At 31.1% G+C, this 72,089-nt stretch overlaps 3 protein-coding genes and 1 long non-coding RNA gene across 4 annotated transcripts; 1 reads left to right on the top strand and 3 right to left on the bottom strand.

Annotated features, from left to right (window-relative positions):
• The first annotated feature begins 5,436 nt into the window (after window positions 1-5,436).
• On the top strand, window positions 5,437-11,867 carry LOC147064750 (hemolymph lipopolysaccharide-binding protein-like). The gene is made up of 3 exons (XM_085957703.1): window positions 5,437-5,469; window positions 9,704-9,899; window positions 11,689-11,867. Exons 1-3 carry the CDS (start codon window positions 5,437-5,439, stop codon window positions 11,865-11,867), a joined length of 408 nt encoding a protein of 135 aa, XP_085813829.1.
• Window positions 11,868-21,964: 10,097 nt separating this feature from the next.
• On the bottom strand, window positions 21,965-26,969 carry LOC147064749 (uncharacterized). Its single transcript, XM_085957702.1, has 5 exons — window positions 26,963-26,969; window positions 25,743-25,982; window positions 24,725-24,898; window positions 23,357-23,608; window positions 21,965-21,972 (listed from the first exon to the last, which is right to left on the bottom strand). Exons 1-5 carry the CDS (start codon window positions 26,967-26,969, stop codon window positions 21,965-21,967), a joined length of 681 nt encoding a protein of 226 aa, XP_085813828.1.
• Window positions 26,970-33,335: 6,366 nt separating this feature from the next.
• LOC147064748 (uncharacterized) lies at window positions 33,336-50,650 on the bottom strand. Its single transcript, XM_085957701.1, has 7 exons — window positions 48,190-50,650; window positions 44,912-45,151; window positions 41,007-41,183; window positions 38,859-39,116; window positions 38,566-38,727; window positions 37,750-37,992; window positions 33,336-34,435 (listed from the first exon to the last, which is right to left on the bottom strand). The coding sequence occupies exons 1-7, from the start codon at window positions 48,257-48,259 to the stop codon at window positions 34,257-34,259; spliced, it is 1,329 nt and encodes a 442-aa protein (XP_085813827.1). The 5' UTR covers window positions 48,260-50,650; the 3' UTR covers window positions 33,336-34,256.
• Window positions 50,651-56,987: 6,337 nt separating this feature from the next.
• LOC147064747 (uncharacterized) lies at window positions 56,988-62,457 on the bottom strand. Its single transcript, XR_015071908.1, has 4 exons — window positions 62,298-62,457; window positions 59,420-59,659; window positions 58,450-58,602; window positions 56,988-57,121 (listed from the first exon to the last, which is right to left on the bottom strand). It is a non-coding gene; the product is annotated as an uncharacterized LOC147064747 (long non-coding RNA).
• Window positions 62,458-72,089: the final 9,632 nt, after the last annotated feature.

Raw genomic sequence — 72,089 nt, 5'->3', positions numbered from 1 at the left:
CCAGTGTGGACCCGGCATTAGATGCACAAAACTTAAATAATATATATTATAAATAAAAATTTGAAATTATAAATATTTATGATTTATGTCTTCGACAGCCCTGATGAAATATGAGTCGGATCAAGTCATAGAGCAAATGTATTGACACAAACAACGTTGACACGACCTTTAATATTAACTAGTAGACCAGATATTATGGACCACATGTTAAAAAATCATATTTTCAATTCTCAAGGCCAATTCTGTAGAACGTCCCCATAATGCAATCAGATTTTAATATAAATAATTACAAGATAAAAAGAACTTTTTATAGACAACGTTTTTAAATTTTTTAAAAGTGATTTTATTGTTCTGAAATCATCACTACTTGATTCATCGTGGACGGTTTCCAGATACATTATAGGTTTATGACCAACGATTTTTTTTAACAATTAATTATAAAAATCTTCTTCGTACAATTTTAAACCAACTTATTTTAATCAAACATTTAGTCTACATGTATCTACGGTATTTTGATATCATATCATATCATTTTATACAATATAAGTCACAGTACGTAATTTGCTAAAAAAATAGCTAAGAAAAGATAGCTATCATTTATTCCATATTTTCTTGTTTCAATAAAATTAAAACAATTCAACGAATACAATATTATTTTCTGTATACTGAATTAAGACAATATTACCATTTGTTGTACACATAATTCCATCTACTATGTGAGCTCCAATCCAAACATCCCTATTTTTGACAATTGTCATAAAGACTTTCTTTTCTTCAGCCGTCTCCCAATATGCTAATAAACCATTCTCTTCCTGACATACTTCCTTAGCTCCTAGATAACTTGTATCCATGTTGTGCAATTTGTAAAATTGTCTCACATTTTCATAATAGGTGTAATCTTCTCGGAACATCGGTATATATTTTCCTAAAAATAGTTTGAATACGTATATAATGTTTATAATATTTAAATTATACATACAACTTTTAAAAAATATATATTAAATACATAGTAGTTAGTATTAAGAAGAATTTCACGATTTTTTGTAAAACTATTACATTTTATTTATAATGAAGTAGAATTCAGGACCATTCTTTCGTTAGTTATGTATTATATTGGGTAAAATAATTAACTCTTTTTAGATAAAAGTTGAAAACTTTAAAAGAACTGATTTTTATTAAGATAAATGCTCCCGCCTACCAGAAGCAACCGGACGGAAAATATATATTGATATTTTTTTTATATTCAAACGTAGTAGATTTTTTTAGTAACATCGGATAATTTTTACCACAACTTCTTTTTTGATAGAGTAAAATACAATATTGATATATGTATGTACCTACATAATATTAGTATGTTGTACTACAGTAGTTAAATATACTGCATAATATAATATATTTTATTAAATACCTGTAACTGCATGAACCGTAATGACACATAATAAAAATATGGTAAAAAAATTCATCGCTTTTTTCTTCGTATTATTTTCGTAAAGCAAAACAAAATATTCGGCTTTACCAACACTTGTCGAAGTTCAACTGCTTATTATTTTTACGATAAGGGTATTTATTGATTTTTTTTATAAAATCCACTTCCTTCAAAAGTGAATAATAATTTTCATACGTATTTTTGTTTTTAACCACACAGCAGTAAAATAAATATAAGTACTTCCTAACGTTATTGTCAATTTTAGACTATTTAGATTTAAGCACATCGAGAGCAGTGAGTATATCTTATATCGGAATAGATACAATTATTTTTCTCAATGTCTTCTGCTTTAAAATGCATTTCATATTCATATTCATTATATAACTTGGTAACTAATAAAGAACTGATTTGAAATTCGAATCGAATAGGTACGGTAATCATATTTTTAATAAGATTATTAGTCATTGACTAAGTTTTACGTTAAGTATATAAAATTGTAGTAATTACAAAAAGTACATAATCAAAAAATGAAATACCAGTAATGGGAAATAAAATCTGGAAATCAAAGTTAGTAGTGGTAATACAATAATACTTACCGTATACATCTAGTATATTAATTTACTGGGAATCATTTTCAGAATATTATAAGAATCAAGTATATTTGCTTACCAGAGAGAACAAGTGAATTTAGATCCCTTTTGCAAATAAATCCATGGTTCCTGACACATCCTGCATATAGAATACCACTTTCATCAGCACACATTATGAATTTATTATCATTGTGGTTATAGCTCTCACGATCACGCAAGTAATAAAAATTTTCCAGAAGAGATTTGCCTATAAAATAAATATAATACTATTATAAACTTGTGTGTAATATAAAACCTGTGGGTCTGCAGTGATCTGTAGACTGTCAAATAATGTACACGATTTGATTAGTCGTATCCAACGTGCCGTACTTGGGGAAAATTAGAAGACTTACTGTAAATATAGGATAAATCTGGGATCCCAAACTATTTTCGATACCTATAAATCCCGGGATTGGTAAACATAAACCCGAAACTTTCGGGGTTGATTTTTTTATCAATTTTTATGGGAAACAAAATAAAAACGAAAATTTAACAGAAAAAATACTTTTAATAACATATAACTACATTAGAAATAAACTGAGTTTAAATGAAATTTGATGAATTACCCATGTGTTGCCATTTCATTCTATTATTTCACATAAATTATTAAAAATGAGACAGATTGGAAAAAAAAATGCTTCGCACTTTTTACAAAGTGATTCCACCATGATCTCATATATTTTACGACAGTTTCATATTTGGCTGACTGATTAAATTTATGAAGCGGAAATGTGATATATAAACCATGATTTACTTATTTCAAATCTGGCTAACCTATTCATTACGTCTTTACTATTAGAAATAGTAATCTCATATAATATGATGTTAACACTAAACACAATATTGATTCTACGAAATTTTATAAATGAAAATCGTTTAGACTTGTAAGTAGTTTAACATAAATTAAAAATTCCACATAATATGTACGATGCAGGTAACGTCCGTGAAGTGAATTTGAGTAATATAATAAATAAATCAATAAAATATCTAGTGGTTTCACCCATTTAAACCTAAACTGTCTTCTTTTTATAGAAAGTAAACATTGCGCACAACCAAAAAATGCAATTCTGGAGGCCACAGAATCATCATTTTTTGCTGCCTTACGCAACCGTAACATCAGAAAAATGTTAAATCACTTTATTTAAATGAACTTAGAGGACGAAAACTATTAAAAATAAATAGTAGAGCTTGTTTAAGGTGATACATAATGTTTTAATGATAATGGATACAAAATGCATTAAAATCTGAACTCTATCGTAACATCCGGGGAAATTAATGCATTTGTCATTAATAAAAACGTTATGTATTATCTCTCCTTTTAAAATAATAATAATTGAAATTTGAAAATATGACGAATCAATAAAAAATCACAGGCTGTCTGGGTACCAAAATTAGATCCACTTGTACCATTGTACGCAATTTTAAAACAACTTATTTTAATCAAACATTATTAATTTAGTCTATATTATCTACGCTACTTTGATATCGTATCATATCCTTTCGTACAATATAAGTCAAAGGTAATTTGCTAAAAAAAATTTAAGAAATAAAATAAATAATCATGCTATTATTTATTCCATGTTTCCTTGTTTCAATAAAATTTAAACATTTTATTCACAATTCATCGAATAAAATATATTATTGTCCGTATACTGAATCAAGACATTATTACCATATGTAGTATACATGATTCCATCTTCTATATGAGCTCCAATCCAAACATCCCTAGTTTTGGCAATCGTCATAAAGACTTCCTCTTCTTCGGTCGTCTCCCAATACGCCAATAAAGCATTCTCTTCCTGACATACTCGCTTAGCTTATAGAAAACTTGTGTCTTTGTTGTGCAATTTGTAAAATTGTCTCACATTATCATAATATGTGTAATCTTCTCGGAATATCGGTATAGATTTTCCTAAAAATAGTTTGAATACGTATGCATGTTTATAATATTTAAATTACACATACAACTAAAAAATATATATATGCCTATAGGTATATTAAATACATAGTAGTTAGTATTAAATAGGACTTCACGAGTTTTTGTAGAACTATTAAATTTTATTTATAATGAAGTAGAAATAATTACCGTTCTCTCGTAATATATGTATTATATTGGGTAAAATAATTAATTCTCTTTAGATAAAAGTTGAAAACTTTAATAGAATTGAGTTTTTATTAAGATGAATGCTCCGCCTACCAGAAGCAACCGGACGGAAAATATATATTGATAATTTATATATTTAAACATAGTAGATTTTTTTAGTAACATCGGATAATTATTACCACAAATTCTTTTTTGATAGAGTAAAATACAATATTGATGTATTTGTTTGTACCTACATAATATTAGTATGTTGTACTATGTAGTTAAATATACTGTATAATATAATATATTTTATTAAATACCTGTAGCTGCATGAACCGTAATGACACATAATAAAAATATGGTAAAAAAATTCATCACTATTCTTCGTATTATTTTCGTAAAGCAATCCAAAATATTCGGCTTTACTAACACTTGTCGAAGTTCAACTGCTTATTATTTTTACGATAAGGGTATTTATTGATTTTTCTATAGAATCTATAGATATATTTTTTAAATTGCATTTTTTTAAAATAAGCCGCTCAATAAGATGCCAATGCATTCTTTTAATACTTTTAGCCATCTTTAAGCAGAATTGAATTCATTTCCAGTGTATTCTGTTTGTATGGAAAGTTATTTCAGAAAAATCAGTAAAAAGTAAAAGACTATTATTGGTTGCTAAAGGGGTGGTCCTAGCAACTAAATTATTAATAAATACGTGCGTTACTATGGAAATCAAAATGAAATGTCAAAATGACATTTTATTATTCTATATTTTTCTTTGTTTGTTTGTTTTTTATTTACTTCATATCAAGTACAAGTTTGAGCATATTGAGGTTTGAGCATACAAGTTTGAGCATCATAAGGCATAATAATTTTTCTCAATCTATATTAAAAATGTGTCAAGCGCGAAATGTATAAGGTACGACTACTGAGAAGATAGAAGCATATTAAACTGACTTGCTTATTTACTCCAACAAATCGTTACGTACGTCTATTCCTTTGCGCATTTAATTCAACTGTGCGGCGTCCAATCTCCCGGAGGCAAGTTGGGTCGGCGTCGAATTGGGTCGGCGTCCAATTGGGCCGGCGTCCGATTGTACCGGCGGCCAATTACCGGAGGCCAATCGGCGGAGGCCAGTTCGCGGTGCCAAATCGTCCTAGACCCAATGTAATATCATATCATTATAGGTTATGAATTACATGACAATGTTGATATGCTGTACAAATTTTACCAATCACCGAAGCAATGGGGTCAAGCAATAAGAATATGTCGTGAAGAAAATGCGACATTAGCCATGCCGGCCAACGCAAAGGAAGTGGCGGCACTAGTGAGCATCTTCAGTCGATATCCAGCAACATTTATATACGGAACCCCTCATCCTGATTTTATTCTTCTAGGGTTCCACGATATTTTCATCAAAGGAGAATATATAACTGAGTCGGGTAAATATTAATTGTATTCTTTGTTACTAAGTTGAATTATTACCATGATTGCCAATTTTTTGTTTCTACAAGTTTCACTGTCAATAGGGAAAACGAGCAAAAAAGCATGGCTCTTAACACCTAAAAAATAAATATATGATTCAACTAAACAGATCTCAACATCAATACAAACAACACATTTTTTGACATATATGTAGAGAATTATATTTATATAATATATTTCATAAATATTCTTAGTTCTTTAAAGCATTTCGCTCGCTCTCTATTTCTATAGATGTTATTCATAACACCTTAGCAAATTTATTTAATTCAGTATTTTCACAAATTGTTATTTGTATGACGTTACTAACTATATTTACTAAAGTGTTTAAGATTATTGTATTCTTCGATTCAATAGCAGCAATATTTAAAAAAAAAAACACCACGATGGCCGTGCGGCTTAAACGTCGGCCTATAGCATCGTGGGTCCCAGGTTCGAATCCTGGGTCTGACAAGTACACATATTGTTTTTCAAATTTGTGTATGAGTCAGAGTATGGACCTAATAGGTTGAGCAAGTGGCCGATATCCATTTCTCGTAAAAACAAAATCTGTTAATACAAACTTCCACTCTGCGGAGGCCCATATCATCGGACAAGGTCGAATAGATATCCAAAGTCAAGTTAACTGAAGAGAGAAAGTTAGAAGTATTTGTGTTAAGAGCGTACTTCAGTGAAACGGCAAATAATTTTCAAAAGTAGGTGCGACGAAATTTCTCACTCGTCGCCTGGACTCGCCAATAGGTGACCGATAGTCGAAATATGCGCACGTCGATTTGTTTTGTCATGGCGTCGGATGAAAATATTCTTAAATCGTGTAAAGATGATAAAAAACTTTACGTATGTAACATTCAATGCACGCATGTTGGATTTTTACGACAAATTATATTTCGTTCGGCACGCGTCATTTACACAATCTACGAATCGCCTAGCCTCGATCTTTTTAGACCATGCCTCAGCTGAAGTATAGCCTTAATTTTTAAAATATATTTATCGAATCATTTATCATATAATTGAAAAAAAAATGGGCGATTCTATCCGGTGAAATCAAACAATAAATATAACATATCTATCATAATTACCTTATTATTGGTTTATAACACATTAAATTAATATATCTCGTATTTTGCATTACTTTGTCTATACTCTACAGTATTATGAATCCCTACATAATCGCTTAAACTTTAAATACATTTTTATTCGTTTTTCCTCAGTTTAAAGTCCGAAAAGCTTTCAAACATACGAGCAATACATACGAGCAATACATACGTAATAATTGTAATGGAATATCAGTTACATGAATTATTAGAAATAGTTTCTGTGACAAATTCTAAATGTCGATAAAAGAAGCACAATCGCGAATGTCAGTTTTAATAACCATTGTATTGTTTAGCATGTTTAAGTCATTAAGAGGTAATACTGAGTAAAATAAATAATTGTTATATTGTTTTGTTTAGGTCTCCCAATACAATATTTTTTCCACAAATGGTTAGCCAATCAGCCAGACAATCCAGGACACGAAGATTGTGGTTCTATGTATCGGACCGGATTATTAAATGACTTACCATGTACAGTACCCGGAGTATTCATATGCCAAAGACAAGTGAACCCCAGTTACAGCATATTATCACAATCTGACGGATGTATACCAGATGATAAAGGTTAAAAATATTTTTTATCATACCTACTTTATAATTTATTAGTGTGTTATCCGGAAAGGAAAAAATTACTTAAAAAAGAGCTTTGATTATATCGAGACGAAGTGGACGAGCCGTATCATAACTTTACTTATTTAGAGTAAATATAAAACATCCTTGGCAATTTTGTAATGAGATTAGTATTTTTATTTGTACAATAGTAAACAATAGTATGTTGTGTATTATTTTAGTAAATTCTTAAAATCGAAATCGGAAAAAATTTAAAGAAAAAAATTAGGTAAATTATTCAATATTTATCGAATTTTCATAGTTATTATCTACACCAAAGTGAATTTAGATGGACGTTTCTTTACTCTAAGTGTCACTGCTAACTTTATTTTTACAACGTTTTTATTAGGTAGTATTCTTATTTCTCCGGTGGTTGTTTATCCGGTACAAATCTTGCAATCGATTTTTAACTAACTTCCCGACTAGCTAGACATTTGAAACTTTTAAAATAATCAGAACACGATACCAATGCATTCTTTTAATACGTTTAGCTATCTTTAAGTAGAATTGAATTCATTTTCAGTAAATTCTGTTTTGTATGAAAAGTTATTTCGGAAGGAATCCGTAATCCAATCCACTATTATTGGTTGCTAGGGGTCTGGGGTCCTAGCAACTAAACTATTAATATATACGTGCGTTACTATGGAAATCAATATGAATGTCAAAATGACATTTTAGTATTATTTCTATCAAGTACAATTTTTTTTGATCGTTTAAGCTAGTCAAGTCAAGTTTATATGATTCAACAGGAAATTTTAAAACGTTGTATATAAAAAGTTCTTTTTATCTTGTAATTATTATAAGATATGTTTAATATGGTAAATTTTTTTTTTTAATGTATAACACTATCAAATTTATATTTAGATGTATCTATAATGATATTATGAATGAAGAAATATTGACATCTACTCCCTACTTCTAATGACTATTTGTATTATATTTCGTAATATTTTTGCATTATCTACTAGCACGTCGGTATTTATGATTGATACTAAATACATATTATATATATATATATATATATATATATATATATAAAATATAGAGTTATTTCGATATGTACTGATAAATTGGAGTCTATCAGGAGCAGACAAAATCAATAAAAAAAATATAAGTAAACACTCATCGTATCTTTCAACATATTATGTAGGTATGTACTCGTCAGAATCTTTAAATAAAGCCTCTTTTTCTTATTCAAACACATTTTAAGTATAAATTCAAATTTAAATGTATCTATTAATTATATTTAGTGAACATTAGAAATTACATAATATTGAATGAATGAGCTCAGTTAAACATATTTTAAGAATTTATAAAACAACGTCCACCTAACCCACACTCACACAGGTGGAATATAAAGTTATCACTTTGAGACAACAAACAACTGATGCTCCCGATTACTTATATAGTTATCATGGTGGTACAAGTTAATACTGCCTACATATAATGGCAAAGTTCGCATTTACACCGCGTATAAGTTGGAAAAAGTATGTAGTCAAATATGTGACTTCTAGACTATTGTATGTCAGCATCAGTCAGTTGGATAAAGCCACGGATAGTATCCATACTGCCTCAAGTATGTTTAATTTTAGATGGCAAGACACGGAAAGGGTTAAAATTAAACCAATATTTATAAGCATGCTTATTATTTATTATGTGTGTCAAATTAAATTTCATATTATATAGAATTTTGTTTTATTTTAATTGATAAAAAAACTAAATAAATTCACTTTCACGATGTAGTGCATGAACGCTTCCCTTTTTAGAGTGTCGGTACCTATACCAAATTGTATTATTTAAAAATTGATTTTATATTGGGTATATTGATCGTGTTTAAGAAAAAGGGCGTAACCCTCACAGAACAAATTTTACAGGAGGGGCAAAAAACGTTTTGTTGAATGATTTTAGATTTTTTTTTTTAAAAAATAAGCACATACATTGGGTGCATGACGATTGATGATTTGGTGTACTATATTTTGAATCTAATAATAATTGAAGACGTTAATATAGAAAAATCATTAAAATTGAGGTTAAATGCTTTTTTCCTTAAATTAAAACTTAATTTAACTCAATTAAAACCTAAATAAGATAATAATTTGGTATTTGCGGCTTACTTCTTTTTTATAGAACGTGTATTTAGTTGTATACATTGTCAATATCTAATAAAAGCACTTTTCGAAAAATCGAGGGTTACGCTCTTTTTCCTAAACACAGTCGCTGTGTATTATTTCCATGTGTCATGGATGACACGCGTACCATAAGCTCACCACCACTAGCTGATTATATTAATTCTTCTTTTATGTATGTATTTTAAAATCAGAATATATTTATGCACCTCACCTGGGAAGTGTGTATAAGATACATTTGAATATAAAGAAATGGGCCGATGCTCGGACAATATGCGAATCCGAAGGAGGATACCTTGCCATCATCAACAGCGTGGCTGAAAAAGACTTTTTGGTGAAGATCTTCAACGAACCTGACAACAGAATCTTCTATGCAGTTTATTCAGATTACGCATTTTTGGGATTCCATGACATATTTACCGAAGGTCAATTTGTCACAGTAGAAGGTACAATTATTATTGAATATCAAATACATAGGTATGGCAATAATTTGGTGTGAGTTTAAGTCATTTGGCATATGGTGTATAATGAGACTGTAGTGTACTATATTTTATAATGACAAATTATATGATAAAACATACCTATTATATTTAATATTAAGAGCTCACATGCTCTGCAAACGTAAACAATGAAGAATCTGGTACAACTCTAGGACCTTATTCTGAACAAACTATTTAGTTAATAGAAAACATGCATAATATTATACCATTATATCCCCTACCTTTTTGCATTCAATAAAATATTATTTGAAGCTGTTCGTTTCAAAGTCGGTTACCTACAATATATTCCGCCATTTTGAAATAATTGCAAAAATCGGATTAATAGGATCGGAAAATAGGAGTGCAAATATAATATTTAATTTTTGTAAAATTATTACCTAATAAACAATTATAAAACGCTAAAAAAAGAAAGTCGATAAAATAATTAAAAAATTATGTTTTAAGTTGGTCGCAAAATATAAAAAAAACTATGATGATGAATATCATTATATTCATATGTTGATGAATAAACTGATGAATGAATATAACCGATTTTGCAATCAACTTCTGGTTTAATTATATTTAACTAGCAAATGGAACCGGGTTTGATATTTTATAATAAAATATATAATATAATATAATTATGTACGTTATAAAAGTATTTAAAGAATTAGAATCAAGAAAATATAAAAAAGAATTTGATATGAAGCTACTTTAACCTACTTTGAAACTAAAAGCCTTTTTTGATGACTATTTAAAATACAATATTATGATTATTAAAAATTATTATTGTAAACATAAATCCATATATCAAATGTCCATAGTTATAGCACAAATTAAATTTATACTTTTAATTTTAAATATAAATAATCGGTAAAAGTTATATTGGCGTTTGCAGCTGCCTCGCAATTTTGGAAATATTGAAACTTTTTACGTTGTGCATCTACATACAAAAAGAAGAAGTTTGAAAAAGAGAAGAGTTTTGTATTTTTCTTATTTTGCAGAACTTATTTGAAAGAAGGGCCAATTTATCCATTTTCTAATTTTTCACGGGCCGCAGTGGGTAAAAGTGTAGAAAAATAATGATATAATATTATACTAGATGAGACATACATTTTATTATTTTGAATTTAATAATTACAAATCAGCTACTCCAATCACTCTCCACTCTGCATTACGTACATATTATGTATTTTTACGATAGAAAAATATAATTTCGTCGCACTCAATAAAAAAAAAGGTGATGAAATGGGTACTTGCTATTTTAGGCCGCATGAAGCCCATGGGCCGCGGGTCGTGCATCACTGGTTTAAACACTGATCTTATAGTTTGCTCTTTTTCCAATCAAGTCAAATTGTCGCTCGGAAACAGTATTATATATTATTTATGCGAACCACATCGACAGAATAAAAATCATATGGTATTTTAATTTAAATTAATTTAACTCAATTAAGTATTTTAATGATAAGCAGTAGATGATTTCAAAATACCATGGCAATTATTATTGTGTTATATAATATAAATATATAATTCTTATTAGTATTGTTAATCCAATAACTTTCCATGTATTTAATTACCGAGTGAAGATGACGAGCTAAAGATATATCACTTAACCCAATGCTTACGGGCCGCACAAAATTGTGTTTTTGCTAATTGCTTTTCAAATGCAAATTGACACGTTAATTAAAAAATTAATTAAAAGAGCCAGAGGAAATAAATTATGTACCTAATTGAAAGATTTGTTTACTTTTTCAAGGTGACTTGTTACACCTTACTGGATTCACGCAATGGAATGTGGGTCAACCAGATAATGCACAAGGAAAAGAAAACTGTGGATCAATGCACAAGACTGGACTTCTCAACGACTTACCCTGTGACGTACCAGCGGTGTTTATTTGCGAAAGAAATGTAATCGTTAGCAACGTGCATACTTAATAAACAATATTTAGAATTATCCTCATATAGTTTCATTTATTAACAACCAATATATGAATCTATTAGTTTCTCTACTCTATCTCTACTTTTATTTTTATAATATTCTTATTGACTCTGTATCAAATCCAGTGCTGTTTTTGTGGTGTTATAAACATACCACATGTGCGCGAATTTCGATAGTTTGACAGAAAATATGATGTAGTTAGAGCGACGCCGAGCGAGAGAAAAAACAATACCTAATTAAATTTACCCCACGTAATTCGTGCGCAGTAGAAGAAATTGAAATTTTAAGGTTAAGTTGTTAAATACATCATATTTTCTCTCAAAACTATCGAACTTTGCTCTTATTTTGTATATTTATAACTATCAATTATTATCGGTGGAAAAACATTGTATTAATTAGAATAACATACTGTTTATAAAGTACTAATCCGCTAATTTTATCTATAATCAGAACCGGTTTTATCCGGTTTAAAGGGACATTGTCAACTGGTACTGAATATACCTACAATAATACAACAAAGGCAAATTATTTTTGTTCAATTGAAGCGAAAAAATATGGTTCTGTACAATTTATTAAACTAAGTGGAATTAGTACCACATATTAATATTGTCTTTCATTTTAATTAATGCCAGTTTCATTTGTACTTAACCGAAGACTGATTTCAAAGGCTGTTATAAATATTCGTCATTGCCATTTTTATTTTTTGCTCAACTTTAAACCAGGTGTTTATTAATTTCAAAGACGTTAAGTAAATTTTATTTTACTAATCGCTTTTTCTAATTAATCACTAATATATTTGTAAAAATAAAGTAGAAGAATTTTGAGGTAAATATACAGAATCAATGCACCAAGTATAATTAGCTCAAGGGGTAAAAATCAAGAAATGGGTGCGAGTAGTACTTACGAGGAAATAATAAAATTTGGATGCCAGGACAAATGGGCATATGTGTGCTGTATAGATTAATAAAACACGCACGTTACAACTTGAACCAGCAAGTAGACGAGGAAGTCAAAACATGTGTCTTTTCCACAACCATATCATCTCGTGTTATTCATTATAGGTTGATATCACAGAACAGATAATAAATAGAATACTGATATTAGGTAGGCAGGTAGGCTATATTCAATACGCCGCATCTTGATGGAGGATTTTGAATGTGTGAGTGTCCTACGAAAATGAAGCACGCATTATGCACGTGCAATAGTGTGTGTAATACAAATACACCAACAGTAAATGAGCGTAAATGCATAAACCGAGAGCAGTTTTCTGTACTAGACGTAAAACGTATTCTTGACACGTGTGTAAGTTTAACCCGGATTCTTCTTTACTCGAGTCAGTTACCTGCTATCGCCTTACCCGTTATGTATTTCAGTTCCCATTATTTCTGAGTTCCCTGGTTGATACTTTATAGTAGACTTGCTTGTTTTCTTGCGGTCTCAACTTGTAACGTACGTATATAATAATAATAATATGTTCACGCATTAGGCATAAAGCCCATTGACGTAGCGAGTGCGGCGCTCGCGCAAAATTTCTACAAGTGGCGCGTAAATCAACGAAAATACAACGTAATCAAATACGCCAGCGCCCACTGGATTTCACGACGCATTATACGCGCCCGCCGCATGAATCATCGTTTTTTCGCGAATCACCGCTTCTCAGCGATACGAATGAAAGAAAATACAATGGAGTCCATTCATTGAACACGGTTACCAAAATTACGCTGCTCGAGGCGTCGTCGATCGACGGGCGAAAAGCAATTATTTACTAACAGAGAATCATTGTTTAATTTTATTGCGTGTCAAGTTTATCGCTGGTTGAATAATGTCGTCGTAAATATTAATTACAAGATCCGAAATAATATAATATTTTTATTGCTTTGTTATGAGAGGCGCTGTAATAATATTTATTTTGTGCTGCTTAGGCCGCTTATTACATAGGTGAAGGGTAATGCGCGGCACGAGACGTGTGATTATGGTTATGAATAAACGCTGCATACGCGGACTTCGCCCGCTCGACGCGTTCTATGGGCACCATCGCTTATACTCATCTATAGGGCGTCCAATTATTGTTCCGGCGTCAAGTTGCCGTCGTACAATCGGCGGCTCCCACTCAGCGCTCCGAATCATCCTAGAGTCTATGATAGGCTAGATCACCTAGATCATACACTCAATAGAGCATGTTTCATAATATTTAATATAACAATCAAAAGATATAATATACACTGTTATTTATTTCAAGATATTTTATTTATGCTTATGGATGCAAATGCTCTAAAGAGGCCAAATTGATATGAAGTCTGGGTTGTGTTTCTCTGAACAACCTCTAAATTTAAAAAGTAACATAATAATATATATTATGTCACTATAATATTTTATTTATTTTCAATTATCACGTAAATACGTATAGCAAATTATAAATTTTTGAATTACTGATATTTTAAGTTCGTGTTCATTTATATATTACACTAATATGCATTCGATAAAATTTTCTATTCATTTTGCGATTTGTATTTGATATGATATGACGTGTACCTATGTATTTTATATTATCATTATTATGACAAAGTCCATACTTTCCCATTCAATTTTGATTTTCATAATAAGCCATAAAGATGACACAAATAATTATATTTCATATAAAGTCTACTGGTTGTTTAAGCTTAGTATTATAATGTTCTTATTTCAATTAAAATTTTACAGTTTCCAACATTAAAGTGACCAAAACTGCGAATTATTGTTTCATTTTTAAAATCAAAATGTGTTACGTATACTTTCCGTTTCTTTAGTACGGAGTATTGTTGAATTTGGATCCACTACCTGGAGGCCTTATGGGGTTTCCGACAAGTTTGTTTTAGAGCGTGTCTGAAAGAAATTTCTTCGATATCTTCATTTCAACGTATACACATTTTTTTGATAATTTCTCAAACGCGTTTTTTAGGACTATATTATTCTTCAAAGCATGCTCTCCTTTCAATCTCTTGGAGAGGAAAAAAATGTATGCACTCCTCGATTAAATGCGTGGTCCTCTGACCTCTTTTCGATGAAAATTATTTCCTCGTGACAATCTTATCATGTATCTATTATACCTTAAGCTTCCTATATACGTAGACATTTTTAGTGATGCATTTTGTATTTTGTTTTTCAATTTAATTTTTGTTACAATTTTTTTTCCCTTTTTATTTTTTTCTATACAATTATTATTCTAAATCTCATGTTATTAATGAATTAATACTTAAGTATATAAAGTATTTTTTTAATAAATAAGTTATTTAATATTATACATTACAAATGCCATTGTCATATAGTAATTTAAAACAATAAAAACCAAAATACCTAAATAATTTTGAATCCAAAGATGAACTTACAATTTAATAACAAAATGATTATAAAATTCACATTTAATAAATACCCGATATATTTATTACTACGTCATATTATTTTACCATTATTTTTATTATCGAATGAGGGCTTTGGAGACAAAAATGGCAGTTTCTATTTTCTCAGCTAGCAAAGCTTTCAAAACGTATTTTTTTATAGATATAATTTCGGAACAATTAATTCTAAAATGTTATATTTTGTTATTAGGATTCAACTAATATTTAAAAATACTTTTTTTTCCAAACATAATACCTTTAATAAAGAAATAAGCCATTTTTATTGACCTACCAACTTTTAATGAAAATGGAAACTGCCATTCTATTAAAAAATATATTTTTTATTAGTACCTATACATAGAATATTTTTGAAAACTTTGTTTATAAGAATATATATTTTGTAATGACATGAAAAGGGAAGCTATAATATTATGTGTAAGTAAGAAGAGATAGAATGCTCAAATGGTTAAAGCAAGATTAATTAAAACGACTCCTAATATCAAGGCGAGTGATCGCGCTGTCACGTGGATAAGACTATCAGTGAAACTTGATTCTGTAGGATATATAAAAATGGATATTAGCAGAATATAAAAGATGTTAAATAAGCAAGCCGTGTAGGTGTATAATGTATAATATATTAATAATTTGGGCGCCAAGTGTGTTCTAAATATGTACTTAATGAAATACTCTAGATTTAAAGAAAACACTAATTTAAAGCGTTAAAAATATGTTTATTAAGAGCTCAAACGCATATTAACCTCATTAAAATAAATTAAAAATAGAAAAATGGTATTTACTGACAATGAAGACTCGTGATCAATGTTTGCAAAGACAGAGAACTTATTAAAACATTACATAATATACATAATATGGATACTCAACTGTATGTCCTTTCATTTGCACTTATTCTATATAAAAAATTCAAATGAAGCTACTAGTCACATTGAGCTTTAAGTTGGTTACCGGCCGAGCGGAAACCGTCAGGCAAAATGTTTAAAGAGATCAGCCAAGGTTAAAGTGACCGAGTCAAAGCCCTTATGTAAAAGAAAAAAAACAATCTTGCGTCTTTTTCTAATTGCTCATCCCTATATACCTATTTTATGATAGGTATATTTGCAACGAGACAACATATAAGAGAGAAATTATATTATATTTTTGTTGAGCTGTCAATATTAAAAAAATAGAAGTTTTTGTTTTTGTTCCCAGAGCCCTCACACAATATACCTACCAACATTGTTTTTCCAAATATAACAAATATTAAAATCTATGAGGTAGATACAATGAGATTAAATGTATGATAAAAAATAGGCTTTAAAATAAATAAGTCAATGGCTTAATTTTAGAAATATTTTTTATTATAATTACAGGATTAGTTACTTACATGGTTTCTTAAAATAATTACAACATAACTATCTATGATTTTGTAATATTATGTGAAGTGGTAATTTAATACCGTTATAAAGATTACAAATTTAGACATTAAGTAAGACAAGTAAGTACTTACATCATTCACACGGGCCAAAATTTATACAATAGCATAGAAACAAACAAAATAACAATTTTACAGTTACCGCTTCTAGATAAAATAAGTGAAGTAGTATGGATCCATTAAATCAATTTAAAGATAACTGAGTGATTTTTTTTTGACATGCAAACATCGCAGGAATATCACAGCCACCGGTTTGTATTGTGCCCCCTCTTACCATTGCACCGCACCTCTGACCCGTGAAAATTTTTGGATAAAATAAGCTCCACTTAACATAGCCAGTATTTTTTAAAGAATCTCCTGTCGAAAAATACATGAATCAGTTATGTTATGTAATTAAATATTTCATTATCACTTCCGGTCAAGGATTCGTGTTGTCATTTTCCAATTGAATTGACGTCTATATGGTACAAACCTATTCTAATACTTTTCAAATAAAGTTATTTTGTCAATTCTACGATATTTGAGCTATCTTTTCATATTCAATTAATGTGTAAAACTTCTGCATGTCTTAACAAAATACACTACTTAATAATGACGCAGCCATACTAGAAAGACGTATCGTGATGCATCAGAAGCACATCCGAAGCCCATATTTTGTATGAAGGGGTGCACACTAGAGGTAAGTTGGAAATACTATCACTAGTTTGTGTACTCAAGTATCGGATGAAACTACCCATACTCAGTACGTATGGCCCAATAAACTTGTTCCAAAAAACTTGTGATGATATCATCGCGAGTCGCTGGCTAGTTGGTAAACTTTCAATACTATTGACACTAAATGCCCACTCGAATACAATTATATTTAAATTTATTAGTCTATGCATGCGAATAACATCATCTTATGTATGAACAATAGGTCATAAATTTTCTGTAGCAGCATATTATTTCCTCGGAAATGTGGTGAATGACTGAGGTGACGCAGTTTACAATAAAAAAAATCAGTGTTATTCATTTTTTGTAACAAAATATTATAACATAACATAAAAACAACTAATAAATTTTAAATGTGTTTAAAATTTTATAATAAATGGGACATTTCGAAAAGACCAGCTCAGTGTATTTTTAGCGATTCTATTGAAGCCGATATTTCAAAGTTTTAGTTCCAGTTTAGTATGAGACTACGCACGCCAAACGCTCTATATAGTATTCAAAATACTAGTAAGTATTTTTGAACACGTTTTGATACTAAGTATTTTTTATACTGGTCGTAAGTATACATAGTCTTCAAAATCGACCAGTTTTCCCACCTCTAGTGCACACTATTCTGACGCCAGTATTATTCAAAATATAGGCTTTCGATGTGCTTCTGATGCATCACGACACGACATGTTAGTCTAGTATGAATCCGGCGTAAGTCTTCCACTATAATAAATATTATACACTATTATTCTAGGGTACTACATAATATATTCGTGGAAAATAGGTAGGTACCTATGGTAGATTCATAATTAATACTGTCAAGTACCTATAAGGCATTGACCGTACTTTAGATGGTTCTATACCTGTGCATATATATGACAAGGGTCATCGGTTTAACCTTATTGCGTAAATTGAGATTCCAAAAACTCCAGAGATTACCTACGTTATAAATGTTTATGATAACCGGTTTAATAGTTATTAAACCGGTTAAAATTGTTTTAATACTCAATGATATTCAACCCCATAAAAATAAATCTTTCTTGTGTGATGAAAATGGATAGAATAAAAAAAAAACTAAAAAAAAACTAAAACTACGCCACTGGTGTGAACGAGAAAGAAATCAGATATTAGCATATTATTAAACCACCTTACTATGTCATACTCATCAATGTCATCATGACTATCAAAGCGTGAATGTTTGTAATCTGGATCTCTAGAATTATTGGTAATGGTAGCCCTTTCCGAAGATGAATTTATTGCGCGAAACAGCTGTCAACATACACACCAAAAATATCGAAGGATTACAAAAAACTTTGTTTCAAACCCGTATTTTCTTTTTTTTTTAGAATTATTAATAACCATGTCCTTGCTTTTTCGTACAAGGTGGTTGTTAGCAATTTTGAACAATCACAAACACCTAGGCTTTGAGAAAAACACATAAATATTGTGTTGTCCTGACCGGGAATCAAACCCAGGAACTCTCGAGTGGAAGGCAAGCGCCTTAAGCACTGCACCACAAGAGCCGCCTTAAAAACCGTATTGTAGTTTGATATAAATAGTAGAAAATATAATTATATAATATTATTTTAGATAGGGCTCTTATTATAAACGATGCATGTATTTTAAATAAAAAGTATGTTCATACATTTTTAAATTTTATAATATACTTATATTATATTCGGTATTGAATAAAAGTTAACTTAGTTGAAAGTCAATAATAGATTTACTCAATAAATAACATAGTTTGGTACCAGTTATTTGGAAAATTTGAAATAGTACCAGTAGTACCACGATAATAATTAACCACTGCTTAAAAATATCTCCAGTATAAAAATAAGAACTCTTTTAAAGTTATTGTGATTAATTTCCTTTCAACTGAGTCATTTACGTTGACAGCTGTTTCGGGCTATAAACCCATCTTCGGAACTACTATACTTATGTAAAATTTATTTGTAACACGATAGTGAATTCATTGTAAATTTCTATAAATACAATATACCATTGTACAGGCGTGACTATATTCTTAATTTAAATACAAAACGCGGTCAAATACAATATTAAAACAATCACAAAAAATATACCAACCGTTGACTGTCTTGTACGTCCCTTCAATAAATAAGTCATGGAAACCCACGTGAATTATGGATTTATCATAATGGACATCAACCGGCGCCTGAAGTTCTTCCATTCCTTTATTTAAAATATTAGCTTCAACTTGGTCGTTAATTATAAATAATGTGGCATTTTCTAATTTGCAGATTTCTAGAGCATTGTGCCAATTCTTGGGAATATTGTGATACTTTACACATTTTTCATTTCCAGGGATTTTTTTATATCCTAAAATCAGTAAATATGAATAATAATATATTTATAATAAAAAACTCACACAATATCTTAGGGATACATCGGTACGACCGCGTTACAAACACTCGTGTTTGTGAGTGGACACGGCAGTCCTCGGTGATGGAAGTAATCACGAAGAGACGATCCACGTGGTTGGGACATAACGTGCTCCAGATGCCGCCATAGAGTGCGACACTCCGTATCCTTCTGGCACAACCTCATGCGTACCGTCACTGTAGCTGATCCTCCCTCACCCTGTAGCGGTGCTACAAAAGTAATCTACAAATCTCACGTGGTGGGAGACACGATGGACCTAGGTAAGTGGCCCAACCTTGTATTTGCTCTATGCTCCAATACTGGGGCGTGACAGGGTGAATTAAAGTAAGTAATAAAATAGCAATCACACAGTAATGGCCGGTATTGAAATACAATATTATTAATTGATTTTGAAGTATTTTAATCATATGTACTATTTAATATAATATTCAAAAAAATTGTTGTTATAGCAATAAAATTGAAGAACTTTAGTACATATTGATTTTTCTGCTGGCGTAGAATTACATTTTTGTATTCGGAAAGTTAGGTCGCTAACAGATTATATTGTAGATGAAGAAATCACCTTGTAGGATAAGCGAGACGGCTGGGAAAAGGTATGCGTTCCGGCAGTCATTTTATGCGTGAGATTTTACCGTAAGATCTCAACAGATCCGGACATTTACGTTGTATTTTGTAAATCATTTAATAAGTAAAAACTACATGTTTTTTTCCAAAATCGTCCCTGCTGACAAACATAATTCTAACTCCATAAACGTTCTTGCTCAACTCGACGGTAAACCAATGATTTTTTTTATTAATAAATAATATCATTTTGATTTTGGCGTCAGTGTCGTCCCTGTGCAAAGTGCCGGCTTTAAGCAGGCTTAGAATACCGTCCTCTTTCATTTTTAGTTTCAAATTATCTGTAAATTCATTATGTACCTACTTACTTATTTTTATTATTTATCTTCGGCTATTTTAAACATACTAATCCACAAAACATCGACATAAACACAATTTTCTGCGAATTAGAGCATTTCCACAAAATCCATTCTCAAACAGCGGTAGCGCTGGCAGATTTGGAGGCACAATAGTTGTGAAAAACTTACCTGTGCGACGAAACCCCATTACAGTATGAATGTATAACAATGGGTATTATAATACAATAATTATGATGTTGTCAGGATTTTTTGTGGTTCGATTATTTTTTTTACACTACGATGTCGATACTTTTAAATATGTATTCAAAAATATTCTTTCCTTCATTCGCCACCCTTTTATGCCGCCCCTATGCAAAGCATGATCACCCGATCCCTACGTGATGTCACCGTTAGGAGGGCATGCATTTTAAAAACTCGGTGAGTAAAACCTTATTAATCTCCCTTCATTTGGATTCTCGGTAGATTAAATTAAATATATCAAAAAAGAATTAATAAGTAAATAAAATGAGAGAGTTTTGGATTATCCCATTCTGCTACATGTTTATGTAGCGCAGGTGCGTGTCCGGAAACTTGTACGTATGCAGTTCACCGTATCACACTTCACCGTGAAATGTTGTATCGGAAATATATGGCCGCATATTAAAAAATGTCCAACCTCTTTCGGTTGTATAGTACCTACTGATATAAAATTCATGTCTAAATAAAACACGGTTCTTGTTGGTTTACAGGAATCCAGCGGCAAACAAATTTTGAAAATAACCTATATACTGGATTATTTGTTAGGTTAGGTTAGGTTAGGTTTTCATTCTTGAATTCATCCAAATCAGCTATGAAAATTGAATTAACGTTCATATTGAATCTAATAAAAATGGAGATCGTATAGTATACGGTCATATCTTCCCGATAAGAAAGCTCTCGGCGAACTGTGCCACGGTGAAATGTTTTACGTACAATTTACATGAAACCACGCAGGTAAACATTTGAATCTTTTTTCATAAATATTTTTTTCTGTTCGAGTATAATTTTAATTAATATTATAAATAAACTAAGAGTCCAGCATCATCTTTTTGGCTACGTGTTAAGACTGTAAACTAACAAGCTCTTCCCATTAAGTCGACGACAGCGCCTTTGGATTTGGATTATGCCTAAATCTTCTTGTTGGACAGTAAGTGTCATATTCTTTGGTTCGGCGGAGGATAGGTATTGCAGATGAAAGACGATAGTAGTAATTAATCGTGATGCTGGAGGAGGGTGAGATTTTATTTATTGTTTCAAATAACTACAAGGGTGAAATTGATGCAATATAATAAATATTATAACGGTAGTTCGGTGCGATGTGTCTTTAATGGAAACTTGTAATCGATTGAGACGTCCAATCGATTCTGACCCGCTGTTTATATATATTTACACTATAAAATAATATTTTGAAATTATAATGAAATAATATTAATTCGTAATATTATGAAATTGCAGATCCGCTATCTCATAACATTACGAAATTATACTATATATAGGTACTGACTGATTGTACGTGAAAAATGAATATTTAATAAATAATATTATAATTGCGATCTTGGAAACCGATGACAGCCATATAAGTATATTTCTTATTGATGATATCAATATTTTTGTAAGTACCTAATTAATTTTCTACCTCTCTATATATCTAAAATGTGCATATTAGATATAAATTGAATTATAAATTTGTATCCATATTGTACGGTATCAAATATTTTTTTGTATCCATTACTTGTCAATAAAATATTATTTTTATACGTGGGGTTATTAGTATCCGGGGATAATTATCCTATAAATATTATTTTAACCGTACCGAATGAAATGCGAATAATTTGTGTTAGTGTATCGCTAACTTACCGAAATCCACGGTATTACAGTCAAGATTGTAAAATGAATATCTTCTCTGACATACAAACATTAAACGGTGATTGCAGTTTGTACTCTCGTAAGCCCCGTCGTGTATTGTTAAACAATGTCCGTTTGTCACTTTTAATGTTCTGTCAAATGTATTTCCTGTAAAATAACATAATTTTATCAGTGGTGTTGCATCCCTGCCATATATTTAAAATAAATATTACAAATATAATTAATGAACATTCTGTAAATTATTGGTGAAAAGAGAATAAAGAAACAAAAATAGTCGTTTTAATATAATATTATATTAATTGCTTTTATCTTTGATATTTATTGATATTACATTAGGTCACAGTAGTAAAATAATGATTGGCCCCATACCTAGCCAAGGGATAAAATTCTGTGTGGAGTAAGTAATCCAAAACGATATGAATTTTAATCATCTTGGCAATGACTACCAACTTAACTGAGGGAAATTAATATAGTCCAATTAAATGCTTCTGTTTTAAGTAAAACCAATTGTTTGTTCTCGATTACCATTTTTCGTTTGTCACTTATTTGGTTAAAATACGAAGTAACTAATTAGGTAAATAAGAATATAAATTATTAGATGTATCAATAAATGCAATTTTTATATTTGATTCAATTTTATTGTATTGCAGTGTATAAAACCTTTCCAAATGGTCACGGAACACCTATTCAGGTTCGTAGGAACACTGGTGTTCCGCGGAACATAGTTTGGGAAACTCTACTATAAGGTATGGGTAGGTAATATATTATTATGTGTCTACCATTAATAGTTTCGTAGCCTTTGTTTACTAAAATGTCACTAGCCCCAATCCAAAATTTCTCTCCAGACATAAACATGGACGTAAATGCTGACGCTTCATCATCTCCATCAATTGTTGATAACTCGGCGTCTTCTTCTTCGCAAATCCTCATTGCATTAGTCCAAGAGAGATTTGCATGCTTTTTGAAGAAAAAATCACTTTCTTTAACGTACTTGTAATCTTTTCTAAAGAACGGATTGTTGTGTGAGATATCTAAAATTAAAATAAAGAATGTTAGTTTTTGTCACTTTAAAAAGTATGAACCGTTACTCTATATGACGAGTTTCTGAGCTATTTTCATGTTTACTATGTGTATAATAATATCGTGTAATACGGTTCCAGAAATTATATAACGTCTGGGGCCCTATGTTAGAACTTGCGAGTGCAAGCTTCCCGGTCGACATGACGTCATATGACATTTTGAATGACATTTTGTAAACATCTTGAATTAATAATTTGTTATGTGCTTAATGTGTCTTTTTTAAATACATAAATAAAACCACAACAGAAAAAAGACCATCTACTTACACAAACTTCCACCGAAATTACGCAAAAAAATATTAAACGAATATTCAACAGAGCTATATAGAATAGCACATACCTACACAACATCTGCAATTAATATCTAGGACTAACAACATGGAAATTTCTTCCAAACATAAATCATAGTCACAAATTTTGCTAGGAACATAAAAAGATCCTTACTCGCACAGCTCATAACAGGCCACGGATCGCTGAAAGCTTATGTAAAAAGATTGAAAGTAAATAACAATAGGTTCTGTCTATTTGACGGAAACAGCTCTCAAAGAGTGTGGCATGTAATTAATGACTACCTAATACTATAAAAAAATGACACACAATATCGTCACTGTTCTGGCAGAAGACGCTAATTTTAAATAATGACATATTGAGTTAGTTATACCAAAATGTTCCTTATTTCAAACTTTACCGTCTAAAAACCTTCGTAATAAATAAACAGTCTTTATTTTAAAGTCATCCTTTTTACGATTACTTAATTAACTCACATGATAGACCATTTCAAATATTTTAACAACTTCAAAGTCAAATTACTCAAAATTAGTATTCTCCAGTTAGTGTGTTCTGCCAGAACAGAGACGATATAATATCTAATTCTTACCATTAAAAAAACCATAGAAATAAATTGAGGAACATAGCAATGGCACAGTACTCTATTAAAATACATATACTACTTTAGCAATATAACAAAAACAAATACATTTTGATATAATTATTACAATATTGTAATGAATAACTTGTACGTGTATGTATTTTTGCAATATTTTAATATTGAAAGTAATATTTACTTACCGGCAAAAGTTTGAGGATTAATTTCTTTTTTACAAATAAATCCTAATTCTTCTTGACAAATCGCATGTATATTACTATTTTCGTCTACGCATAAGAATAATTTTATATTATTATAGTAGTTCCTATACTCGTCACGATCGGTCAAAGAATATAATTTATCCGGAAGAGACTTTCCTGTAAAATAAATAAAAAATGATTATGCATGCATCAATATTAATTTATGATCTGTTAATTTTAAGATTATTTAGGTAGGTACATTACCCAATCAGTCGTGTCCTTCCTTACGTAAAAAAATGTATATTTTGTCTATAACTTACAGTTTATAATACTAACCGAAAAATTTGTTAATTCTATTTTATGTGTTTTATGGAAAACTGTAAACATAATACACGTATTCTTTTTTCGCCATGTCCGATCCTAACAGGATCATATGGACCTCTATAGAGTGGGGTTTTGTATTGACAGATTTTGTTTTACGAGAAATGGATGCCAGCCACTTGTTCAACCTACTAGGTCTACACTCTGACTCATACACAAATTGAAAAACAATATGTGTACTTGTCAGTCCCAGGATTTGAACCTGGGACCCACGACGCAATAGGCCAACGCGAAAGCCGCGCGGCCATCGTGGGTGTAATGAAAATACGTATACAAGATTTTATATCATTAGAAATATTCCAATTAGAAAAAAATCAAGAAAAAAATTTGGACCGAATGTGATTCCACCTCGCTGGCGCGAGTGCTCAACCATCTCATTCTAAATTATTCTCTAATAGATATAACTTTTTAGGTTATTGTATTTTATTTTATTTATTGTATTTTTTTATAGGTATTTGGTAATAGGTATAATTTGGGGAGGCCTTCTTCCAGCAGTGGATCGACCCCGGCTGATGATGATATATTCAATAATTATAATTTCTATCAGTGTAAAACATAATGATAAGTCAGATAAAAATAGTAAAATATTATTTTACGGAAAACTTTTAAATAAAACAATAAATAATCAAAATAGTATTACTAAACGTCGAGTAAATTTTATTATCTTCAATATAAGCTCCAGTCCAAACAACGTTATTCTTGGCGATAGCCATAAAAGTCAACTGTTCTTCGGCTGTCTCCCAATATGCCAAATCAGCATTCTCCTCTTGGCATGTGTTTTTGGCATCATCGAATCTAGTTTCTGTCGCATGTAATTTATAAAACTGATTCACATTTTTATAATACGTATAATCTTCTCGAAATGTCGCTTTATATTTTTCTGAAAATAAATAATAAATATTTTTTAAATGGTCCAACCTCAATCGCAATTCCGAATATAAAACATAATTCAAATTGTCATTGACTTAAATATGCCTTGCAGGGTTAGAAAATAAAACATTTGACGGAAGAAATACTAAAATACATGCAATATTAAAAAAACGTTTAGAAACCTAAATTGAAGCTTTATGAAAAACGTTTTTGTAAGCAACGAATAAGTATAGTTACAAAATTTAATGATCGGTTAAAATATCTTTAAACATTTTTTTTAAACTGATTACATATTATTTATTATAAGCATACTTACATATTTTCTAGATAAACTACTTAAGTAATATTTTTTAACTAAAGAAAATATTTATACAATGTTAAATATTAAGCTACATTTTTGTAATATGGATAGAACCATCCAAAAAAACATGTGCTTATATTCAACCAACGCACATTTTATAACAGTTTTTTTTGTAATTTTATTTTTTTAAATGCAAATGATCAGTAAACTATTTGCTAAAAACGTTCACATAACACTTAAGATAATAATATTATATTTTATAAGAAAATTAATTTCAACTAACGATGCTAAATTTAGCGCTATATGCCTGATGTGTATTTTGAAAGCCAGATAGATATCTCCACGAAAGTGGAAATTTTGACAAGAAAAGTTCAGTAACGTTGGCGTTGATTATTTTAATACCTAGCTAGAGAAATTTTATTTTAATCTCATTAAATTTAAAATGAATACACTAGGTATTGACTTTTATTTAAAAAAAAAAAATATTTTGATATAACTCTAATTCGAAAGAATTATAAATATAATATAGTCATTAATAGAGATTTCTTCTCTAAAATATCACTAGAACTTTGTATCGCTTATCATAAATTATTCATTTAATAATATTTAATTAGAATTAATGGAAAAAAAACAACACAATAAACGAAAAACACCAAATATTTTAGTATCCATAGAAAATTCCTACTTACTTCTCATAGAACTAAATAAAATTATATTGAAAATGATATAATCTAAAATGAAATAAAGTAAATAGTATTTTAAGCAATTAAATACATGGAGCCGCATTAACCATTATCACACATAACAAAAATAGTAGTGATATAGTCATAATGTTATTATTCATATTCTTTCGTGAAGCTTTACAAGACAGTTGCCATTCACAACACTTTTCCAATATCAACTGAATGTTATTTTTATGATTAGAATATTAATTGAATTTGTATACAATGCACTTCTGTAGAAGGAATGTAAAAATGGTAACTTATCTCTATCTATTTTTACCGTTAGCTACCCAGCTGAAAAAATACTGGTGATAGATAATAAGTAAAAACTAACAATAGATATATTATAATAAATACATGTATAAAGATAATATCAATGTTTGATTTAGATATTTTATTTATTCAATCATATGGCCGTAGATTATCTGTAATGTAAATAATACACGCTTTTGTCGAAAATACGATTACTAAATCCAAAAAATACGACACCATATTTTAAAAATACTTTCACTAAATTAGGTATTGCACACCATCATATCTACCTGTTTGTAAATAAATGTATGTAAAAATAAATTCTTATGTTGTCATTCACTAAGTTAATACCCCTGCGTATAAGGTTTTGTGTTCATTATATAAGTCTTTTTTTATACAGCAAATATTAATTTGTTTCAAACTTATGGCCCCCACATCCTGAAGCGGGCCCCCAGGCTAGGATATTTGGCAGGCCTCCCTACCTATCGCTAAGGATAAAGACAGTGTAACGCTCTATAGTGGCGTTTTCCAAATGGTGTACGCAGTAAAATTAATGTGTATATTTTTAGTGTTTTTTTTATATATTTTAATACTTACATCTATTTGAATTATGGAGTTGTCGATTATCGATACACAAATAAAAATTGTATCGTACAGATTATTTTGAATAATAACATTATTGAAGGAAAATAGGCCGCAGGCGCCTTTTTTACTATTAGAGAAAAATTTTGATGTGTATTTATATCACTTATCTGGTCGACTCGCCACACCGGGCCCTTCCTGAGCCCGGGCTTCCAGGCTAGAGCCCTGTCAGCCCCCCCTTTGTGGGGGCCATGATATCTATATAAATATTTTATATTATGGTAGATAAAATTGTGGTTTAATGAATAAAACGAATGATTTTACTTTAAGAAGACTTTTGTAACTTAGGAAGCTTAAAGCCATTGAATTATTACAAATTACAGGCGTAATACGGAGAAAAGGTTTCCATAAAAAATAGTTAATGAGAATTTTTCGTATAAGTTACAACGTCAAAAGTAAATGAACGTATTTTTTTAGTGTTCATTTTTTTTAAATATTAGACATAACGTTAATATTATTATAATATTAATGTGCGCCATTTATTATAAGTGTAATATTATTCTTTTCTGGTGCTTCTCAGAGATGCTTCAAATGGACTCCTCCACTCTGCTCAACCCTCAACTACATTTCCCAAGTTTTCTGTAGTCGATCAAGCCATTTTCTTAATTCGTTTATTGGTCTAATACTCTAATACACATAAGGCGCTTTATCTCAGTTTCATACCAAGACCCCCAGTACAGTGCATTGTATTAAATAACACATAATATTACACACGTGATATAGCATTCTTAATGTTTTATTCAATTTCTCACAAATCTTTTAAATTTTGACAAAATATATTATTTACTTGCAGTTTCCGGCTATGTTTGTTTAATGCATAACAAAAAATTGCAAATTTATTAATTAATACATTTTAAAAATGTACTTACACGATACTAAGAGGGTTTTTTTAAGCTAGATAAATCTTTAAATTGTAAAAAATAACACAAAACATTAAATCTTAATCGATTTTACATTAAATTAAAACACACGGCCACAAAATTCATGATAGTATTATACATGACTTTGATCAATTAAATACATATAATTAATACTAATACTATCGACCGACGGTAGTTGAATTTAAATTCTAAAGTGGTGTCTATATTGGCAACAAGTTGCCGGCAACCTCATTAAATTTCGATTAAAATATTTTTGGTCATATAAATTATGATAATTACAGTGAAATTTAATGAGGTTACCAGCAACTTGTTGCCAATGTGGACACGGCATAATGTATTTAAGTTTCGTACTATTCCATTTGAGTCTTTTTTTGCACCCCGGGTTTCAAATTATGAATAGTTGAAGTGTTTTAAAAAACTCCTATCACTAATGATGCCGAGAGGCGAAGCCCGGATCGCAAAAACAACTCAAATGGAATAGTACAAAACTTAAATCCATTAGAATTTAAATATTTATAAATAAAATTGTTAATTATTATTATCACATACCTGGAGCTGCGTTTACCGTAATGGTACATAACAGAAATATTGTTAAATAAATCATCACTAATACTCCCATAGAGCGTTTCAAAATAGTTAGCACCAACACCACTTCTCTGACTACGACTAATTGTTATTATTGGGAATGGGGTATTTATTTAATTTCAACACAACACGCTTCCTTTAAAAGTGGTGAACAACAAGGGCGACGCCGAGCGAGAGAAAACGATGCAACAAGCTGCATGTACGAGCAGTCGAAAATAATTAAATTTACCCTTTGTAATTCGTGCGCAGTAGAAAAAATAGCAATCTGCTCAATCTCAGGTTAAGTTGTACCACTATAATAATATTAATAACTGGATGCAAAATGAGCAACAATCAGTGGCGGGCATGGCCCTCACATCTTGAAGCGGGCCCCCCCGTAATATTTTACAATCAATTTGTGAGAAATACGTATTTTAAAAGATGTTGGTATAATTTAATCATTGTGTGTGTTACTGGTTTGAACTGTTTCGAGGCCCCTTTTAAATGTCGTATGAATCGATTTCGTTATGTGAGTCAAAGAATCTAGCTTCTGGCAACAATATTGTAGCAACGATGGTATAATATATAACAAAATAATAATCATTTATGAGTAAAATTTGATACATATTATAATGCCATTACTTGACTTGTCAATTCTCTCTGTAAAAACGTTGTATTAATTCAAATAAAACACAATATTAATTACTACTTATTCCATATAATTGAGTGTTCTAGTTGTATCCTGTTCGAGTATAATAATTAAATGGCTATATTAGTGAAGCACATTGGTCGAAATCTGATGCAGTCAGGTTCAAGTCCCATCCGATACCAATTCAAAATATTTAAAAATATTTTTTCTAATAGAAATTGACCCCTTACGGAAGTATATTCTACATACCTGCAATATTTCAATCAGTTGATGGTATTAGAAACTAAAACGACAGTTTCAATATTTGAAAAAGTCAATAAAAATGTATTTTTTCTTTCTTATATATTATTATGTTTTTTATTTCTGAAAAAAAAGTATTTTTAGTTGTTGTTTGTATAATAATAATAACATGTAACAAGCTTCCAATTCAACAAGTTTTTCACATATGGCCAGATACTGGCTTCTTGAATGACTTCCTTTGTGCAGCTGCCGAAAAAATATAAAAATAGAATCAAAAATAATAAATTCCTGAATACAGCTTATCACAGTTTAACGGATGTAAACCAGATGACGATAGTAAATTTTGTACCAACCACAGTGTATATTATTATGAATAATTGAAATTCGTTGAACAGAAAAAAAACAAACCCATACGAAGCAAAATGAAATATAAAACACCTATGTTCCAGCATATTATATCAAACGAATCAAACTAGTTCTGACTGGACCGCTAGATATGAACAGTTTGACAGAAATGTAGTGGGAACGTGATTTCCAACAACTTATTAATTAGTGTTACCAGTTACTTAAAGATAAGTCTATAATTATTTATTTGTCTCTTTTTGATGCTGTTTTCAGCAACACATTTATTGAAATGTTAACTTGTCATGAAATTCCAACCTGCAGGTCATCGTTTCCAAGAACACAAAATTAATTATTGTCGTATTCATTCACAAAAGATTTATAAGAAAAAGGTTTTTTAATAAAGCCCAACGCTTTTCCAAATCGTCAACTTTGCATGTCTACAACTACATGATGTCGATGTGACTTAGACGACAATTGAATACGAAATGATAACTGAATAACTGATACGGATAAATGATACGGTTAGTATTAAAAATTAATTAGATATGAAACCTGACCATTTCCGGTTGATTTAACACAATAGTTTATGCATAGAGCACGAAACCCAAGAGACGTAGGTTCGATCCTGCCGGGTGTCTTAAAATAATGTTTATACTGTTTATAGTAAGAATCCGTTACAAGACCCTTGATAATATTAGATGATGATATTTAATCTAATTCAGCATAGAGAATATGACTGGAATTGTGTGTGGATAGTAAAAACAAAAGCGGTTTCTTGTTAACATACATGTAGTACTTGCAGCGCTCGAATTGGAAAAGTTTACGAACCGGAGCGCTTGACAATTTTCTGAAAATATTAAGTCATCAAATTTTATGAAAATAAGTGTGTTAATTTCTTTGTTATAAGGCCTATCTAGGTCAGACGGTCAAATTATTTTTTACACAAGACGGAGCGATAACTTTACCGATTGCACGAACCGGAACGGCGCTCCGGTGCATTCCGGTCCATTTCGAGCACTGAGTACTTGTATGAATAAATAGTCTTTAGTTAGAGGCGTCAGATAAAAATGGTTTGATGTATTGAGTCAAACCATTGTTATGGTTTTTGACCATTATTAATACATTGGACGCTAAAGACGCGTCCAGCGCGTAACGATTAAGGGGGCATTTTGACATAATTAGCAATCTATTTAAATGTGGTAATTAAAAAGTAATTATCTAGTCAGCAGTCAATGTGCGGGTATTGTCTTGCGGGAACGCATACAGAAACGTCAGATTTCAAACCATTCCCAGTTTACTTACTTCACATGCGCAACCTGTCAAAATTTAGTTGTCAAACCGTCCGTCTTCCAAAACGTTTGCTGGAACATGCTTATATGTACTACGTGATATCATAATAAATCGAGTTGCCACTTTTAAACTAATATATTCCACATCGGCATCCGAGGTATCACATTCATAATTGTAGAATGTAAATCCTCTTTTGATATACAAACATGAAATGATCAGAATTTTATGTCATAATTTTCAAAATGCTTTAGTGTTTTTATTAAACTGTTGTCCATAGAGAAGACCATACAATTTTGTAGTATGGTATGATTCCATAAAAGAGTAGAATAAAAATACCTTATTCAGTATTTTTCACGAATCATCTAAGGTGACAACTTCCAAGAGAAGAGTTTCAAGTCATCAGCAATTAACATAAACGTATTTTTTGAATAACATAATTACAGCTTCCGTGTCTCCGTTAAACGTCCATTAGATTCAATTAGCATGTTATTTAAATGTGGTAATTAAAAATTAATTCAAATGTACGTAGTGATTGTGGAAAGTTAATTTCTTCATATTTGTTGATGTATGTGGGTATAGTTATTTTCTGAATAACACTATAAAATAATAAATTTATTTGTCTTTTATATAATCTAATCGAGTAGGTACATATTATTACCATCTACCTCCTACTTCGACTGTTTTTACATAGCTTCTATTTCTTGATTGATTCTAATTTCTAAGGTTACATTACGTAATTCCTAAGGTTACATTACGTTAAAGCACCCTATTCCTATTGTTATTACTCATAAATCTCTTGGATAACACACTGATCACTTGATAATCAGACTACTATGAGAGTATAACATTAATTGTTCTCTTTCGCGACCCGATTAAGATAAACGATTCCTCCGTTTATTTTAATTTAGAATTTGCATTTATACGTGTATGTTTAATACGTTTTCTGTCTGTCTAACTTTCTCTTCCACATTTTTATATACTTTCTCTCATGTGTTACAGGCAATTAAAAACAAACACGTCATCTGGTAATTATGCATAGATTTGGTGTGATTACCCTGTACTCAAAATTTGAGAATGTAGGAAGACATGAAAACGATTTGAAAAATGTTGATACCACATGGCGTCTGCACGCTACTCATTCATAGACCTTCTGGAAAAGTTCCCAAAAAATATGAGAGCACTGGCAATAGAAGTTGTATTCCTAATGTAAGGCTCGTTTCAGACGGGACACTGATGTCGCGCTCGATATAATATAGCAGGCCTTTGTATTTGAATAAAGGGGTTTTTGTATTTGAATCAACGCATAATTTCGCGCTATAAATTAAAACATAAAACTGGCTGCGGTTATAAAAACAAGTGTATCGGTGGCGACACCGGTGTCCCGTCTGAAACGGGCCTAACGGTAATGGTAAAGTGTGAGTATAGATATAAATAGGATAAAAAATAAGACAATGGAGTATTTTTACAAGTCGTATAATTATTATCATAAATGCAATATTAGTTTGGTTTTTTTTTTTTAATATTGTTTTACATTTTATAAAAAGATTACTCAATACGTTTATTAGGCAATAGCAAAGTTTATATCAGGGGCAAATTTACTACTGGAAGGGCTTGGGCAAATACGCATTAAAGGGCCCATTAAAAACATCTTAATAAATTGTAGTTTTCAAATAATAATACTTTTTTGTATGCAAAATCACTTATAAAATAAGTAAATTTTATTATAAAGTTTATTCTATTTAATACTTCAGGCTTTTATTTAAAAGGCTTTTTATTTAAAATTTCAGGCTTTTTTTAAATTTTTATTTTGTGATAATATACGCAATGAATGATTTTTCGTTTTGGTTATTAACAATTATATTAATAATTATCTACCGATAACAGTTTTTGAATCGAATTGAATGTTTTGATTTATACTTACAATAATTGGGCGCGCATCTTTAAGAAATTAGAAACTGGCGCATTTTATAATTCCTATACCGTAATGTTTTGTAAATTATTTAAATTTATTTTTCAGAATCTGTGGCTCCTATTAGTTTAGGCGCCCTGGGTTATAGCCCTATTAAGCCTTATAATAAAATATCCGCCCCCGATTTATATATTTAATTAATATTAAAAATTACAAAGACGAAACATATTTCATAGAATACACATAGTAAATTGATTTGTATAAAATATATATTTAAACTAGGTATATATTATAATATAATATATATTTAATTACAAAAATAGTAAGTATTAAACATTGGATTTATTAAAAATATACCATATCAGCTTATTATTATTAGGTATTTACGCTTAGACTAATTAGGGGACCTTTGTATTAAACCATATTTTACATAATTATATTATAAATGTTATAGTTACAAGATATTTAATTGTATATAAGCAGTTTTAATCAATTCAACCAAACAAAAGTCGTCTGTGATTTTTTTTGGCATGCAAACATTGCAGGAACATCGCAGCCACCGTTTTGTATTGTACCTCCTCTAACCATTGCACCACACCTTTGACCGGTGAAAGGTTTCGGATAAAATTGACTCCACTCAACATAACCAGCTTCCTTCAAAGAGCCTCCTGTTGAAAATTAAATAAAGAACAAGTTTGTAAGATTAGATGATTCATTCATATTTTTTATTAATTACTGGTCGTAGTGTAATGTAACCTTAGTAGTCGGAAATATTCTCTTTAAAGCACACCAAACCATCACCAGTCAATAGGCATATATATTAAAATATAACATATTTTGATACTGTCACATTGTGGATACCTATACCTAAATTTAAAGTAGGTAAATGCTGACCAAGAGAAGAAGATGCAAGATTGGTTGTGTCTTTCATACCTACCCCCACCCTGTGGCAGGACGAGATCCCACTTTTTTACTTTGGCGGCACTGGGGATGGACATCTATTCTTTCACTTTACTTTTGATGATGGCCGGTACGGACGCCAGACACATAAATTCTCAGTATTGCGTTAGCTTCATTTGAACTTTCATTACCATTTGTAAAATCAGTGTCTTCAAATGAACCAGCAGATGAGTACCCCTATTTTTGTATTATAATGTTCTTGTAAAAATATATATGTTCGCATAGCAAATATCACGAGTCTCTTGAATTTCATGTCTCTATCTTCTTACGTATTTAAATAAATTCAATGTTTCCTAGATTATAATAAACAATTATTGTTAATTCTAAATAATTACAGTGTTTTCTACAATATACCATCATGTACACATCTAGAAAGCACTTGGCGCCCCATTAATCAATTTTATCATACACTTACAAGTTTTACTTAATTACATCTTTTACTTACTACTTAAATTCCTTTTTTTATTATATTCTATAGATACAAGTCCACTGATAGTCACATCCAATTGTCAGCGCGATCCCATACCCTGAACTATTTAATCATCATATTTTATTCTTTACTTTCAACTTCTCTAATTTCATTTATTCACATTCTATCTGTCCTCAAATTTCCCACTATTACAATACATAACGACATGAAGTTGTGAATTCAGGGCTTATCGGGGTAAGGTAACAATTCATCATACACTAAGGATACTGAGACCAGGGATGAATTAAATTTGTCTCTCGGCCGTTTAGTCCAGTAATGGCAAACCCGTGACTAATAGCTAAACAACTTAATCACGACCTTGCGCAGAAGCACACCTCCTATCATGCGCATGACAAGGTGGGGTTAAATTAGTACATCCGTAATCCCGGTCGTGCTAACGTCGTACGATTTAGTACGAGAATATTTACAGTTTTACAATGAATACCCCATATCTATCGTGGCATTACATAAAACCTTAAAAAGGATAAGCGCAAATTTTTTTTAATGTGACCGAATATTTAAAAGTGACGAAATACATTACAATTTGAAATTGAAATAAGAAATATTATCAAGTCGATAAACGAAGCAACTGCCATACCTATTAGCACAATTCAGAGTATTTTCTATATACTTATAGCAAGATGATTTCAAGATAACCGATAAGAAAGTAAAATGTTGTTAAATATAAATACAATAAAATTAGAATAAAGGTATTTAAAATGTTTAAAAACATAAACAAGATGACCATCATGTTGTTAAACTTTCACTGTCATTTTTATTTAGCTATTCTGTAAAATGTAAAATATATCTTTAGAATATAGTAATATTTCAACATCCGTAGACATTAAATAATTTAAAGTATCATATCTAGTTGTTGCCGCGTGTTCTTCCTCCTTCTTTATTTGATGTGTCGGAATTGCTTGCCTCTGGAAAAAACCCAAAACGTCGAGGAAAGCAGGAGGAATTAATTACACACGGTGACAACACTCAAAAATCTAATATGATAACAAAGAACCGTGAAAATTTCATGTTCAATAATAATTTGTATTAAATTTTAAAAACTCTTTACTTATGCCATATATATAAAAAATATTAGGTACTGTTCGGTTATCAGGAATACAGCGGAAAACACATTTTGAAAATAGTCGATAAACTAGATTATTTGTTAGGTTAACCTAACCAAACTAAACCTAACCTAACCCAACGTAACCTAACCTAAACTAACCCAAACTAACAAATAATCCAGTATATCGAGTATTTTCAAAATGTGTTCTCCGCTGTATTCCTGATAACTGAACAGTACCAAATATTCTATGCTTACGGAACCACAGCACACTTCATTTAATTTTAGTGTTATTTAAAAATAAATAAATTACTAATTTCACGTATAAGAAAATCAATTGGGATCTAATATTAATAATTCTTGAGAAAAAAATGAACAATATGCACAGGTACTTTTTCTCAGACATAGGATCTAACCAGCAATCGCTGGCTGCATAGCCCTTCGGTCAGACTAGGGGGAGGAGAGATTATAAGAGATTAGTCGTGGCAGTTGAGTAAACGGTAACTAGTAAAGAGGAAGAACATCCGCTACAACACCAGACCAATCAAATAAAAAATATGACTGGATCATCAGTAGTGCCTGAAATCAGTGTTACCAACTGTTTTTTACAAAAATATCTCAGATAGGGTAAACTAAAATAAGTTTGATTTTCACAAAAAAATGGCTTAAAACTAAATATGCATAATTATTAACATGACTTTTACGAAACAAAGATTGAAGATAAATTTATTATTTCACAGCCAATAAAATATTAAAACTATTTATTTAATATAGAAAATCTTCTGTAACATTTATTTTATTGCTTAGATATGTACCTACATCAGTGGGTCTATTCACTCTATTCTATACTTATCGACCACTCAAGTGATACAGTGATAAATATTATCAAACTTAGGGTAGGTTTATATCAAAGTATCGCAATAAGTGCTATATTTTAACAGCACCTATCTTGGCTGTGATAAAATTTAGAGCAAGATAGACAGTTTTGACTGTTTAGACGACTAACTTATTGTTACAATTATAATACCTCAATTCAAAAATATGTAATAAATACTGTCACTTTAATGGTCGATAGTCGCCTGTGTATAGAATAGACCCGCAGGCAGACATTTCAATTTTCAAGAAAATCTGGTCTGAGTTCTAGCTTTTTTAAAACAATTAATTTTTAAGCTTTTTTTAATATCACAAACGCTTGATTTAAGGCCAATTTTCAGGTATTTTTTTAAACTAAATGAATAGTCAAAAATGCTAGATCTGGCATAAAAAACGCTAAGTTGGCAATGCTGCCAGCAATTCGCTCAGCTGTCCAAGCTTGAACAACAGGATATAATTAAGTACGTATATTGTGTGTGGTTTGCAGACTACGATTACAAAGTTCTATAATTTCATTATATTGTTAATATATAGCATTGTGCGCTACCATATTATGATCGCTGTTATATATTATTATAAGGCAAAAGAAAACATTAATTTAATATAAGTACACTAACCGGCGACTGTCCTGTATATCCCTTCGATAAATAAGTCATGAAAACCCACGTGTAAAATAGATTGATCGTAATGAATACCAAAAGGTGTTTCCAACGCTTTCATTTTTTCATTTAAAAGGTCAGCTTCACTTTTGTAATTGATTATAAATAATGTAGCATTTTCTATTTTGCATAATTCCAGAGCACCATGCCAAGTCTTGGGAATATTATGATATTTTACGCATTTATTATTTCCATGACTTTCTGATATCCTGAAATCAATTGACATTAAAAACAACAGCCGTATGGTCGCAGTTTAACATGTATGTAGTAAATTATTGAAAAATATCATTTATATTGAATATATATTCAAATATTGGTCATTTTAACACTTAATTAACAGGGCTTTGACGCGTTATTTTTTTTACGTATTAGTTTTCGTTACGGTTCAAGTAAAAATATATAATATATGGGTTCGGTTCCGGTTTTCATTCGGTTCAGCTTGCGTGATTTATTTTAAATATATTTTATTTGTTTTGAAAATTTATTTTCTACCTCAATTTAGATTATAATATGGTAAGTACCTGTATGATATATAATTTTTAAAATTATATACTTAATATTACAAATTATAAGAATAATCACGATAACTACTTGGAGTTTTTTTCCGGTTTTCGGTTTTGTGCCGGTTTAAAGCCCTGTTAATTAATAGCGTAATATTGATCCATGTTCTTTTTATTCTAAATTATTTTAAGTATTATATAGGTTAGGCAGAAACACATAAAATAAATATCATATTTGGCATAGATAATCCTGAATAATAAGAATATTGCTTACCGATATCCAATGTATCACATTCATATTTGTAAAACGAACTTTTTTTTTGACAAACAAACATGAAATTATAATAACAGTGACTACTTTCATAATGCCCTTCGGCATCTATTGTTAAACAGTGTCCTTCATTTGCATTGCCTGTGTTGTTGTTCAATGGATTACCTGTAAAACACCAAAGATCAATAACAGAAATATTTATTACATATCCACATCATATCCACTTGAAATAATACTTAAAAAATATAATATAATAACAATACTGTAAATTATTTTTAATTATATTATACATTTACCGTGAATAGTTTCGTAGTCACCGTTCACTAAAAGGTCACTAGCCCCGACCCAAAACTTCTCTCCGGGTATCAACATGGAAGTCAATACTGATACATCATCTCCTTGATTAATGGCAAGCATTTCAGCGTTTTCTTCTTCACATATACTCATTGCAACATTCCAAGTTTTTGCATCATGTTTTTTCAAGAAGTAATCATTTTTCTTTAGATATGTGTAATCTTTTCTAAAGAATGGAATGCTCTTGTTAAATGATAAGTCTAGAATTAAAATAACAATGTTATTCTTTGACAATTAAATTAGTAGTATCGAATCCACACAGAATACAAACAGATATTTTTCAAATCGATGTAACTTTTATTCTGATATTTTAAAACATAATATTAGCTTTTTAAATAGGTATTAATAAATAATTCTACGAGTGTAAATAACTTTTATGTGTGAGATAATATGGAATATTAAATTTATATTATGTTAGTACTAATTTATGGCTGGCTACTTTCTGTAATGATATTGATTCTGAAGAAAGCGACTATATAATGCTTTTTTTTTAAATAAAATCTACATAATAAGTTTTGTGACCCCACCGAGCATCGAACCAAAATCCTCCCAGCGAAAGCAAAGTACCTTAGGTACTGTACTACGAGGGCCGTTCGTATAATCAATAATATTATTCATAGCTCACTTATATACAATAGGTATGTAGTTACATTAACTTACAGTATTTTGCAAGAAACAACCATACTGCCTGACTGTTTTCTGCATATTTGGAATTGGGCTGTCAATGTTAATAATTTATATTACATACCCAAGCGGCGTAATTTCTTTCAACGGAATGCGTTAAAACTGAAGACTGTACAAATAGTGTGACTGTTTTCTATACATCAAAACTGGTACTTTCTGCGAATAGTGACATTTTCTTTACGAATTAATTAAATATTTATTAGACGTCCGTGACTTTAAGTAGAATACACCGCGCGATACAGCTGCGGCTGGTGTTGCTTGTTATAAAATACAAATTCATTTATTAGGTATTAATAATGTAATAATATGTACGCGGAGATCTCAAATATTATATTTTATTTATTTTTACGAGGGTAAAACAAAGTTATAGTTATTTATTTAAACATAATATTTTATACAATATAATATAAATGTAAAAATTTTAGAGAGCATTATAAATATTAAGTTATTGTGAAAATATAGACTCAGTATTCAAATTTTATTTATTGTATGTAGTGAATATTACAAATAATTTTTTTAAGACGTTCACAACATAAATTAATATACCTAATTGTGAATGACAATGTCGGTAAATCTAATTAAAATTTACGTATATATTTTAATAATATCATAGTAATTAATTATTACACTGATGATTGATGTAAATATAATTTTGTAGCATGTTTTAATTTATTGTATATATAATCAATATATAAATAATATTACCGTATTCTAAAAATATGACCAAATAGATAAATATTGACTCATATTATGTCCATTAAAGGGAATAATTTATTCAAAAGAAAAGATTATAGATAATATTGTATTATTATATTTATTTATTATATATTATATTTACACGAATGTGTATAATATTGTTTCGGTGAATCGATAAAATACACAATCCACTAGTAAAATCATGATTTATTTTACCAACGTCATTGGTGTGTATTTTCTGTCAATTTGTTTCTAATAAAAACAATTATAATCATAATAAATTCAAAGTAAAATTATTTGTATATCAATATCGTTCAAGTATACCCTACTTAAAACTAATTTAAACACTACCCCTGTGTATTATCTCCGCGAACCTAACCTCCATAGTTTTTGACACTTGCTCTGCCACAGACAATAACTATACGTATATGGGCACGTCTGTTGACAGTTCGACAGATTTAAATGGGGTAGTTTGAACTGATCTGTGGTGTGCCCACTAACGTACAGTTATTGTCTGTGCCATGTTCAACCTGCTACTCAAACTGTACGTATCACCTAAAAAGTGAAAACCATTCGGTCAAACTTATATCTTACTTAAACTTACCTATCTAATACGTTTGTAATAAAACTCTCATTAATTAATTTAAATATTAATTGATTATAAATCATGTACATATTGAATATTAAATTAATCATAACTATTTACTTACCAACGACAGCTAGTGAATCGATGTCCTTTTTACAAATAAATGCACGTAATCCTTGACAATCCTTATATATGTTTAATTTATCCACACACAATCTTTCGGTAGAAGTATATTGCTGATAATTATCAATACCATACATGTCATTCTCACCAATACTCCTGTACTTTTGAAGAAGATCACCTTCAAAATAAATTATAAAATGTTATTTTGTTATATATACCGACACCCTCCTTCTTCGGTACTTCTGGAGGATTGAATCGCCCAAGATAGGTATCACATAAATACATATAATTAAACATTACTATTCGATTCAATAGTCCGTATAGATATTTATATTACAAAAATAGAGAAATAACATGACAGAATAATATGTATAATTAATAGATAACTGAATATACGAGGGTGGGTCAATAAGTCCTTAGAAAAGCCGACAGGTGGCGCGACTAGTACTGTAAGCGGTTTGTTTTCATGCAGCGGCACTACCGATTCAGTATGCTGCGAAGTTTCAATCAGATTGGTCGGGTTTTTGTGTGTTTCTCGTACATTTAAAAAAAAAATTTGCTTGTGGAAAATGGAAAAATGGAAAATGGAGAAAATTGAGTTTAGAGCTGTTATTAAACATTTTAATATAAAAGGGTTAACAGCAAAGGAAATAAAAAATGAGTTGGATTTAGTTCACGGCATATCTGCTCCTTCACTTGCAACTATTTATAACTGGTTAAATGAATTTAAACGTGGTCGTACATCAACAAAGGATGAACCACGCTCAGGACGTCCTGTAGAGGTGACTACACCAGAAATGATCAATAAAATCCACGATATGGTGTTAAGTGACCGAAGATTAAAGTTGAGTGAGATAATTGAGGTTACAGGGATCTCAAAAGGTAGCGTCATTTCTATTTTACATGACAAATTGGGCATGAAAAAAATTTCTGCAAGATGGGTGCCGCGTTTGCTCACAGTCGACAATAAACGCAATAGGGTGGTGGCCTCTAAAGCCCTGTTGTCGCTCATGCAACGCAATCCAGATGATTTTTTTCGTCGCTTTGTGACTGTAGATGAAACATGGATACACCACTATACTCCCGAGACGAAAGAACAGTCAAAGCAGTGGATTGCAAAAGGCGAACCATGTCCAAAGAAGGCGAAAACCGTAAAATCAGCTGGTAAGGTTATGGCTACTGTATTTTGGGATACACGTGGAATTATTTTCGTTGACTATTTGGAAAAAGGAAAAACAATAACAGGGGATTATTATGCATCTTTATTGGACCAGCTAAAAAACAAAATTGAAGAAAAACGGCCTCATTTAAACAGGAAAAAAATCCTCTTTCATCAGGACAATGCCCGTGTTCACACATGTTTACGATCAATGGCTAAAATTGAAGAATTGAAGTTCGAATTGGTCGACCACCCACCGTATTCGCCAGATTTAGCCCCCAGTGACTTTTTCCTTTTCCCAAACTTAAAAAAATGGCTAAGTGGACAACGTTTTTTTTCAAATGAAGAAGTCATCGATCGGACAAATGCTTATTTTGAGGACCTTCCGAAAACTTATTTTTCTGACGCTTTAAAAAAAATTGAGAAACGTCTAACCATGTGTATTGAGCTCCAAGGAGATTATGTTGAGAAATAAAAAAAAAATACAAAAATAAAAACTGTTTTAATGCTTTTTTCTAAGGAATTATTGACCCACCCTCGTAACATACATTGAGGAATATTTTTTTAATTGAAACACGCATAGGTTCACCGTATTTTGATACCGTAAAGACTCAAATAACTAAATTTAAGCAATTCAGTACCAATAATAATATATAATAAGACCATGGCCTCATTATTCTGAAGAGGACTCCCAGGCTTATGATCTTTGGCGAGTCCCTCATCCTATTGCTAAGGTTAAGGGCAGCGTAATGCTCTACAACAGTGTCAAACGGTACGATAACTCAATGATGCGAAGAAAATCGATCCAGATTATTATTTAACTCAGTAGATTAAGTAACTATTACATAGCGTGTTTTATTTTAATTAAAACAGACCATAAGTGCCTAGTCAATTATAGATACCAAATAATCAAAAATTGGAGAAAAAAATATTATTTACGCGTCGAGCAACCACACGTATGTGAGATAAAAATAAATAGTGAGATTGTACTTTTCATGTAAAAAATCTGTAAGAGACGTGCATTTTAATTTTAATAAATAAAACAATAGTTGATATTTTATTTAGTCGCTTTTTGCCTTCTGTTCATCCCATATAGCTGGCCGATCTGCCGTGCCGGGTCTACAGGGTACAATCCCGTCAGCCCATTTTGTAGGGGGCAAGAAGACCATATTCGGAAATTTGTACGTAAACAGTTCACCGCAGGACACTTATTCGTGCGCCGCAGTACGTGAAACATGAGTTCGTGTAACATTAAATCAAATGACGAGTTCTTCGTTGAACATTTCACCGTGGAGTATATTTGTACGTATGCTACAACATGTGATAAATGTTATGAGATGTCTTTACTAGGTTAGGTTAGGGTTAATCTAATTGGAACAGTACTATTTGAAAACTATCGCCGCATTATGTAAGATACGTACAAATGTATTCCACGGTGAAATGTTCAACGAAAATCTCGTCATTTTATAAAATCTTATACGAACTCATGTTTCACGTACTGCGGCGCACGAATAAGTTTCCACGATGAACTGCATACGTACAACTTACATGTAACCGTTCGGAGGTAGCTTTCAGAGATTGAAAGATTTTTTTCTGCACTTTATCATATTCGATCTAAAGAGTGAAAACTTTAATAATTCTACATCAAAAATAGACTACATGACGGATAAATAGTGAAATGTATGTTTTGGTAATTTATTCATCTAAGCGAAATCAGTTGTAATGCTTATTTAATAATGTAAAATGAGTATTATTTATTGTATGAGTATTGTTTCTTAATTACTACAATGTAGGCGAGTATATAATTTTTTCCACGACTCCAGCAGACAGTTATTTTAATTAAGTATAATTTTATTGAACATCCATAATTTGAAAAAAACTTTATACATATTTTACCTATTAGAAAAAATCTTTTTAAAAAAATACAACGTCGGTGAGAATCGAACCTGCATCCAGCGCATTTGTGATAACGTGCTGTAGTACCATTAAGTCACCTACGTCTTACCAAATTACGACGAAATTAACTAGTAATTGACTTTCTTTCTTTCGTTCTGGTAATTGACTTTTTGTGATTTTAATCAAGGTACCAATAAAAGGTATTGAATTTGATCCAAATTCTTGTCATAACGCACGATCGTTTGCTAATAATTTAATAAACTATTTTTTTATTTAACGAATATTTCACAAAATTTGAGAATGTATCATTTTTTATTGGACACACAATATACAGTAGGCGCTCGGTCATCCGGCGTTACCAATCCGGCACCACCAATAGTCCGGCATATTGAAACTCAACTCTCCTGCTCTATAATCCGGCCGGTTTCACATTAAACTGCCGGATTACAGAGCAGAGCTCGGCAGTTCGATGCCCGACGTTGACAGATAATTATTTCCTATAGAAATCCGACAATCCGGCATTTCCAACAATCCTGTATAGGTGAAAAAACATGGGTGCCGAATTACCGAGCGCCCACAGTAATTTTAAGACATATAAAATATTCTATAGGTACATATTAGATATATATTTTTTTGTTGAATATACATAATTTTATTAAGATATGCCCATTTGGAAAAAAAATCAAAAAAATTTCTGCTGTCTTTTTAAATTATGAAATTATGTATGCTAAATTGAGAATTAACAAGAATTTAAATTCTCAAGTCTTGTGAATTATTTGTTGAAAAAAAATAACACATAATTTTATGATATTTTCTATCGGTTTCAAATAACGATTATAAAACACTATTACCATAATTAGTGTATATTTGTCCTCCCTTCATTTCAACTCCAATCCAGACAATGTTACGTTTGGAAATCTTCATGATTATCGATTTCTCTTCCAGTGTTTTCCAGTATGCCAGACTGGCATTCTCTTCCGAACATATTAAGTCAGCATTTTGATAATCCGTTTCTTCTGTGTGTAATTTATAAAACTGCTTCATATCTTCATAAAACGTATAATCTGTACGAAACATCGGTATATATTTGCCTGAAAATGATTTCAATTACTTAAATGATACACAGAGGCAGGGCCGTCCATATTACATGAGTCGACGGTAGACGGAAAAAAATCTTTAATTAAAGTAACCCATTATGGCGTATTAATACTATCGATTGCGTTTAGTTGTGTATACATCAGGGGGGGGGCAAACTTTTTGGATGGAGGGCCAAATTCAAGAATTCAAAATGAGCGGCGGGCCGCAAGTAAAATACCATTTTTAGATATACACTATTTATTATCACGAAAAATAAACATTACAAAAAAATTAGTGAGAAGAATGAAACTGTTGTACATTTTTTCAAATTCAGGTGATAATTTTGTAGTTGATATTCTCAAAACTGCTTGTAAATGGGCATCGGAGATATTTGATCGTAAAGAATTTTTATCGAGGTTCATGATCGAAAATGTTTGTTCACATATATAGTTTGATCCAAAAATAACGAACATTTATCTTGCATAATCTTTAAGTTGGTCGAATTTGTCTGAATTAAGGGCATTGTAAAATTTGGAGATTTCTTCACGACGATGAATTTCTCTTAAATCAGTGTCACACTGCAGATCAATAATCTCAAGTTGTAGCTCTGTCGGTACACTATCAATATCTATTGAAAATGGACCGCGTACTATTATTGCTAAACTTGTCTCAATTTTTCGGAAGTCACCGAATCTTTGCGAAAAATCGTCATTCAGAGCTTTAATAATTTTACCATATTCTTCAAATTTATATTCTGGTATATTCAGCAACTTCAAAGTTGGAAAATGGTCCACTTTGTTATTCGATATTTATCGAAGGAATATCTTGAGTTTTAATTGAAATCCATTCAAACTTTTTACCGTATCATGGGCATATATGTTTTCCCCTTGCAACGCGTCACGATGTTCAACGTAGAAAATAGTGGTTACATAGTGTGAGACGAGACACAAGAAAGACGTACTGAGATAATACATTTACGAAACATCAAATTCTTCAAATTTAAATCTATTGTCAATATTTTTTAAAAATTATAAAAAAGTTATTCGTAATCAGAAGTACAATTAATGATGGCGGGCCGCAAAAAAATACCCGGCGGGCCGCAGTTTGCCCACCCCTGGTATACATGAAGGTCTCTAAATCACTTTGAATGGTGGTAAAAGAAATCTTTCAGGTAAGCCCTACCTGGTAAGGTATTACTATGTTATATACAACGGTTTATATATAATGTAGGTCAAATTACTCTACACTTTGATAGGATGTATTTTTTTCGATACTGTGTAGACTGTAGAGTTTATTATGCCAATGTCTACTGAGATATTATATGATTGGAAATTTATTTTAATATTTTCAGATCAATATTATATCCAGGTGTTTTTTTATTAGAAATGATTCGATTAAAATTGAGATGCATAGTGTCATAGCTAACACTCTCAAAAAAATCACATTTTGAATAAACTGCAAAAAACACTAGAGCACTTTTTTTCGTAATCACAAAATAGTAATGAAATATCATAAATATTAATTAATTAGTGACATTGTCGATATGATTTGTTTAAATGTGTATACCTAATATGTATCTCATTATGTCTCCTTCCTAAGTCTTTCAGCGCTAAGGACGCGCTAGGCGCGTAACCATTAGTTGGCCATTAGATATAATTAGCATCATATTTAAATTTGGTAATTAATTAGTAACTATCTGGTCAGCAATAAATGTGTATATATGTAAATATATAAAAAAAAAACTCCATGACAGTGTTAGAACAAAAATACAGATTTCTGGTTGGTGAGAAAGACCTTAAGGCCAGAATATAATTTACCAAAGAGTGATTTGTGGAAATGTTTTTCTACATAATTAAAGGTGATTTTTGATATCTAACGATTTTTTAATTGATTGATCCATTTAGAATCACTTGGAATTATTAACTAATTTATTATTAATAAATTAACTAAAAAATGATAAAATTGGAAAATGTGAGTTCTAACTCTAGGCAACTGAATTATTCTAAAGGAAGACTGACGATTTCATAATTATTTTTAAATACAAAATAAATAATACAGAACCAGTATGAATAAAATTGTAAATTTTAATTCTAAAAAAATACATTTCACTACAATTGGTTTATATCCATCACTTATTTGAGGTAATATGTAGATAAAAATAATTACACCATTTTAACGGGTATTTAGGTTTATTATTAGTTTTACTATATTACCTATTTATAAGTATATAATGGATACTTGTTTATATTAAAATAAAAAAAAACTTTATTTTACCTAATTTGAACATTACAAGGAGTAGGTGGCTGCTATGAATATTATGTAAATATTGTAAATGTTAGTGGGGCTCTTTTGCGTCTAGCCTACTCAAGTAGTATTTTTTCTGTATTTAAAATATGTTATATCTTAATAAAAAGTGTAATGAAAAATCTAGGAAGGCACATTGTTTTTAGAATTGTCACATATACAAAACTTATAAAAATTGTATCGCTAAAACATTGTAAAAATATGTCACTGAACATGAAAATTAAAAAATAGAATTTGAGATTATTAGCCATCATAATAATATAATATGAACACAAATATCATAAATGAACGCTACACAGAATTACATAGAACTACGCAGAACGCTACATAGTTGAACGCTACGTGGTTCAATTTCTTCCAAATTACATGTCAGTTACAAACTACAATGGAAAGTTTTACTGAAAATATTTTATTATTTTATTATAATGATAAGAAAACAGAAAATAGTGCCCATTTTATTACATAAATAATAATTATGAAGTTCTATAATCACAAATATCTTATGAGGCTCTATTCACGTTTTCAGAACGACGACGTTCAACATTTTTTTTATGTATTATATTTTGTGATCATGAAATGTAATGTTAATTCACATGCTGTATAAAATAAAGCATCTTAATCATTAAGTATAATTATAATAATTCAATTTCCTCGCCATTAATACCCACACGAAACTATGGCACGATGATTTTTTTAGTTCTGACGATATATTAGATTTTATTACAATTTAGAATACAATTTTAAATACCTGGTACCGCGTTTGCTGTTAAACTACAGTATAACAAAATTGTTAGAATAAAAATCATCATTTTATCCATCGTTATTATGTGGAGCGTTTAAAATAGTTCGCAGTAAGAGCACTTAAATTCAACTAAATGATATTTTTGCGGATGGGTTATTTATTAACTTTATACATAACACACTTCCTTCAAAACTGCCGAATAATGATTCTCTTTATCAATTTTTATGCATGGCCATAATACACTTGATAACAATATGCTCTACAGTCAACAGGGTCAAAATAGGGATAGACAGATGCCAATAATGATTAATAATTAGATCCAAAATAAACATAATTACCACAGCAACGACAGTAATTTTTATATTTATAAAGATCAAACAATTTGACCATATAAATTATAGACCAAAGTATAGAATAGTGATGAATATAAAATAGAAATGTTTTTTTTTAAAGTACAATTATTAAGATACACGTGAATTACAGTAGGTACAAATAAATAAAACTGAGTAGTTACTTACTAAAGATAATGAAAAAATAAAAATTGTTAGGCAATATAAGGACATAAAAAAATTTGCACCGCAAGACATATCCTACCTGGGGTTTTTAATAACACATAAAAATGTGTAACTGAGACCATTTTTGTATGATTTTTTGTTTGAAAATATGTTGATAATAAAATTATACTAATAGTGTTAATATTGTTTTATTTTCATAACTTTAACAATTCTAAAGATAGGTAGGTACCGCATTCTTAATAGGTAAGTACCAAATACCTATATGCAGTTCAGAAAAATACTTTTTATGTTAATTAGATATGCAGCTAATTTAATGTAAACAAAGTGTGATTACAAAAGAATTAATAGACAGGAATATCTGATCAATATTTTTATTTGTAATAATTTAATTGATTTAATGTACGCAATAATCTTATTTCAAAATAAATAACACAAGTAAAATTAAATGAAACAAATTTTAAAGAAACTCACAAGACAGAAAACTAAATTTATAAGTAAAAGTACGTTACAATTTTTGCTCCGAAGCGGACCGCTACATTATTAACGAACTGTGTGTTGAACAAAAATACAATGATATATTGTTTTTTAAATGTGTGTATGTCAGCGCAGTATTGTGCGAATGGCTAACAACTAGTAACAGCAATAAAATTCTTCGTAAAAACTCTGTTAATTGTAATGTTTACCTAATACACTCAGTTACGTTATAGGTTCTTTTTTGTTCGTTGGGTTCATATTTTTGGGTTTTATTTACATTTACAATAAAGTGTTTTCTCACCAATACTTGTCTTGATAGCTAATATCATTACAGTGCACTACATAACTTATTAATATCACGAATTAGCAATAAGTAATACCAATATAATAGTAAACAAGGATTTTTAAATGTAATGCTACTTATTTACAGTATTGAAGTAAATATTGTTATTTCGATTAACCTATAATATTCATGTACAAATAAAACACTTAAATGTTCGTAATAAAACCATTGTAATATAAGGAAAAGTGTAAAGAAAATAGGTAGGTAAGCAAATTATAAATACATAGTATATATTTATGTAGTTTCAACATCAAATTATTTAAAAACAACAAAAACATCACAATTCGCCATCAAATCTAATTGGAGCAATTCTGTCCACAAGCCATCGCCGCATTTTGTAACATACATTTGTATGTAGCCTCACGATAAAAATATGTTCAACGAACAACGCGTTACTAACTATCGATTAAATGCTATACGAACATAATAATTATGTTTCTAGAACAACGGCTTACGAATAAGTGTAGTGCGGCCAATTGCATACGTACAAATTTCCGGATACAGCACACATATCTTATTAAATTGTAGTTGTTTTCATAATATAATACTAATTGTTGTTGCAAAAACAATATATATTATTCACTTTATTAGATCGGGTGAATTAATTCGATTTTTGCTAATAGTATTTTGCAATGACATCGTGAGCAATGAATCAACATTCGTTTTTGGTACCTATTCAATTGTAGATATAACTACTGAGAACATTTCTTAAACCGATTTGAATGTTTTGAATTATATTTTGAATTATAATAAAAAAATTCAGCTCCCATTTTCCAGAATTTATCATTTGAGCATTTCTAAGCCGAAAAGTTTTGTAAATTATTTAAAATTGTTTTTTTTCAAATTTGTGGCCCTACTAGTTTGGGTACCCTGGACTATAGCTACATTTAACCCTATATACTATTACGGCCCTGGATACTATTATAAATTATTATTAACAACTACAAAGATGCAATCTATTTTATATACTTACTTATTAATAATATGAATTGTGTAAAACTTCTAATATTTATTTGATTAAAAAAATAATTATTTAACATTGGATTTATTTAAAAAAAAAAAATACAATATCAGCATGAAATTATTATTAAATTTATCGTTTAGACTATTTAGAGTAGGTACCAATTTATTAAAGCATATTAATCAATTCAATTAATAAAAAATCATCTGTGATTTTTTTTGGCATGCAAACATCGCAGGAACATCGCAGCCACCATTTTGTAGTATACCTCCTCTAACCATTGCACCACACCTTTGACCAGTGAAAGGTTTCGGATAAAATTGACTCCACTCAACATAACCAGCTTCCTTCAAAGAGCCTCCTATTGAAAATTAAGTAAGAGAACAGGTTTGTTAGATTAAATCATTCATTCATATTTTTTAATAGTGTAATGTAATCGTAGTAGTCGGAAATATTCTCTATAAAGCACATCAAAATCATCATCAGTCAAATAATAGGTATATTATCACGGTACCCTTTAAAATATAGCACATTTTTAGACATAGTAAGATCGGATACAAAATCCGATCGCCTGCCGTAACTGAATTTGAAGAGCGCTTGTCAGCAGATATTAAAACGGCCAATAGATAAAATTGCCTACAGAACCAATTAATAGCACACTACATTTAATTTTTGTGTTAAAAAAGTAAATAAATTAATATTTTCACGAATAAGAAGAGCAATAATTGGACTCTTATATTAAAAAATCTTTATTACCCATTTTCCCAACTAACAACATGCATAGGTACTATTTTCTCAGCCACAGGATTAAACCTGCAATCAATGGCTCCATAGCCCTTCGATCAGACTAGAAGGAGAAGGGATTAAAGTCTATAAGAGATTAGTCGTGGCAGTTGAGTAAGCGGTAATTAGTAAAGAAGAAGAACATCCGCCACACTAGACCAATCAAATAAAGAATATGACTGGATCATCATTAGTGCCGGAAATCAGTGTTACCAACTTACTGTTCTTCACTAAAATATGTCAGATAGGGTAAACAAAAATAAGCTTGAAAAATGGACTTGATACTAAATGTACATAATAATTATTAACATGGTTTTTACGAAAACAAAGATTGAAGATGAATTTATTGTTTCACAACCAATAAAAATTAAAAACTATTGAATATTTACTATTGAATACATTTATTTTATTGCTTAGCTATAATATATTATATAGGTAGATCTGGCAGACATTTTAATTTTCATGAAATTCTGGTCTGAGTTCTAGCTTTTTTATGAGAATTTTTCAACTGTTTTCAATATCACAAACGCTTGACTTAACATTTCAGGTATTTTTTATGGGATAGATCGGCATGAAAACCGTTAAAATGGCAATGCTGCAGTCAAACCACTCAGCTGTCTAAGCTACGACAACTAGTGGATACTTACGTATGTATGTGGTTTACAGATTCCAAAGTTCTATAAATTTCATTATATTGTTATTATATAGCATTATGCACTACCTTCTGATTAGTGTAATATATAAGGCGAAAAAAAACATTAATATAATATATACGTAGGTATATATATTAATATATATGTATAAGTACACTAACCGTCGACTGTCCTGTACATCCCTTCGATAAATAAGTCATGAAACCCCATGTGCAAAATTGATTGATCGTAATGAATACCAAAAGGTATTTCCAACGCTTTCATTTTTTCATTTAAAATGCCAGCTTCATCTTTATCGTTGATTATAAATAATGTGGCATTTTCTATTTTGCATAATTTCAGAGCACCGTGCCAAGTCTTGGGAATATTATGATATTTTACGCATTTATTATTTCCAAGAACTTTCTTATATCCTGAAATCAATTGACATTAAAAATAACATCTAAGTGGTAAATTATTGAAAAATATCGTTTATATTGAATACATATTCAAATAATGATCACTGTAACACTTAATTAACAGGGCTTCGAATCGTTATTTTCATTTCAGTTTTCGTTCTGGTTCAAGTAAAAAAAATATAATATCTGTGGCAAGCAGAAGTGGTGTATGTCATCAAAAATCCGAAAATGAGTTAAGTATGCAGATGTCTAAAATTTCGATCATTATATACAGGAGAATAAGCACAAGTCATGAAAAAAAATGCTTATACCCTTTTTCGATTTTTTAAGCTGTTAAGAAAATAGTGTTAAGTGACTTATACCTCTACTCCCAATTCGCTGTAGCATGAATTAATACTGCAGTGCTGTTTAAATCAGCGACATATACCCAAATAGGTTGGAAAGTGCCTATAGAGAAAGCATTAAAATGCCAGTCTGATGGACTTTTGTCAAACAAAACTCTATTACAATGAAATTATATACACTTGGACATATTCTCTTTCTTTGTGACGTCAATGTTTTTTTCCGGTAAAATCATAAATTATGACTGTTATGAGTGATATTTAAACATAGAAAACGTATCATAATAAGCGTGCATTCTAATTTACGTTGACATGTTATTGACATTATTGTAATAGTAAATTATTGCAATGATTAATATACAAAAAGGTAAAAATAAAGATCTTCATTTATAGCAGAATTAAAAAACCTCAAGAATCCGCTCAAGTTGCTTATGATACAAAAAAGTAAGATAAAGAGGGAGCCAAGTTGGATCCGACCAACATGGTTTTTTCATTAGATCTCCGGCAGTGCCTACCAACCCTGATGTTAGCATTTAATGTTGCCTTCTATAAACGCCTACTTTGTACATTCAAATGAACCATCTACGATTATGATGATGGGCATACATGGAGGGTGAATTGCTCCTGTTTGTTTCATTTTTAAACAATATTATACATCTACATTACATTTGTAAATACTGATATTTTTTTCTGACATAATGATATATAATGAAAATAATGATGTATACATAATGTGTCTTTATAAATAATAAATAACATAAATAGAATGTTTCAAAAACTACTCCTGTAAAATATTTCAAATGTGAGTTAAAATAGTTCCCATTCAGTTAACGAAATGGTTTCAATACAGAAAAGAATTTGGAATGATTTATTTTAAAACAATTAAGAATACGGAAACTGTATTTACAAAAATTGATTATATTTGATCCAGATTTTTGAAAAGAAGCCACTAGATTAATAAGATTTAATTTTACGATAAAATTAAGGTAAAGTGGATAGATATTATGTAGTGGATATGTAGGTAGGTACTTTATAGTGTTCAATTTTATATTTTTTCTGAATATTTCAAATGTGTAAAACAGTAAAATATAAAATATCATTTCAAGTTTCATTATTTTCAGTCATATAAAAACTGTAACTGTAAGATGTAATAATCTCATTTGTTTGTTTTACTTAGGATGTAGCATTGTTACTTCATGAATAAATTAAAACTTAAATGACACATAATTGTCTTCTTATAAACTATCTATTCCACATTTATATTTAAATCCTAGTCCATACCAAATAATGAAAAAAACTTGATAATAATAGTATTATATCAGCTAAGTGCTCGAATTTCATTCAGAAGAATAGGTATATGTCAATTTTTAGACAAATTACTAATAAAAATGCAAAAAATATGCAGATTACATAAACATTATTTTTTTATAATATGTATAAAACAAAAATTCCATTAAAAATATAAATAACTGATTTGATATTCAACTTTTAAGTTAAAAATAATTCTGCAAAATAACACTTTTGTGACATATACCTCTTCTCCTTTTGACCACGGATATATGGGTTCGGTTCCGGTTTTCGTTCCGAAAAAAATACGGTTTTCCAGTTTTCGTTTCAGCTCCGAGGATTAATTAATTTTTTTTTTGTTTTAAAATTTATTTTCTACCTTAAAGAACATATTGTTATGGTAGGTACTTGTTCGGAGTTCGTCAGGGGTGTGTTTTACCTCCCCAATTATTCAATATATATGGAGAGCATATAATGCGGGGAACCCTAGATCATCGGCTAGGCAGAATAACATTTTGTGGCCAGAAAATAAACAACTTAAGATTCGCAGATGATAACATGTGATATGATAACGATAACGATAATGATACATAATGATAACGTACAAAATGTCTGATTCTGCAGTTTTTTTACATATTGTCCGGCGCGGACCGGACAATCTGGAGAGACTGGTGGTTTATGATGGCCTCCAGGAAAGGGGAAGCAGGGGAAGAAAGTTTGCGGGCTGGAGCTGTCTGGGGGCACCATTCATTCTGCCTAAGAGAAGCGGAAGACCGAGAAGGATGGAAAGTCTTGGTCGTTTAAAGGATGGCAAAATTAAAAAGTGGTCACGATCCTCAGCCATGAGGGCAAAACTTTGAAGAGAGATGAAACCAGCGCTCGAAATGGAAAAGTTTACGAACCGGAGCGCTCGAAAGTTTTCTGAGGATATTAACAAGGTTATCAAATTTTATGTGTATATTATAAACATTTTCGATTGCCACAAAAATTATGCTTGTGTAAACATTAGTGTTCTCGATATTCCTATACGGAGTCGAGTCGTGGACCCTGAAGGCAAGAGAACGGAAGGCAATTGATGCCTTTGAGATGTGGTGTTGGCGCCGAATGCTTCGCATTTCTTGGACGGAGCACAGGACGAACCAGTCAATCATCCAGGGACTGAAGATAAAGGAACGGCTCTCGACGATATGTCTAAGAAGAATTCTGCAGTTTTTTGGATATATTGTCAGGCGCGGACCGGACAACCTGGAGAGACTAGTAGTTTTGGGTAGCCTCCAGGGAAGGCGAAGCAGAGGAAGAGCGTCTGCGCGATGGAGCGACCAAGTGAAAGAGCTGACTGGGGGCACCATCCATTCTGCCCTGAGAGAAGCGGAAGATCGAGAAGGATGGAAAGTCTTGGTCGCTCAAAGGATGGCGAAATTTAAATGTGGTTACGATCCTCAGCCATGAGTGCACGACCAAGAAGATGAATTATAAACATAAGTGTGCAAGATTTGTTGTTATATCTATGGAATATCTAGCTCAGGTGGTCAAATTATTTTGTCCGTGAGACGGAGCAATTTTTCGAATCGGAACAGCGCTCCGGTGCGTTCCGGTCCATTTTAAGCCCTGGATGAAACCAATAGTTGTGCGGCACCGTACGACTGTAGCCATATTTTTTAAAATAATATATTATAAATTATGAGAATCATGTCGTGATAAATCCGACAGCTGAACAACAGATGGGGAGTTTTTCCTGTTTTCGATTTTCGGTTCAGTTCCGGTTCAAAGACCTGTTAATTAATAAGGTATCATTGATCTATGTTGTTATTTTTCTAAATTATTTAAGTTATTATACAGTTTGGGCAAAAACACATAAAATAAATAAATTTAGCATAGATAAACCAGTTGATCAATATTTCCTGAATAATAATAATATTGCTTACCGGTATCCACTGTATCACATTCATAATTGTTAAACGGATAACTTTTTTGACAAACAAACATGAAATCATGATAACAGTGACTACTTTCGTAATGCCCTTCGGCATCTATTGTTAGACAGTGTCCTTCAGTTGCATTGACTGTTTTGTTGTCCAATGCATTACCTGTAAAACACCAAAGATCGATAAAATAAATATTACATACCTTCCCACCTGCCATCAGATTCAAATAATTCTTAAAAAATATCTAATATCAATTCTGTAAATTATTAGTGATACATATAAAAAAAATACGTAGGTATAAATAAAAAGCATAAAGTTACATTACACAGGTATCACCAATTTTAAATAAATATTCTAAAAATATTTTGAATAAATTTATTGATTTTGTTTTACGCCATTTATTGTATTTAATTTGTAAAAAAAAATTAAAATGTCCATTGAGATGACCAGACCATGTTGATATTCAGTACGGTGTCATAAAAGATTATAATGACAACAGTACTTATTCAGTATGTAAATGATAAACTTTGATTAAAAATGTTAGTTTTATTGCATAAAACCAATTTCAGGATCCATTTTTTTTTCTTTTGACCATGTCCGATCAATGCTTACCGGACGCACAAATTTGTGTTTTTGCTAATCGTTTTTCAAATGCAAATAACATGTTAATTACAAAATTAATTAAAAGTGCCAGTAGCCATTGTGTAAGATCATAAATGGGCCAAGTGGAGGTTTGTATTAACTGATTTCTGTTTTTATGAGAAATGAACATTAGCCATTTGCTCAACAAATTATACCTATAATACTCTAACTCCAAACACAAATTGAAAAACAGTTTGTGTATTTTCTATGCCCAGGATTCGAACCTGGGTCCCATAAAATCAGAAGCTAACGCGTAACCTGCTCGGCCATCGTGGGTAGAATCAGAAGCTATTACTTGGGTAAAACGGTGACACTTACAAAAAAATATACAACTTGTAAAATTACAATATACATTTACCGTAAATTGTTTCGTAGTCACCGTTTACTAAAAGGTCACTAGCCCCGACCCAAAACTTCTCTCCGGGTATCAACATGGAAATCAATACTGATATATCATCCCCTTGTTTAAAGGCAACCATTTCAGCGTCTTCTTCTTCGCATATACTCATTGCAACATTCCAAGTTTTTGCATCATGTTTCTTCAAGAAGTAATCATTTTTCTTTAGATATTTGTAATCTTTTCTAAAGAATGGAATTTTCTCAATAAATGATGTGTCTAAAATTAAAATCAATAATCATTATTAATAATTTTTACGACAATTTAAGAAAAACTAAGTATAATTAATTGATTATCAATATACCAACCAATCCACACATAACAGAAACATATTATTATCTATGTAACTTTCTTATCTCATATTTTATAATGATAAATACGAATAATTGTTGTGTATGAGACAATATGAAATATTTTTGTTATTTTATTATTTATTAGCAATAATATCTTTTTTCAGAAAGCGGCCATATATTTGTAAATACTTAATGTAATTATTTAAAAATACTTTATTTGTCACTTTTATGAACTAAATAACGAACAACGTAAAATAACTAATTCGTAATTCACTCATACACAATAAATGTGTAGCTAGTTTTTAACTACTACAAAAGAATTCTTTATATTTTTAACGGCTATCAATCAAAAGCTAAAGAACTTCCAAAACTATTTATTGGACTCTTAAAAAGCACACAATATAGTTATGAATTAGTAATAGTATTGTCTATTTCAACTAGTCTTTTTCCTATACATTAACTTACTATAGTATGTAAGACTTAGTGCCTGACTGTTGTCTGCATATTTGTAATTAGCCTGCTGTGTAATAATGTATATTGCATAAAACCATCCAGGTAGTGTATAACTTATTTCAACAGAATGCGTTAATACCATTATTAGAGACTAAATAAATAAAGAGTAAAAAATGATGAGACTGTTTTCTGTAAATCTAAGGCATTTCTTCGAATTCTGTCCTACTTCGGTTACTGATAACCTAACCTAACCTAACTGGTGTGCCGCAAGCAGCGCTCGAAATGGAAAAGTTTACGAACCGGAGCGCTCGACAAATTTTCTGAAGATATTTACATAGTTATCAAATCGAATGTGTATTTTATAAAAATAAGTGTTTGAGATTTGCTATTCTATGGCCTATCTAGCTCAGACGGTCAACATATTTTTCCACGAGACGGAGCGATAATTTTACAAATTTCGTGAGCCGGAACGGCGCTCCGGTGCGTTCCGTTCCATTTCGACCCCTGGCCGCAAGCAATTGGAGGTGCCACACGATGTCATTCCATTCCCTTAAAAAGGTTACTAAAACTGATTCGCATGTACAACACATTCATGAATTATTATAATTTTAGTTAATAAATAATATTATGCTCATGCAGGTTCCTGAATACTATTATTTATTTTAAAGTAACCAAAATGTTCATAACAATAAATATGCATTGTATCAAACACATACACTTACTCAGTTAATAGTATTTATCCATTACTTGGTTAGTAAACATATTATATCAAATATTAAATAATCAAAAGTATTTACTTACCAACAGATAATGGATCCATTGCCTTTTTACAAATAAATGCATGCTCCCCTATACATCCCATATGAACATTTACATCATCTATACACATGTTTTCATGAGTATTATATTGAATATAATTATCGACATCATACATGTACTTTGGAAGGAAATCACCTGTAAAATACATTATAAAATATTATTCACATTGATACCACACCCAGCCCTTATCGAGTGATTTCATCACGGGGTTAGAGGTGCATAAATTAAGTGCATAGAGAATTTTTAATAGATATTGGGCTAAATAATCCGCGCAGAAGTTTATATTACAACAACAGATAAACTTACCATCCATTGACATGTTTAATACCATGCCTCAAGTACTGCAATAAATGAACTTTTTGTTATGAACCTACTCAAATTGTATTTTATAATTTTATTGTTTAAGTATATTACTTTTTCTTCTATGTACACATTATCTATACTAGACAATTAAATACATTCTAACGAAAATAAGCGAATGAATGTAGTTTTTCATTAAACATATTATTATTATGAAGGTTTACTGTATTTTGATTGAATTTTCACTGGCTCACTAAATATAATTAATTATACCCTATAAAAGGGGTGACCAACTAAATTTAAATTATCCAGTTGCCTGTATAGTTTGGGATACATCCTTAGAAATGTCTTTTAGCGCTTGAAAGAGTTTTTCTGCTCTTGTCACATTTGATTTAAAGAGTAACAGTGATTGGTATATTTTAGTAATCTAGTTGTCCAACTGGAATCGGTTATCATGTTGATTTAATAATACATAATATATCATGAGTACTATTAGTATTATAATACAATATGTCTTGTTTCTTATTTAATGTATTATAAGTATATTTTACCACGAATCTAGAAGGTGGTGAATTTACTAACTACGGTGACATTTTCTATCGGTTAATAGAATAAAATTAAAAAATAGGAATCAAAACTAAAATAGTATTACCAAAGTTCGTGTATATGTCCCCACCCTCCATATAAACTCCAATCCAGACAGTGTTATTTTTGATAATCTTATAGATGTTCGATTTTTCTTGTAATGTTTCCCAGTATGCCAGACTGGCCTTCTCTTCGACACATATTTGTTCAGCATTATGGTGTGTCGTTTCTTCAGTGTGTAATTTATAAAATAGCTTCACATCTTCATAAAAAGTGTAATCTTCACGAAACACCGGTACATGTTTGGCTGAAATTTATTTCAATTACTTAAGGCCATGCATTAGTTGAGGCACGGTCTAAAAAGATCGTTGCTAGGCGATGTGCGGATTGCGGGTCGCGGGTGAAAATGACGCCTGTCAAACGAAATATTATTTCTCATATAAATCCAACATACGTCCATTTTATGTTCTGTTTATTATTCTATTAGTATCAATAATAATATATTCATTGACATGTTTGCTTTTTAAAGTAAATGGGTAAAGTTTTTAGTCATCTTTACACGATTTTAGAATTAATTGGCCCGTCGCCATCACGCAGCAAAGTGACGTGCGTCCGACTCCACGTTCTCTCGATGAATGCGAAGCAAGTACAAATTTTCGTCGCGCGTACAGTTGAACATTATTTGGCGTTTCACTGATGCGTCACATTAAGAGCATACATCAGTGAAACGGAAAATTATTTTCAATAGTAGGTGCGACGAAATTTCGCACTCGTCGCCAATCGGAGAACGAGAATTGTGGTGTGACTACGTCAATTTGTTTTGTCATGGCGTCAGAGAAATATATTCTTAAATCGTGTAAAGATGACTAAAAAACTTTACGTATGTACTTGAAAAAGAAGTCATGTCAATGAATATACTAGTATTATTACTAATATAACAATAAACATAACATTAAATAGACGCATGTTGATTTTTTATAAAAAAATATATTTCGTTCGGCACGCGTCATTTGCACAATCCGCGCATCGCCTAGTCATGATCTTTTTAGACCATGCCTCAACTTAAGTATAGCCTTAAATAATACGTAGAAGCAAGAAGTGTCAATGGTAAACGAAAAGAAATCTTTAATGAAAACAGCCGATTATCACGTATCAATACTACCGATTGAGTTGAGTTGTGTACACAAGAAGGTCTCCAAATCACCTTGAATGACGGTAAAAGAAATCTTTCAGGTAATGTATACTATATTATATACAAAGAGGTTTATAATATAATGTAGGTAAAATTACTCTTCACTTCTATAGGATGTATTTTGTACTGTACTAATTTGTGTGAAAAGAGGTTGGTCATGGAGAAGTGTACTCTTTTTCCTCTCTTACTGAGTAAAATTGATGCTGATACTCTGAAATGTAAAACACTGTAGGTATTGAGAAAATTTACAAGAAGGCCTCAAAAACTATTTTCCTGATTTAAACAAGAATATTGAATGGATAAGATATCGTTCAACATTAATACAACATCCATGCTAGAAGGTTTATCGCATGTGGAAGAAGAGCAATAATTGTTGGAAGTAGCTTCAGACGGATTCATTAAAAATAAATATAAGGAGTATTATACTTTATCATTCTGGTTGCAAATGCAACAAGTGTATCTAGTTTTAGCAGAGAAAGTCTTGAAATACATCTTGCCTTTTATATTTTCATATCTATGTGAAGTTGCTTTTTCAGCACTTGTAGACATTAAGTAAAAAAAAAAAAAAGACTTTTGGATATGGAACCGCAACTCAGAATAAAATTAACATTCAGGGAACCAAATTATGATGATCTGTCTCAACATAAACAATTTCATCTTTCTCATTGATTATAATGAACATTATTTATAATATAACTTTTATTTATATTTTATTATGAATAAATTTTATTTTTCGTTTATTATTATTTTGTTTATGTATCTAGGTACTAAAAAAGGAAAAAATAAATATAATTTGATTGTTATTATTTTTTTGACGAGGGGTATTCAGTGTTTCAAATTATAGAAGGGGTACACAGGTATCGAAAGTTTGGGAAACAGTAAAAAAACTAGAGTCATAACTCACATTCTCAAATAATCAAGTTTTGAATAAATCGCAAAAAAAACACTATTGCACTTTTTTCGTAGTCACAAAATAGTAATGAAATATCATGAATATTAATTAATCAGTGACATTGTCGATTTTATTTCTTTAAATGTTTATATGTATCTCATAATGTATCCTTCGAACAAAAATACATATTCTGGGTTTGTGAGAAAGACCTTCGGGCCAGAATATAATTATCATAAAAGTGATTTGTGGAAATAATCTTTTTTTACATAATTAAAGGTGATTTTTGATTTCCAAATTATTCCAATTTCCAAATTTATTAAAACACTACATTGAATTTGCATTATTTTCTAAATAAGTAGGCTAAAAGCAAAAGGGCCACCCTCCATCACTTACTATAAAAAATTAAATAATAGAATATGAAATAATATTAGCCATTATAATGAATACAAATATCATAGCAAATACTGATCGCTACATGTTTCATTTTCTTCCAAAATTACAAGTCAGTTACAAACTACAATGGAAAGTTTTACTGAATATATTTTATTATTATATTATAATGATAAGTAAACAAGAAACTGTGCCCGTTTTATTACATGAATATTAATTACAAAGAAGTTTTATAACCCCGAATGTCTTACGAGGCTCTATTCACGTTTTCAGAACGACGACTTTAACATATTTTTAATGCATTATATTTTGTGATCATGAAATGTTAATTCACATGATGTATAAAATAAAGCATCTTAATCATTAAGTATAATTATAATAATTAAATTTCTTCACCATTAATACCCACATGACACTGTGACAGGTGACTGTGTTACATTTTATTAAAATTTACAATACAATTTTAAATACCTGGTACCGCGTATGCCGTTAAACTACAATATAAAAAAATTGTTAGAATAAAAATCATCATTTTATCCATCGTTATTACAAGGAGCGTTTAAAATAGTACGCAGTAACAGCACTTAACTTCAACTAAATGATAGTTTTGCGGATGGGTTATTTATTAACTTTATACATAACACACTTCCTTCAAAAACTGGTGAATAATGATCCTATTTATCAATTTTTATGCATGGCCATACACTTGATAACATGCTCTCCAGTCATATTCACGTGTCAACAGGGTCGAAATTGGGATACACAGATGCCAATAATGATTAATAATTAGATCCAGAATAAACATTATTACCATAGCGAGGACAGTAATTTTTATATTTATAAAGATCAACCAATTTTACCATATAAATTATAGACCAAAGTATAGAATAGTGATGAATATAAAATATAAGTGATTTTTTTAAAAGTACAATTATTAAGATACACGTGGATTACAGTAGGTACAAATAAATAAAACTGAGTAGTTACTTACTAAAGAAAATGAAAAAATAAAAATTGTTAGGCAATATAAGGACATTCAATGGAATTCGACATTCGACAGGAAAATTATACTAATAGTGTTAATATTGTTTTATTTTCATAACTTTAACAATTCTAAAGATAGGTAGACCAAAGTATAGAATAGTGATGAATATAAAATAGAAATGAATTTGTTAAAAATATACATAAAAGATACACTTGAATTACAGTACAAATAATTAATAAAACTTAGTAGTAATATTTTTAATTAATATTAACAACTACAAAGATGCAATCTATTTCATATACGTAATAGTTAATACAAATTGTGTTAAACTTATAATATTTATTTGAATAAAAAAAATATTTAACAATGGATTTATTAAAAAAAAATCCAATTGTGTAAGCAGTATTAAAAAAATTCAATTATTCAAAAATCTCCTGTGATTTTTTTTGGCATGCAAACATCGCATGAACATCGCAGCCACCATTTTGAATTGTACCTCCTCTAACCATTGCACCACACCTTTGACCAGTGAAAGGTTTCGGATAAAATTGACTCCACTCAACATAACCAGCTTCCTTCAAAGAGCCTCCTGTTGAAAATTAAGTAAAAGAACAGGTTTGTTAGATTAAATGAGTCATTCATGTTTTTTGTTAACCGGTCGTAGTGTAATAATTAAGTAGTCGGAAATATTCTCTTTAAAGCACACGAAATCATCACCAGTCAAATAATAGGTAAGTATATTATCACGTTACCGCTTAAAAGATAGCACATTGTTATACATAGTGAGATCAGTTAGTAAGTTAGAGCACAGAATTTATTGGGGTAAGTTACAATTTCATCATACACATCGACTGCTTAATCTACAAAGCTCAATTTGGGCAAATTGGTCTGGAAGGAAAAATAAAATAATAATTTAACTTTAGAGCTGAATTTAACAATTCTAAAAATACACTTGAAAAATATTTTTTTTACAAATAAGCTACACCATGAAGTAATACACTATTTTAGCTTCCCATTTATATATAAAGACAATTTATATAAAGAGCGGAGTTGTTCCATTTACGATATTGGAAATTTGGCACCTGCAGTTGGGTGTTTTGTGTGAAGAACGATAACGCATTTATTTATAGGTTTAGGAGTTTTAAATTTAGTGTGCGCATAGAAAACATGCTTTGTGACAAATACTATCAAAATATAATTTTTGGTCAAAAGTGCAATTGGCTGGTTTGCAGATCAAGTAGTCGATATGGAATAATGAGACCCGGGATAAATTAAATTTATCTCTCCATCGTTAAGTCCAGTAATGGCAAACCACAAATAGCCAAACAACTTATGTACGACCTTGCTCAGCACACCTCCTTTCATGCGCATGAAGGTGTTGGGGCTAATTAGTACATCCCTAATCCCGGTCGTATGCATGTCGATCCCTGTCCGTCAACAGTCTACTTTATACGATACAATTTAGTTCGACTATAGTATTATTTACAGTGCAAGATTTTTTTTTTAAAGTGACTGAATATTTCAACGTAATGGATAACGTTACAATAATTTGAAATATAATATTGTTAAATCGAAAAATGAAGCAACTGACGTATCTATTAGCATCTTTTAGAGTATATAATATTATGTAGTATATTATTATCACGATGATTTCAAGATACCCAATGAAAAGTAGGTAAAATATTGTTATAAATTATGAACACACATAAAATTTTAATATAAGTATAGTACCCATTTTAAAAAAATCGAACATAAACAAGATGAACATCATGTTGTTAAACCTTTGCCGCAATTTTTATTTAGATATTCTGTAAAATGTAAAACATATCTTTGGAATATCGTAATATTTCAACATCCGTAGACATTAAACAATTTAATGTATTAGATTTTTTGGATGTTACCACGTTTTTTCACTCTTTTTTTCTTTAATATTTTGGGCTTGTTTTCCTCTGGAAAAACCAAAAACGTCGAGCAATGCAAGAGAAATTACAAACGGTGAGAACTGAAAAATCTAATATGATAACAAACAATTATGAAGACATTTTAAAAACTAATAACTTATGCCATATCTATGCCTACAGAACCGATAGCACACTATATTTAATTTTTATGTTAAATAAAAGTAAATATATTATCATTTGCATGTATAAGAAGAGCAATTATTGGACTCTTATGTTAAAATATCTTTAGCAACAATAGTTATTACCCATTTTCCCAACTAAAAACATGCATAGGTACTTTTTTCTCACTCACAGAATTGAACCAGTAATCGATAGCTTCATAGCCCTTCGATCAGATTATGAGAAGAGATTAAAGTCAATAAGAGATCAGTCGTGGCAGTTGAGGAAACGGTATTTTAGTAAAGAGGAAGAATATCCGCCACACTAGACCAATCAAATCAAGAATATGACTGGATCTTAAGTAGTGCCGGAAATCAGTGTTACCAATTGTTATTCATAAAAATATGTCAGATAAACAAAAATAATCTTGATTTTCACAAAATAAAAAATGGCTTGAAACTTAATATGCATAATTATTATCATGATTTTTACGAAAACTACAACCATTAAAAAATTAAAAACTATTGAATATATTAAATCTTATGTAACATTTATTTTATTGCTAAGATGTAAGGCAGACATTTTAGTTTTCAAAAAAATCTGGCCTGACTTCTAGCTTTTTATGAGAATTTTTCAGCCGTTTTCAATGTCACAAACGCTTGATTTAACGCCACATTTCAGGTATTTTTTTTAACTAAATGCCTAGTCGAATAGTAGATTTGGCATGAGAAACGATAAGTTGGCAATGTTGCAGGCAAACTACTCAGCTGTCTGAGCGAGGACAACTCTGGATACTGTACGTCAGTGGCGAAGGCTCCATACTAAGCGATTATTTAAAGCTTACCTTCTATTTTCAAGTATTTAATTTAAATAAATAAATATCTATATTGTCTAGGACTAGGTAATATAATAAAAATATTGATTGTCATCTATCGTCTGTATTTAGAAGTAGAGCGTTGAATTTAGTCAAGTTTCGAATCAAAAATAAATGACGGAACGTCACAACGTGAGTGCTATTATTAGAATTATGTCGTGCATAATCCAAGCTGAATTTTCTACCGCAATTCAGTTGCCAACTTCATACATGTCTGCGTTTTTGTTCTAAACTTGGAAGCGTTACAGGACAAGCTTACGCGCTATGTTTATTTTTTTATTGTCGATGATTATCTTTTTAAGCAAATAATAAATAATAAGGATGATTAAAAAAAACTATTGTGTTCGATCACATATAATTTATAAATCGTTATTAAAAATAAATATTGTATTAATTCGCGATTATTATTTAGGTTACTTCAGTCATAGACAAACATAACATGCTATTCACAGTTCATGTCATATTGACATTTCAAAGCGGTGATAAAGTTTTATTTTATAATACAAAATTCAGTGTATTATTGTGTTTTGAATGTGGATAAATTATCTCATATTGTACCTAAATCATTCGCCAGTGCTTTAAATATATAAATATTTATTAAATTGTCTAATGTTCCGTTCGAATATGTGCAAACAATTGCATTTAAAAAAAATCATTCCCGAGTTTGACGTTTCTTCAAAAATTAAAAATTATCAAAGCTTGACCTTCCAAGGGTTCATTTAGATTTGAATACAGCAAAATAACTTCTATTAGCCATTTTCACAACAATTTATATGATAAATATTTGTTTTTAACTGGCAGTTATACATTGAACAAACCTTTTTGTTGGCGATGCGTATTGTTTGCTAAAGAAAAGTCTGCGTGAAATTCTACTGCCATAAGTGATTAAATAATTTGACATATTCAGCGGTGAAACCTATGACCAGTGTGTCGTTGTCATTAGTGTGCACCTATTCATCAGTAGTAATATCGTAAGTATTATCTTCTTATTTCCCGTAAGTTGCCTGACAAGTGTGCTCTTTTTCTCTGATCTCCACAGCTTACCTCTTTCCAAAAGTCACCCTTCGCCACTGCTGTACGTATGTGTGTGGTTTGCAGAATATGATTCTAAAGTTCTACAACTTTATAATATTGTTAATATAATATGACATTATGCGCTACTATATTATGATTGCTGTATTATATTAATATAAGGAGAAAGAAAACATTAATTTAATATAAGTACACTAACCGTCGACTGTCCTGTACATCCATTCGATAAATAAGTCATGAAAACCCACGTGCAAAATAGATTGATCGTAATGAATACCAAAAGGTGTTTCCAACGCTTTCATTTTTTCATTTAAAATTGTAGCTTCATTCTTATCATTGATTATAAATAATGTGGCATTTTCTATTTTGCATAATTCCAGAGCACCGTGCCAAGTCTTGGGAATATCATGATATTTCATGCATTTATTACTTCCTAGAACTTTCTGATATCCTGAAATCAATTGACATTAAAAAAAAAATAGCCGTATGTATATATAATATACTAGCTGACCCGGGAAACGTTGTTCTGCCATCTAAATTATTTCTAGTAAATATTTTGGTTGTTAAATAAAAAATAACGAATGTATTGTAAGTGTGTGGGGATGATATCTATGACAGAAAGAGGAATGGAGCACTGTAGACGATGACCGCCGATAACATATTCATTGTTTGATCTCTTAAAAGTTAAATGTAAAGTGAAAAAAAGTTATAATTTTTTTATCCTAAAGTAGGAAAATGAAATAAAGAAAATCAATATTAATTTTGAAGAGCAATTGAGTGTACAATATTTTTTGTCAGTCCGTCTTTAGCTAACACGAATAAGCTTGATGGTTTGCCCACGCGAGAACATGCCACGTACAATTGTCCGTGTGAAAAACATGGTGTGCCCAGATCTAAGCCGCAAACAGACATAGTTTGGCCTTGCGACTTATTGATTGTCATTGTGAATGCCAATCTAATAGGAAATTGAACGCGTTTGAATTCAATTGGCACGTCTGTAAGAATCATTGGAATTCGTGGCAGCAAAACATTTTCGGCTTGGAATTTGCCATTCAAAATGGTGGCTTCGATAATGTTTTTCATCAATTTTTTAATGACCAATCGCGTGCCATTGCACAGCCGTGGTGGGTTCAAATTCCGAAGTAAAATAACCGGAGATCCAACTTTCAGTCGTAGAAGGTGTGTTGACATGCCTGGTAAATCCAGTGAGTTCAAAAACTCTGTTGGATAATTTACAGCTTCGTTGACATCACAAACTGTATCGATCGAATTGTATGATACCAAATCGCCTGGCAATGACTGCTGTATCTTGAAGTTTAAATCGTCAACGTCCACATTTTTTGCTGCCAAAATGGCTCTTTCTGCTAGCCACGCATGATTTATGTATTGTGTGCGTACATCGGGAAATATGCGGTCAATGAGAGCATTTTGCGAATCAACGATTCTGCAGAAATTAGTGGGCAATTTTATGCATCCAGTATTTTCATAGACAGCAACTTTTCCATCGCCGATATCTAACAATTGGTTCGAGAATGTGTCAGCAGATGGATCTTGTAACATTTGCACGTGCATGTTTATTTTTAGCTGGACCTTTTCAACATTACGCCACAGTGGCGATGATTTCAAGCAAGCGTTGATCTCATCAGCGTACGTTGAATGTGGAATGATGGGAAGTGTTTGTCTGAAATCACCTGAAAGGAATAATAGAGTGCCGCCGAATAGTTTGTCGTTGTTTTTTATATCTTTAAGTGTTCTGTTCAACGCCTCAAGAGAATGTTTGTGTGCCATAGTGCATTCATCCCAGATGATAATTTTGCATTGTTTCAGCACTGTGGCCATGGACGATTGTTTTTTTTATATTGCACATTGCGTCTGGGTTATTATGAATATTCAGTGGCAGCTTAAATGCTGAATGAGCTGTTCTGCCTCCATCCAATAAAGTTGCTGCAATGCCAGATGATGCAACAGCCAATGCAATGCCATTATTTGATCGTATTTTGGCGAGAATTAGCGAAATGAGAAATGTTTTGCCAGTTCCACCTGGTGCATCCAAAAAAAAAGAATCCACCTTGTCCCGCCAAAACTGCCAGCATAATGCGGTCGTAAATGATTTTTTGTTCATGAGTCAGTAGTGGGACATTGCGAGTAACAATCGCTGCCATTTCTGCAGTATCGTACTGCAGTTCACGATTCATTTCGGTGTCCATTAAATCAGAAGTACTTCGATTTGGCGAACTCATACCGAAATGACTGAGTGGTAAATTGGCAATGACAACGCAAAGATCCTCGATAGTAATCAATGCTTCATTGTACATAGCGTCACTGAATGTAATCGTTAGATCGTTGCACCGTGTACGAATTCGATGCAATATATCGTCAGTCATTGAATCTTTGTGCTTATCCCACAACGTGTCTGCTCGTCCCGGGAAACATGTAGTCAACACTATAGCGAATAGTAGACGAATTTGTGTTGCTGTACAGCCCAATGCTGCTTCAGCAAGTATATCGTCCCAGTGATTGTCGTCTTCGAGCAAGCCGAGTGCAAGGCATGCATCTTTATATGTTGGATACTGTTGCCCATTCACTTTGCGTATATCTTGAAATGATAAGGAGCCGGTGACATTAACCAACAACAGTCGCAGATAGAAACACTCAATCTGCCTTGGATTGACTGTATATACTCGGCCCAAAGTGTTTGATTTGAATAGGCCGGGCACGCAACAATTGGTGTACCTTGCTTGCGGGGCATCCATTTTTTTGTTTGATTCCATGTGAAATAGCGAGGTACTTCGGAATAGAGTAATGTTCGTGCAAAGGCACCGAAAGTATCCGCACGATTACACAATTCGAAAAATTCGGTGAGTGTAGTTTTTGGTGGATTTATGGCACGCTCAATTGCTGTCTCGTTGGTAAAAAATACGCGCTGGCCGTTTTCAAGATGGACGGCTAAATGTATAACTGCTGGGTCCCGTTCATGAATTGGGAAACCAAAGATACGCCAGACAGCTTCATTGGAGCTGATGTACCGGCCAATTTGGTAGCGCATTATTTCGTCGTTGTCATTCAATCGAGGAGCATTCACATTGGTATTTTGAATTTGAAATACAGCCATATCGCTGCTTTTATTCACATACTTGCAAATGTATTTGATGCTCTTCACCGAACTGCAGAACTCAACATTGATATGAGCATTGAATGTTTTGCTCAGCAGAGGCGAATATGGTACCACCCAACGATTGTCAATGTCAATGTCTGCGTTGTTGATATTTAGTGTAAATGATTGTCCGCCATTATCAGTATTTCTTCGACGATACATTGGATATCCGTCGACATTTGTGATCGTGTCGTTGGTGAAATGTTTAGGAAAACGCTTTGTACATTTTCCATCTGCCATGCAAGGCGATAAACGATTCAGATCACCGCATGGGCCATGAATCATGTTTGTGGTAACAATATCGAACAGTAGTTGATCAGTAGACGGATCTATAATTTCCGCGGAAATTACACGATCGATTTCTTCAGGGCGTATTTTGTCGACTAACCAAATCAAAATGTGTGCATGAGGTAATCCTCGCTTTTGCCATTCTACCGAATACATCCAGCAACGTGTGGGACCGAATACGTGTAATTTTGTAATGAAGCTCATTAAAGACTTCAATTTTTGTTTGAACACACATGCTGTAATATCATGACGATGTATTGCATTTTGGCCTGGCAATAGCAAAGATGTAATCTCCTGCCACTTTGGATTACATGTAAACGTTATAAATAAACACGGTCGTCCGTACTCGCGCACGAAAGTCATAGCATCCTGTATGTATTCTTGGATATGACGTGGACTGCCTACGTAGGATGATGGTAGAATGATAGAGTTACCAATTTCGGCGGTGTCGGCGTCGCTCATGATAGCGTCTCGCAAGTGAATGTATTCTTCCGCACGCAGCTTCTGTTGATTGTGTCGTAGGAATCGCAGTCGTTCGCTCTCTACCTTCGCGTACATGTCAACCATGAATTGTTGGCACAGCTCACGACATCGCAGAATGACGTTGTCCTGACCGCGTCGAATCATCATACGATACGCATAAAAATCCATCGAGCTCACTTTCTTGTTTGTTTCGGCTCCTGTAACAACATATTCAAAAATATTAATTCATTCATAAATATTAATTTAAAATGAATAATGATGTTTATAATGAATGAATTACCTGTGGCGGGATCTCGTTGTTTAATGTTTATGCAATATCCATCTTGTCCCTTCCAGAAAATTAGCGGATATTGAAGAGCGTCGTATGAACGGTGTGTGTGAGCGATGAACTCCAGATTATTGTTTCTTCTTCGAATCACGATTTCTCGCGGCGATGTGCGGTCGCCAACCATGATTCCAGCAACGTCGTCAACAACAGGCGCATTGAATCGACGCACGTGCTCTCCAGCTGGTGTTTTATCAGGATTGATGACAATAGCGTGGTTGTCACTTTGCAATTCGTGCATGTATGATTTGAAGAATTTCAATAATTCGTTGTGCTCATTCAATAGGGTGTCCAGTTCGCCGACGATGCGCCTAGCATTAGGCGAATTGAGGTTATTGTAGCCGCAACGTGCATCTACGCGATTGATGTCCTCACCGCCCATGAAGTAAATTTATAAAAAATTATGTGGTTCGTTTGGCATTGGCAGCAATATGCCTACTTTGTGGTACACTTGGCCTTTGATTTTGAACGTTGAATGGAATTGTTGACCATTTGCCGCAGTATTGTGAACTATTTCTGTAGCTCCGAACGAAGTTATTTGGAAGCATGAATTGAATGTGCGAATGGATTTCAGGAACAGGTTTGAATCTGGATCCGTGCCGATGAGCAAGCCGTTCAATGGTTCTGGTGGTGTCTCAATTTCTGGTAGTTGCACTTTTCCTGATGCGCAACACATACCGGCTGACTCATGTTTGAATTTTAGCGCATGACAATGGGGACATTCTTTGTCCATAGCACCAATCAGCACTTTCGGATGAGCGGAATATTCAATATCTGGCTCGAATTCGAATGCAAGACGAAGGAACGAAGCGGATAATGCTCGATGTACTTGTTGGCGTTGTCGGTCATTTGCTCTGCGCGTGTTAACTGCAAACCGGCGCGCTTGTCTCCGTTCCAATTGTTGTTGTTGATTTCGTTCAGCTTGTGCCTCTTGTGATTGAGATTCACGCAATCGCGACATGCTCACACGCACATTTTCGTTATCTTGTTGGATTTGTTCGTCTGTGATTTCTGCTCTAATGTTTCGCATGCTTGTTGCTTTATTCGTTTGACGGCTCAAAT

The sequence above is a fragment of the Rhyacophila brunnea genome, unplaced genomic scaffold, assembly GCF_057557595.1.
Source record: "Rhyacophila brunnea isolate RB1 unplaced genomic scaffold, BYU_Rbru_1.0 scaffold_7, whole genome shotgun sequence".
NCBI lineage: Eukaryota > Metazoa > Arthropoda > Insecta > Trichoptera > Rhyacophilidae > Rhyacophila > Rhyacophila brunnea.
The sequence above is the reverse complement of the archived record's forward strand: the minus strand, read 5'-3'. Positions and strand labels throughout refer to the sequence as shown.

Excerpts from the sequence above, each read along its gene's own strand:
- LOC147064749 (XM_085957702.1), bottom strand. Across the intron at positions 24,899-25,742 it reads TAAAATTTACTCGACGTTTA|GAAAGTCTCTTCCGGATAAA; the intron begins GTAATACTATTT and ends TTTATTTTACAG. Across the intron at positions 23,609-24,724 it reads TAATCCTCAAACTTTTGCCG|ATATCTCACACAACAATCCG; the intron begins GTAAGTAAATAT and ends TTTTAATTTTAG.
- LOC147064748 (XM_085957701.1), bottom strand. The coding sequence starts at position 48,259 with ATGGATAAAATGATGATTTTTATTCTAACAATTTTGTTATACTGTAGT. Across the intron at positions 45,152-48,189 it reads AACAGCAAACGCGGTACCAG|GCAAATATATACCGATGTTT; the intron begins GTATTTAAAATT and ends AATCATTTTCAG. Across the intron at positions 39,117-41,006 it reads CGATTCACTAGCTGTCGTTG|ACTTATCATTTAACAAGAGC; the intron begins GTAAGTAAATAG and ends TTTTAATTCTAG.
- LOC147064750 (XM_085957703.1), top strand. The coding sequence starts at position 5,437 with ATGCCGGCCAACGCAAAGGAAGTGGCGGCACTA. Across the intron at positions 5,470-9,703 it reads CAAAGGAAGTGGCGGCACTA|AAATGGGCCGATGCTCGGAC; the intron begins GTGAGCATCTTC and ends TTGAATATAAAG. Across the intron at positions 9,900-11,688 it reads TCAATTTGTCACAGTAGAAG|GTGACTTGTTACACCTTACT; the intron begins GTACAATTATTA and ends TACTTTTTCAAG.